Source organism: Salmo trutta, chromosome 1 (assembly GCF_901001165.1).
Source record: "Salmo trutta chromosome 1, fSalTru1.1, whole genome shotgun sequence".
NCBI lineage: Eukaryota > Metazoa > Chordata > Actinopteri > Salmoniformes > Salmonidae > Salmo > Salmo trutta.
Window position 1 is genome coordinate 40,247,231 of NC_042957.1, and position 72,089 is coordinate 40,319,319.

The 72,089-nt window shown below is 42.1% G+C and overlaps 3 protein-coding genes across 5 annotated transcripts; 2 read left to right on the top strand and 1 right to left on the bottom strand.

The window, feature by feature from the left end:
• The first annotated feature begins 24,037 nt into the window (after positions 1 to 24,037).
• On the top strand, positions 24,038 to 38,030 carry LOC115195804 (ammonium transporter Rh type A). Its single transcript, XM_029756072.1, has 10 exons — positions 24,038 to 24,382; positions 30,275 to 30,458; positions 32,368 to 32,518; positions 33,156 to 33,303; positions 34,428 to 34,594; positions 34,999 to 35,136; positions 35,785 to 35,906; positions 36,193 to 36,263; positions 36,430 to 36,503; positions 36,881 to 38,030. The coding sequence occupies exons 1-10, from the start codon at positions 24,196 to 24,198 to the stop codon at positions 36,950 to 36,952; spliced, it is 1,314 nt and encodes a 437-aa protein (XP_029611932.1). The 5' UTR covers positions 24,038 to 24,195; the 3' UTR covers positions 36,953 to 38,030.
• A 2,906-nt stretch (positions 38,031 to 40,936) lies between these two features.
• LOC115195809 (zinc finger CCHC domain-containing protein 10) lies at positions 40,937 to 45,859 on the top strand. Its single transcript, XM_029756086.1, has 7 exons — positions 40,937 to 41,168; positions 41,518 to 41,782; positions 41,882 to 42,019; positions 42,162 to 42,223; positions 42,343 to 42,438; positions 42,546 to 42,638; positions 44,371 to 45,859. The coding sequence occupies exons 1-7, from the start codon at positions 41,166 to 41,168 to the stop codon at positions 44,419 to 44,421; spliced, it is 708 nt and encodes a 235-aa protein (XP_029611946.1). The 5' UTR covers positions 40,937 to 41,165; the 3' UTR covers positions 44,422 to 45,859.
• Positions 45,860 to 45,985: 126 nt separating this feature from the next.
• Positions 45,986 to 56,584, bottom strand: LOC115195818 (protein RD3). Of its 3 annotated transcripts, XM_029756105.1 has the most exons (4): positions 56,388 to 56,584; positions 55,992 to 56,061; positions 48,881 to 49,202; positions 45,986 to 46,878 (listed from the first exon to the last, which is right to left on the bottom strand). In XM_029756105.1, exons 3-4 carry the CDS (start codon positions 49,171 to 49,173, stop codon positions 46,521 to 46,523), a joined length of 651 nt encoding a protein of 216 aa, XP_029611965.1. In that variant the 5' UTR covers positions 49,174 to 49,202; positions 55,992 to 56,061; positions 56,388 to 56,584; the 3' UTR covers positions 45,986 to 46,520. The 3 variants fall into 3 exon arrangements, with proteins under 3 accessions (XP_029611965.1, XP_029611956.1, XP_029611974.1); XM_029756096.1 differs by lacking the exon at positions 56,388 to 56,584 and having other exon boundaries at positions 55,992 to 56,211; XM_029756114.1 differs by lacking the exon at positions 56,388 to 56,584 and having other exon boundaries at positions 48,881 to 49,207; positions 55,992 to 56,211.
• Positions 56,585 to 72,089: the final 15,505 nt, after the last annotated feature.

Sequence of the window (72,089 nt, forward strand, 5' to 3'; positions counted from 1 at the left end):
ATTTGAGTCAATTGGAGGTGTACCTGTGGATGTATTTCAAGGCCCACCTTTCAAGGCCGCTCAGCAAGGAAGAAGCCACTGCTCCAAAACGACCATAAAAAAGCCAGACTACGGTTTGCAACTGCACATGGGGACAAAGATCGTACTTTTTGGAAAAATGTCCTCTGGTCTGATGAAACAAAAATAGAACTGTTTGGCCATAATGACCATCATTATGTTTGGAGGAAAAAGGGGGAGGCTTGCAAGCCGGAGAACACCATCCCAACTGTGAAGCACGGGGGTGGCAGCATCATGTTGTGGGGGTGCTTTGCTGCAGGAGGGACTGGTGCACTTCACAAAATAGATGGCATCATGAAGAAAGAAAATTATGTGGATATATTGAAGCAACATCTCAAGACATCTGTCAGGAAGTTAAAGCTTGGTCGCAAATGGGCCTTCCAAATGGACAATGACCCCAAGCATACTTCCAAAGTTGTGGCAAAATGGCTTAAGGAAAACAAAGTCAAGGTATTGGAGTGGCCATCACAAAGCTCTGACCTCAATCCTATAGAACATTTGTGGGCAAAACTGAAAAAGCGTGTGCAAACAGGAGGCCTACAAACCTGATTCAGTTACACTAGCTCTGTCAGGAGGAATGGGCCAAAATTCACCCGAAACGTTTGACCCAAGTTAAACAATTGAAAGGCAATGCTACCAAATACTAATTGAGTGTATGTAAACTTCTGACCCATTGGGAATGTGATGAAAGAAATAAAAGCTGAAATAAATCATTCTCTCTAATATTATTCTGACATTTCACATTCTTAAAATAAAGTGGTGATCCTAACTGACCTAAGACAGGGAATTTTTACTAGGATTAAATGTCAGGAATTGTGAAAAACTGAGTCTAAATATGTTTGGCTAAGGTGTATGTAAACTTCCGACTTCAACTGTAGATACATCTTAGACAGTGGTGGGAAATATCTGACTATCTGTCTGGCTAGACTGTGGACAGGCCTTTCATTTAGTCTACATTGTTATCACAACACATCATAGTCTTACTACGACAGAAAGACAGGAAGCTAAACTAAACACAGGAGACTGTAGGGGGAAAAAGACTGTCGGCATAATCTGTTTGAAACTGTATGTCGTGTATTTTTGTGTGAAAATTGGAATAATCCGCTGGCACTAAAGTTTGAAATGTGTCACAAATCATGAAAATGTACTCAGTAAGATTGCTCAGGTTGCTCAGATTTGCTCAGGTCACTCAGGTTCATGTCACATCTGACTCATTAGTGGTGGTCACATAACAGGAAGATCCTAGAAAACAGTTAGCATGCAGGATGCCAAAGGTGGGTTTGACCTTGACCCAAATGATCGGGCCTAACTTCAAATAAAGTGCAAAAATAAAGTTATAATTCGATACTTGTTTACTCTTGCACATGATCCACATCATAATCAGAGTAGATCCCTTTACAAACACTCATTCCATAGGTTTTCATTCCATAATGGAGCCCCAGTCAGTTTGCAACGGAAGCATAAAGTGGGGCCAGTGCAGCTTGCTTCCTTTCATTCATTGGTCTGAGATAGCATAACAAAAACTGCTAACAGATACACTTTCTGGGCTCTCAAGCTCTCATCGCACGTCAAGGTATCCATCAGGCCTCATGGAAACTAGGCCCCTCAAATAACAGTCACTTGCCAATGTCCTACACCTTATGTCGGGGAGTGGCATATCACTCAGAACGATAGAGGAAGGAGAGGTGGAAACACGGGGAGCACTTTCTCCAATCTGGAGGGGTGGGGTGGGGGGGTGGGGGGTATATCTGGGCCCCCTGTTTTATTGTGTTTGACCTGTGCTTCCCAAGAGTGGAAGTGGGAGCCATTCTTTGGCCATTGTTCTCTGAGAGAGATTGATGGATATGAGCTCAACCTTCGGCCCCAAGATGGAAGAAATAGGAGGAGGAAGAGTGTTCAGTAACGAGAGTTCTGGATTTCACCTACGATTTCAGTTAATATTGATGTTAAGGCTGTTGGTATATCAATCAAGTCTAAAAGCCACCAGGGGCTCACGTAAAAACAATGTTTCCATTTCCCTACGAGAGAGACCCTTTAAAAAGACTGCCCATACCCAATCACGCCCCTTGACAATATGCACATTAGACAAACACACATTTAGATAGTGTTCCAAATCCTACAACAGAGGAAATGGTATAAGAGGGAGTGAATCTAATCACGATGCTTTGCAAGGCGTTCCCCCCCTATCCCTGAGTGTAATCAAGTGAAGCAACAATTAGCATTTCTCGCAGAGTGAACAATCTTGGCTTCGCCAGAATTTCAAGAATGCATTGGCAGTGTTGGGACAAGACTTAACCTGTTTAAAATGTTAACTAGTATGCATGTCACTCTGATGAACAAGTCACATGTCAACACATTGTCAAGTTCTTTATCTTTATGATCAGAATCATTTCATTGGCTTCATTACTCAACTATACATTAAAAGCCTAGACCTTCTCGTGTTGTTGTCGGAGATCTGTTTCTCTCCTTACATGTGAGGAATAGGTCTATCGATGCCTCAAGTGTAAAGGCACATTTCTCGACAACATTCGTTTCTCATGCAAACACTTACATCAACATTCAGATTCTGCGAGTGAGTGCAAATTGTTATGTCCAAAAAACGTCTGGAAAGTGCATGTTGGGGCAAATACACAAACATGTCAGGACCGATATGTGGACACATGAGAGACGCCTAATGTCATTCCAGATATTGCATGAGAGCATGTAATTTTCTCTCGCTGCAGCGCTCTGACCCCCCCCCCCCCCCCCAATAATGAATAAGCCCCACGGAGTCTTTACATCGTCTTATCTGAGGCTCTCTGGGTAATCTGACACAGTTGCTCACCAGGCCTGACAGTCATATGGAAAAAATTAAGGGGGGGCAGCATTCCTTTTATCATCCCTATAAATCTGTTTGCCATTACACTGTTTCTTTCTGGCCTAGGAACTAAATCCATACACTTCACTCAGGAATGGCTTGGTCAAGCACGGGTCAATCACTCATGCTGTTGTATCTCGGCGGCATGGCAAGCATTGCATTCTGGGAACTGTGGTCTTTGATGTGGGAGAGCGTATGCAGGGTGGGGCCATCTCTGGAAGAGCATACGATCAGCTCAAGGATTATCACTGGACGTTAGAGCAGAAATTGATAGCATGGTCCCAGATATGGTTGTGCTCTCTTGCCAACTCCTAACAATGACCATTGGAGTTGGCAAGACAACACAGACAGATCTCTATAAATTGATGCACACTGTGGTAGACAATAAACATGTATTTAAACATTTACTCTATAATTTCCAGAATAGATTTGAAACTACATAACACTTCAAGTTTTGCATTGTGGGAAAATGATTCCACTCCTCCCTGCATCATAGACTACTGAACTTTGTAAACATGTTTTTTTGGGGGGGATAACATTACATTGTTCTAATTGATGGTTCTGTCACCAGATATACATTATGGAATTTGGAAGGTCTTCCCATTGTTTTTCAGTAAAGCTACCTTACATTTTTGCATAGCAAACATAGGCTAACTGCCATTTAATTTTCATAGCAACCTTCGCATGCAATAAGAATAACCACTTAATTTACTGAAATATTTTGTCTGAATTTGAGGTTTGTATTCATAATTGAATGGCAACAGTAATTTATTACCCCTGGCTCCTTCTTGTCCTCCAGACAGTTTTTAACAAATCCTATTCAACTGCTGATGAAAACCAATACAATGCATACAAAATACAATATTCATATTATTTCTACTATAATTAAGTTTCATTAGATGAGGGTATATGTGTTGGTATAATAATGAGACAACAGCGCTTCCCAACTTTCTCTTGACTTCCATTTCCATTAATTTCCCATGTTCAGACTGATGCTAAGATTTTTCTCAGCAGCTTAGTTTGCAAGGCTAGAGCCATTTTGACAGTCGTGAGATTTCGGTGAGAAGATTTGAAGCAAAGCAGAGAGCATTATGGGCCTCTATCCTTATCCAGGAGATCACAGAGGGCCCATATGTATACTGTACATCCGAGTGCTGCCTCATTTAGCAATTAGCATACATCTGGAAAAACATTTACACAAATGATTTATGTCTGACAATCTATTAAAAAAAAGGTAGGTTTTCCGCAATTTCTGCATTCAGCAGGGAATTAACCTACTTTATTCACAGGCCAACTCAAACTCCAAAGTGTAAGACAACATTGTTGTACTGTACATACTTTCGTTAGAGGTTTAACACGGCCCATTAATTATGACATTGACACAAACATTTTCTCCCTTAAATATGGTGATTACCATACTGCTCCACTACCGACATGCTACTCTAACCAATCTCTCTACATCCTGTGCATTAAAAGCCCACTCCCCATGTCGTTCAAGTCAGGATGTTTTTTTCCCTTGTTTTTTTCTCTCCCTGGCTTTCCGATTTCTATGGGAATTCCTGGGTTGCGGCCCAATCGTTTATAGTTTTTATTAAGATGTGCCGATAAGGCAGCAAGGCCACAGATTGATTGCTGCATGGAGCCGCATGAGGAAAGGGTGGGGTGGGGGCCCTCAATTAGGCCTCATTTAAAGAAGCCTGCATTAGTTAAAGCAACTAGAACATCGCTGCAGGAAGGCCCTCTGTTTAAGAGGCGTCTCGGCATCAGGATCCACAACAGAGGAAGCTGTTGTGAAAGCCACTATGATCTTTGATCCAAGAATAATATCCCACTGGGCGCAGAAGTTAATTCAACGTCTATTCCACGTTGGTTCAACGTCATTTCAACAACTTTTATTCAACCAGTGTGTGCCCAGTGGGATGAAATGTATTTATGTTTGATGGAGTGAATTTTGTATCTGACAGTCAAATATTAGAATAAAGAGCAAGCAACATTTAACGAGGTGTATGTATAAGAGATAATTCTTAGCTGAAATAAAAAGCCATAAAGCAAGGATGAACCTCTAAACTCAAACACACACTACCCACTGGGCACAAACTGGTTGAATCGATAATGTTTCCAAGTCATTTCAACCAAGTAAAGTATATGTGATGACATTAAATTAATGTGGAAAACTGATTTGGATTTCTAAAAGTCATCAACGTATGGGCATTTAGTCTTTTTTCACCCAACTTTTAACCTAAATTCAAATTGGATTTACGTTAGTTGACACCTCAACCAAATGCAAATCAAAACTATACGTTAAACTGATGTCTGTGCCCAGTAGGTAGTCTTAGAATGTGCCACGCAAAGAGCTGAAAACAAATACTGTAGTTTACTACTGTTCAAGTGCACATTTCAAAGTAACAAGAATGGGAACTTATCGCTCACATGTCATTTCCGCAACGGACTAAGATTTAGATTGTGCTTTTGTTATCTTTGTAATTGAGGAAACTAGAAAGTAAAGCAAAAGATGCTTTAATCTCACGGTGTGGGAAAATAGAAGATATCCCTCAATGCTGTGTAGTATATCTGAACAAAGTCCCCTCCACCCCAGGGAGAGAGACTGGCATCCATTGCTAGTGTACCCATACGTTTAACAGTCAAATTGCAAGGGTAAGAGGCTGCAAAACTCTTCTATCAATTATATGTCTATAGCCACAACGCAATAAGCTGTAGCCTATATTTGACACGCATGCTCCCCAAACCACAGCCTTCCCAACTGTAGGCATACCGGTAACTACCTAAATAAAGGAAACACTTGAGTTAACAAGGGATGCAAAGTGTATTATGATGTGGGGTGCATTTTCCTGCCATGGTTTAGGTCCACTTGTAGAATCTATGCCAAGGCTAACTGTAAAGTATGGTGGAGGGAGCATCATGGTTTGGGGTTGCTTTGTTGCCTCAGGGCCTTGACAGATTGTTATCATCGCCGGAAAATGAATTCCCAAGTTTTTGAAGACATTTTGCAGGAGAATGTAAGGCTATCTGTCCGCCAATTGAAGCTCAATAGAAGTTAGGTGATGCAACAGGACAGCAACCCAAAAGACAGAAGTAAATCAACAACATAATGGCTTGAACAGAAGAAAATACGCCTTCTGGAATGGCCCAGTCAGTCCTGACCTCATCCCGGTTTGAGATGATGTGGCATGACTTCAAGAGAACGGGTCACACCAGACATCCCAAGAATATTGCTTAACTGAAACAGTTTTGTAAAGAGGAATGGTTCAAAATTCCTCCTGACCGTTGTGCAGGTCTGATCCGCTACTACAGAAAACGTTTGGTTGAGGTTATTGCTGCCGAAGGAGGGTCATCCTGTTATTAAATCCAAGGGTTCACATACTTTTTCCAACCTGCACTTTGAATGTTTACACGGTGTGTTCAATAAAGACATGAACAATTATAATTGTTTGTGTGTTATTAATTTAAGCAGACTGTGTTTGTCTATAGTTGTTACCAAGATAAAGATCAGATAAAATGTTATGGCCAATTTATGCAGAAATCCAGGTAATTCTAAAGGGTTCACACACTTTTTCTTCCCACTGTGTATATATATATATACACAGTGGCGTCAGTGGCGAATTTGCCAATCTTGGTGTTCTCTGGCAAATGCCAAACGTCCTGCACGGTGTTGGGCTGTAAGCACAACCCCCAACTGTGGACGTCGGGCCCTCATACCACCCTCATGGAGTCTGTTTCTGACAGTTTGAGCAGACACATGCACATTTGTGGCCTGCTGGAGGTCATTTTGCAGGGCTCTGGCAGTGCTCCTCCTGCTCCTCCTTGCACAAAGGCGGAGGTAGCGGTCCTGCTGCTGGGTTGTTGCCCTCCTACGGCCTCCTCCACATCTCCTGATGTACTGGCCTGTCTCCTGGTAGCGCCTCCATGCTCTGGACACTACGCTGACAGACACAGCAAACCTTCTTGCCACAGCTCGCATTGATGTGCCATCCTGGATGAGCTGCACTACCTGAGCCACTTGTGTGGGTTGTAGACTCCGTCTCATGCTACCACTAGAGTGAAAGCACCGCCAGCGTTCAAAAGTGACCAAAACATCAGCCAGGAAGCATAGGAACTGAGAAGGGGTCTGTGGTTACCACCTGCAGAACCACTCCTTTATTGGGGGTGTCTTGCTAATTGCCTATAATTTCCACCTGTTGTCTATTCCATTTGCACAACAGCATGTGAAATTTATTGTCAATCAGTGTTGCTTCCTAAGTGGACAATTTGATTTCACAGAAGTGTGATTGACTTGGAGTTACATTGTGTTGTTTAAGTGTTCCCTTTATTTTTTTGAGCAGTATATATAGCCTACATGTATAATATATACAGTATATATTTCCTTAATAATTGTATTTGTATTTTGTACTGCCTCTTGGTCCCACCACGTGCCTGGGCCCAGGGGCTTCAGCCCTGGTAAGCCCCTGCATTAATCTGGCCCTGGATATACTGGTACTGTATTACCATGTAAGAACTGCCATTGCTGGAATATTGTCTTGGGATAATGGTTTAATATTGTACGTGACTTGGTTCAGATGGGCTTGAATTCCCTCCAGCTGCCTGGGATATTCTTGCCAACGAAGTGCTGTGGAGTCACATTCTATTGTGCACTATAGGATGTTATATAGTAGCAAATTGTATGTATACCTCACTTAAATAGCATGTATGTCCGCTGCTATATAAACAAGACGCTGGCTTACGATTGTTCTTGATTACCAACATCAAACATGTTGATTGCCCGCCTGCATAGGCCTTCCTCCTAGTCCCCTTATCAGGTTCTCTACTGCTCCCCTCCAGCCTAGGCCACAGGAAACTAGGGGTGGGGTCACCTTTAACAGGGGTGGGGTCGTGTGTGTGTGTGGACAGTGAGTGGACGGCAGGAGGAATCTTTACGCTCCGAGGCACGCCAGTATGTTCTCCGCATTCTGACCACCTGCTCCCGCCGTGTACGCCACTCTCTTGTTCCATCACAGGCATTCTGAGGAAAGCGTACCGGGCCCAGGCTATTACTATTCTCCACAGGTTATGCGTGACTCGTTGTAGTCTTTCTAGTTAAAGACAGGGCCCCTCAAAAAATGCAAGGAATTTTCTGGGGTTTAGGTGTTCACTGAAGAGACAAGATGATCATGTACAAATGATATAACCTATTTTCCCCTCGGAATACCACACATTTACACCTGTATGCTTTACAATCACTCTTTTGAACAAAATGTACATACTCCGTGCGTCTGTGGAGTACAGCCTTCACCACTATCAAACTATGGGCAGCATCCCAAAATCATACATTATACAGCACGTCATTGCAAAGTGGCCTAATTTCTACAGAAGGAAACCAAGTGAAACAGAAAGGCATCGACATACCTTCAAGCCCACATATAAGCCTACCATACGCATTCATTTCCGGGCGTAGTCATATAGTTGTAGTCCTTGCTCATATCTCAGCTGAAAGGGTTTAGCACTGGGCCTGTTGATGGTAAGGTAACTCTGTGACGCATCAGCATGCTGAGCATGCAAGAGAAGGCCTGGTTTGTGATGGATAGACTTGGGGTTGCTCTCAGGGATTGGGTCAAAGCCATTCCCGTTATAGACCTGCTTCAGATACATAGTTATATATTTGTCATATGCCGAGGAGATGTCATATGCCTATGGCCTCTCGATAGACTCACACTACATAAATGTATGTATGGCCATAAGAGACATTGCAAGAGGCAACTAATTGGTAGCAAAATAATCTTGAACCTACGTGTCTCTCTCCCTCCGTCTCTAATAGATACAAAGGGATAAGGGTGAAAAAATAACCCATTGTAAATGTTAACTTAACATAGTTAAGTATATCGTTGATAATGTGGAACGTCAAGCATATATTCTGTTTTAAATGTCCAGCCTTTGAAGTTTCAAAATCATAAAACCCTTTCTATCTGTCCATTGTCTTCTCAGCCCTATGGCAGCAGCAATGGGCCATCTTCATGACATGCTCCTTCTTCTTTCACACTGCAAGCTTTGGTAGCCCCAGCCACTATGCCTAAACTCCAACATGAAGCTACATAAGACTATTATTTTAAAAAGTGCAGTGTGCTTGTTAAGGGGGCTGCACAGTTCTCCACTCCACTCTTCAGTCAATTGCTAAAAACAGTTATATCCACAGTACGGTACATGTATATAGCGGTAATAGTATTGGGAGTAATTGCAAGGGTCTTTAGGACATGTAGTAATTCTATGGTGGTAGAATCAACAATTATATGAGAAGCAGCAGAAGTAGTAGACATGTTCTTAATTCAACGACAGTATAAAAGTAGCACCAGTAGTCGTAATATTTTGCTGATGCACAACATAGACCCCTGCAGCTCCACTCCAATGCTAATCTAGATTGACCTTTATTGCAATTTCCCTACAGGACTCCAGACTAACGTTTTCCCCTGGTGGCATGGTGCCACTAACTTTTTCAGTTGGTGGTACCAGCCCATGATTTGGTGGCACCCAAAAATGTTATATGTGCAGCGCCACACAATATAATACATTTGAGTCATCATCTTACAAAGACATTATAAAGTAATTCACAATGCTTTCTTAAGAAGTGTAATATATTACTGAGATGGTATTCAATACATACGTTGTTACATCTAACATGTCTAAGCAGGAATGCATGATTCAAAATATTTTTACATGCAACCTAATCCAGTGACTGTCATGATTTTGGGTTGACAATGAGGCTATTTTTGAATTTTACTGTCAAAATAGGGCTCCAGATTTGTTTTTTTTTATACATGTTAATTTGCTTTCATCTTTATGTGCAGTAATATTATATACAGTATACAGTGCCTTGCAAAAGTATTCATCCCCCTTGGCGTTTTTCCTATTTTGTTGCATTACAACCTGTAATTTAAATATATTTTTATTTGGACATACACAAAATAGTCCAAATTGGTGAAGTGAAATGAAAAAAATAACTTGTTTCAAAAAATTCTAAAAAATACAAAACGGAAAAGTGGTGCATGCATATGTAATCACCCCCTTTGCTATGAAGCCCCTAAATAAGATCTGGTGCAACCAATTACCCTCAGAAGTCACATAATTAGTTAAATAAAGTCCACTTGTGAGCAATCTAAGTGTCACGTGATCTGTCACATGATCTCAGTATATATACACCTGTTCTGAAAGGCTCCAGAGTCTGCAACACCACCCAACACCTCTCATCACCCTGAGAACACCAACCCCACAATGAAGCATGGTAGTGGCAGCATAATGCTGTAGGGATGTTTTTCATCAGCAGGGACTGGGAAACTGGTCAGAATTGAAGGAATGATGGATGGCACTAAATACATGGAAATTCTTCCAGAGATTTGAGACTGGGACGGAGGTTCACCTTCCAGCAGGACAATGACCCTAAGCATACTGCTAAAGCAACATTCGAGTGGTTTAAGGGGAAACATTTAAATGTCTTGGAATGGCCTAGTCAAAGCACAGACCTCAATCCAATTGAGAATCTGTGGTATGACTTAAAGATTGCTGTACACCGGCGGAACATATCCAACTTGAAGGAGCTGGAGCAGTTTTTCCTTGAAGAATGGGTAAAAATCCCAGTGGCTAGATGAGCCAAGCTTATAGAGACATACCCCAAGAGACTTCCAGCTATAATTGTTGCAAAAGGTGGCTCTACAAAGTATTGACTTTGGGGGGTGAATAGTTATGCATGCTCAAGTTTTCAGTTTTTTTGTCTTATTTCTTGATTGTTTCACAATAAATATTTTGCATCTTCAAAGTGGTAGGCATATTGTGTAAATCAAAAGATACAACCCCCCCAAAAAAATCTATTTTAATTACAGGTTGTAATAGGAAAAATGCCAAGGGGGTGAATACTTTCGCAAGCCACTGTACGCCTTGTTCAATTGGTGCTAATTCATCACCTGAGAAGTGGAAACTCAAAACGCATTAGCTAGATTGCTAACTCTAAATATAACACTTACTGCTAGTAGCCATGTATTAATCTAACGGCAAATGTAATGTCCTAAAATAAACGTCCCGCCCTGTTCACGTCCCTCGCCAATGCTTACATCGCCCAATGGTCCCCCGCCCACTTTGCTCATCTTCCATTGGATTTGAATGTCTTTCCATAGTTTTATCGCCCATCTTCAGTTAAGATGCACTCTGAGAGGCTAGCTCATTACAGAAGTCGGCCCCAGCGAAACAGGCAGGCACAGTGGCAGGGCAGACACTTTTATTACAGGAATCATAAGGATAATGCACTTTACTGTTGAACAAATTCACGGTTTTATCGGCCCAACAAATAGGACGTTTTGTTTGAGGTGACCAGGTATAATTGTGCAGCTTGCACCAGTGCGACCAATTAAACATTTAACTCGCCGTCTGGAGCCCTGCCTTATGTCATTAGTCTCCCAACACACCACTAGAGTCTATAGAATCTCCACTAGCTAAAGCACAATGCTCTGCGGAGTAGGGTGGGGTGTGCGACTTGTGAATCATGCCTCCTGTCCATTCTCACTCCACCAAACATGCGGTTTATGAATCACACAGGATTACTCAAAAACAGACATAGGGGTTATGCTCTCCGGGGGGAGCTAAGAGAAACAATGTCAGGCAGAGGTTTCTGTGGGAAGGAGTGTGGGATGTAGACTGTTATAGGATAGAGCGCCATATCCTCCCGCCCTCCTAAAGAAGGCATCGGTGGGATGCGTCACAGTCTTGAGTAAAGAGTGATCAAAATAATGAATCCATCACAAAAGCCAGTAAAATGGTGAAGGGTCACGAAAGCTGTGTATCCACTGTCCAGAACACTCTGGGAATCCTGTTCAAGACATTTGAAAAACACTAGAATGTTGTGGGTGATCATCGGACATTCCACACAGAGGCATGTGGTACTTTAAGAGTGCGTGCCAGGGGTGAAAACTGAAAACACTACCGGACTTTTCGTGAGGGAGATAAGAAGTTGGTGCTTCAAGTGTGAAGTAATATAATTAATTAATCATGCAGACCCTTGCATGAGTTAGGAAGGCAGCTGCAAACACAGACACTAAGGGGGTATTCAGTAAACTTGTTTCAAATCAAATCAAATCACATTTATTTACATAGCTCTTCTTACATCAGCTGATGCCACAAAGTGCTGTACAGAAACCCAGCCTAAAACCCCAAACAGCAAGCAATGCAGGTGTAGAAACATGATGGCTAGGAACATTTCCTAGAAAGGCCAAAACCGAGGAAGAAACTTAGAGAGGAACCAGGCTATGAGGGGTGGCCAGTCATCTTCTGGCTGTGCCGGGTGGAGACTATAACAGAACATGGCCAAGATGTTAGAATGTTCATAAATGACCAGCATGGTCAAATAATAATAATCACAGTGGTTGTCGAGGGTGCAACAGGTCAGCACCTCAGGAGTAAATGTCAGTTGGCTTTTCATAGCCAATCATTGAGAGTATCTCTACCGCTCCTGCTGTCTCTATAGACTTGAAAACAGCAGGTCTGGAACAGGTCAGGGTTCCATAGCCGCAGGCAGAACAGTTGAAGCTGGAGAGGCAGCATGGCCAGGTGGACTGGGGACAACAAGGAGTCATCATGTCAGGTAGTCCTGAGGCATGGTCCTAGGGCTCAGGTCCTCCAAGAGAGATAAAGAGAGAAAGAAAGAATTAGAGATAGTATACTTAAATTCACACAGGACACCGGATAAAACAGGAGAAATATCCCAGATATAACAGACTGACCCTAGCCCACCAACACATAAACTACTGCAGCATAAATACAGGAGGCTGAGACAGGAGGCACTGTTGCCCCATCCGATGATACCCCCGGACAGGGCCAAACATGCAGGATTAACCACACCCAAATTGCCAAAGCACAGCCCCCACACCACTCGGGATATCTTCATCCACCAACTTACCATCCTGAGACAAGGCCGAGTATAGCCCACAAAGATCTCCGCCACGGTACAACCCAAGGGGGGGCGCCAACCCAGACAGGAAAACCTGACTCAACCCACTCAAGTGACGCACCCCTCCAAGGGACGGCATGGAAGAGCACCAGTTAGGCAGTGACTCAGCCCCTGTAATAGGGTTAAAGGCAGAGAATCCCAGTGGAGAGAGGGGAACCGGTCAGGCAGAGACAGCAAGGGCGGTTCGTTGCTCCAGTGCCTTTCCATTCACCTTCACACTCCTGGGCCAGACTAAACTCAATCATAGGACCTACTGAAGACATGAGTCTTCAATAAAGACTTAAAGGTTGAGACTGTGTCTACATCTCTCACATGGGTAGGCAGACCATTCCATAAAAATTGAGAAAGCCCTGCCTCCAGCCCTGCCTCCAGGAGGCTTGCGTCTTGTGACCGTAGCGTACGTGTAGGTATGTACGGCAGGACCAAATCGGAAAGATAGGTAGGAGTAAGCCCATTTAATGCTTTGTAGGTTAGCAGTAAAACCTTGAAAGCCCTTGCCTTAACAGGAAGCCAGTGTAGGGAGGCTAGCACTGGAGTAATATGATCAAATTTTGGGGTTCTAGTCAGGATTCTAGCAGCCATATTTAGCACTAACTGAAGTTTATTTAGTGCTTTATCTGGGTAGCCGGAAAGTAGAGCATTGCAATAGTCTAACCTAGAAGTGACAAAAGCATGGATACATTTTTCTGCATTATTTTTGGACAGAACGTTTCTGATTTTTGCAATGTTACGTAGATGGAAAAAAGCTGTCCTTGAAACAGTCTTGATATGTTCGTCAAAAGAGAGATCCAGAGTAACGCCGAGGTCCTTCACAGTTTTATTTGAGACGACTGTACAACCATCAAGATTAATTGTCAGATTCAACAGAAGATCTCTTTGTTTCTTGGGACCTAGAACAAGCATCTCTGTTTTGTCTGAGTTTAAAAGTAGAAAGTTTGCAGCCATCTACTTCCTTATGTCTGAAACACAGGCTTCCAGCGAGGGCAATTTTGGGGCTGCACCATGTTTCATCGAAATGTACAGCTGTGTGTCATCCGCATAGCAGTGAAAGTTAAAATTATGTTTGACAAAATATAAAAAGTTGGTTAAAGAGACTGAGAGCATTGGTCTTTACAATTCTAGATTATGTTGCTAACAGACAGTGTGAGTATTTAGATCTGACGTTAAAGAGTGCAGACGGCTACCCATTTATTCTGCAACACAACCAAACCATGTCAGCTCCAAAACCTTTTATTGGGAAAAATAATGCTTTGAGATGATAACACTCTCCAAACTTAGAAAACACAATTACAACCACAATCCTCCATGCATTACTGGTTCTGAGGCTCACCATTATGGTTCAAGATGGCCCCAGATTACCTGCCTCCAAGCATCTCAGTGCGCTGCACATATTAAGTCACATAACTAATTAATTTGGGACAACTGCAAATCTACAGCTGTGGACAATACAGTGCCTTCAGAAAGTATTCATACCCCTTGACAATTTCAAAATGTTGTTGTGTTACATTGATTAAATTGAGATATTGTGTCCCTGGCCTAACACACAATATCCCATAATGTTAAAATGGAATTATGCTTACTAATAAAAAATGAAAAGCTTAAATGTCTTGAGTCAATAAATATTCAACCCTTTTCTTATGGCAAGCCTAAATGCATTGAGGAGTAAAAATGTGCTTAAAAAGTCTCATAAGAAGTTATATGGACTCACTTTGTGTGCAATAATAGTGTTTAACATGATTTTTTTGAATGACTACCTCATCTCTGTACCCCACACATACAATTATCTGTAATGTCCCTCAGTCCGCAATGCTAACCTAAATGACAGGGTGAAAAGAAGGAAGCCTGTACAGAATAAAATAGTCAATAACATAAGGCACTAAAGTAAAACTGCAAAAAAATACAGCAAAGAAATGTACTTTATGTTCTGAATACAACACCTTATGTTTGGAGCAAATCCAACTCATCACTGAGTACCACTCTTCATATTTTTAAGCATTGTGGTGGCTGCATCATGTTATGGGTATGCTTGTCATTGGCAAGGACTTTGGATTTTTTTTAGGATAAAAAGAAACGGAATAAAGCTAAGCACAGGTAAAATACTAGAGGAAAATCTGGTTCTGCTTTCCAACAGACACTGGGAGACAAATTCACCTTTCAGCAGGACAATTACCGAAAACACATGGCCAAATATACATTGGAGTTGCTTACAGTTAATGTTCCTGAGTGGCCAAGTTAGATTTTCAAGCCAATTTAAGAGAAAACTATGGCAAGACTTGAAAATGGCTGTCTAGCAATTATCAGCAACCAACTTGACAGAGTTTGAAGAATTTGTGCAAATATTGTAAAATGCAGGTGTGCAAAGCCCTTATAGACTTACCCAGAAAGACTCACAGCTGTAATTGCTGCCAAAGGTGAGTCTAACATGTATTGACTTAGGGGTGTGAATACTTATGTAAATTAGATATTTCAGAATGTTGTTTTCAATGCATTTGCAAAAATGTCTCACTTTGTTTCACTTTGTCATTGTGGGGTATTGTGTGTAGATGGGTGAGAAAAGAAATACATTTCATCAATTCTTGAATTCAGGCAGTAACGCAACAAAATACCCCCTTGGGGTATAAATACTTTCTGAAGGCACTGTAGATAACAGTTGGTAGTAAATAGTTGGTAGTAAACAAACACATTGGAATTTTGTAGATTTCTGTTTAAAGCCATTGATTTTGGAACTGTAAAACTTACAAAAATCCCAGGTTAACCTCTTTCACTGAGAGCTTATCACAGCTTTAAAGGTATGTCTGTCATGACCCTGAAGACGATAGTCCATTAGGCTAATCCTCCATCATCCTCCCTCCTTTCTTTGATTCATTCGCCCTATCATCTCCCCTCAAACCACCTCACATTTTCACTTTCACTCTCCTAGGCCAAGCTATCTCTCCTAGAAAGATATACCGTACTCAGTAAACTAGGTATATCAACTAAACGTCAGGCTTCAATGTGAAAATCATTGTCTGTGCATTGTAACTTGTGTAATGTCACGGCACGTGGGGCTCTAATGAAGCGCCTTTTGGGCTAATGACTTGTTTATTTTCCACAAATCTGCGTTTTACGGTGGCTTGTCAGTGAACACATAAATGGCTTAATGGCTTTCCTGGAATGTGTTCATAGAGTTCACAGAGAGGCTAGATTCAGATAAAAATATTTTCCTGTTGTTTTTTGTGGCCGTTTTTGTGGCCTTTTTCTCCCAACCAAAGCAATAGACATCGGCTTAGCTATTTCCATAATAGATAGTACATACTACAGAGGTTTTTAAAAACTGCTCTTATAGTGTGTACTACTACTATTTAGTGGAGTCAGTGTTCATGGCAATACAATACACTTAGCAGGGTTGGGTAGTAGTGGATTACATGTAACAGGGAGCACGTAACCAGAAAATAAGTATTTAGTATTTTATTGGTATCCCCATTAGCTCCAAACAGAAATTAAATATTGCATCATACAAAAACATACACATTTACATTGCTAGATTATTACATCTACATTGCTACATTATTACATTCGATTTTTACAATACTACATTAAATTTCTAAGAATAATGTGTGTGTAGAGTGTGTGTGTGGTTTTACTATCCTTCTGGGATCCTCACAAGGATAGTAAAACAAGGAACATTCGAACAAGTGGGGACATTTCGCCAGTCCCCACAAGTAAAAAGGCTATTTTAGGCTTAGGGGTTAAGTTTAGGGTTACAATTAGGGTTAGGTTTAGAATAAGGGTTAGGGGTTAGGATTTAGGGTTAGGTTTAGGGATTGGGGTTAGGTTTAGGGAAAATAGGATTTTGAATGGGAATCAATTGTTTGGTCCCCACAAGGATAGTAGAACAAATGTGTGTGTTTTTGTGCTCGTCTCTTCACAGTCCGCGTTGTGCCGTGAGGGGTTGCTTCAATCAGATTTTATTGCTAGCTTGAGTTACCTGAGGTGGGAGAGAGTTCCATGTAGTCATAGCTCTATACAGTACTGTTCATTTCTTAGCCTCTGTTCTGGACTTGGGGACTGTGAAGAGACCCCTGGTAGCATGTCTTGTGGGGTATGTGTAACACCTGACGACTAGGGTTACCTAAAATTGCTCAACTACCAGACTACGCCAGTTGCTGTTTAATGAGGGGGGATATCTCAACCAGTACATAAGACACACGGGTTTGTGACAGGCCACCTTTGAGTTGGGTCAGGAGCAATACAAATGGTCCAGACAACACTTTATCAAAAATTGTAAAAAATTATTACAAAGATATTTTCCAGTTAGAGGTTAAAACCAACTGGCAATCTTCTTTCTTCAAGCCAGTATCATGCTACTCAGAAAAATAAATACCTAGGACAGTGATGGGCAACTCCAGACTCCGGGGGCCTGATTGGTAACACACTTTTTCCCTGGCCACAGCTAACACAGGGCGAACTATGTTAAGGACAGATGCCACTGTGAGCTAGCTCCAACCAGAGCTCCACAGCTCAGACCTTTGTAGTTTGGACCGACAACTTGCATCTTGTACTCCAGCGCCAATGATGTACTCCTGCTCCCCGCATTGCCCTAACAGAGGTGCTCGATCCCGAACACAGGTGCACCACAAGGTTATAAAGTAGGCAGAGGGCACAAACTGCAATGAAAGAGACAGTAATGTAGGGAATGCTCCAATCCCAGAGTAGGGTGGTTAAATGTTCAGACAATTAAAACTTCTTTGGGATCGGTGTCCCTTCCACGGGACGGATGAGCTAACGTAGGCTAATTCAATTAGCATGAGGTTGTAAGTAACAAGAACATTTCCCAGGACATAGACATATCTGATATTGGCAGAAAGCTTCAATTCTTGTTAATCTAACTGCACTGTCCAATTTACAGTAGCTATTACAGTGAAATAATACCATGCTATTGTTTGAGGAGAGTGCACAATTTTGAACATGAAAAGTTATTAATAAACAAATTAGGCACATATGGGCAGTCTTGATACAACATTTTGAACAGAAATGCAGTGGTTTATTGGATCAGTCTAAAACTTTGCACATACACTGCTTCCATCTAGTGGCCAAAATCTAAATTGCACCTGGGCTGGAATAATACATTATGGCCTTTCTCTTGCATTTCAAAGATGATGGTGCAAAAAAATACAAAAGAACAGTTGGTTTTCTCTTTGTATTATCTTTTACCAGATCTATTGTGTTATATTCACAAACTTCAAAGTGTTTCCTTTCAAATGGTACCAATAATATGCATATCCTTGCTTCAGGGCCTGAGCTACAGGCAGTTAGATTTAGGTATGTCATTTCAGGCGAAAATTGAAAAAAAGGGTTTGATCATCAAGGTCCCTGTCATTTCTCTTTGCTTATTTGAGCTGTTCTTGCCATAATATGGACTTGATCTTTTACCAAATAGGGCTATCTTCTGTATACCACACCTACCTTGCCACAATACAACTGATTGTTTCAAACGCATTAAGAAGGAAAGAAATTCCACAAATGAACTTTTTCATTAACACCTGTTAATTGAAATGCATTCCGGGTGACTACCTCATGAAGCTGGTTGAGAGAATGCCAAGAGTGTGCAAAGCTGTCATCACGGCAAAGGGTGGCTACTTTGAAGAATCTCTTTAACACTTTTTTGCTACATGATTCCATATGTGTTATTTCATAGTTTTGATGTCTTCACTATTATTCTATGTAGAAAATAGTAATAATAAAGTAAAACCATTGAATGAGTAGGTGTGTCCAAAATTTTGACTGGTACTGTACATAAATGCCTGGCATCATATGACGCTGTACTTACTATAAAGTCATTAATAACACATACATAAAGGCTTAACAGCTAAAACAAATAAACATTAAAGGCATGTTTAAACCATACAATTAATTTTATTTGTACATTTTTAAAACAATACAAATACATTAAGTTTAATACATTTCAGCAATGCAATTACATTGAACATTACACAGGGCTGTGAATAGTGTAGCTTGTCCCTGAGCTGGTGGGAGAATGTTTTTTGCCTTTCTTCCTGCTAGAGGTACTGCATGTTGGTTCCAACCTTAAAAGTAACAACAAAGAAAGTTAGCAGGTCTGTTAGGAAATGCCTTTGTCACACCATCTGGATAAGGGCATTTCTGTGCCAGAAACTCTAAATGGAAAGATGTATTCAGCTGGACCTGCTAGCTAGCTACATTTCGGCTAGCTAGCAATTGCTGTGAAGTCACCGAAATTGTTTGAAATAATGATTGAGGTAGCTACAGTATGTAATTTAACTCAACACTTAATTACTACAAACTAATTTAAATTACAATAAATAAAGGTTAACTTACTTGTTTTTCGCTGTCCAGTGGAAACACGATTGGGGCATTTGATTTGTGAACATATCACATTGTCACGCCCTGACCACGCCTTTTATTCTCTATGTTGGTTAGGTCGGGGTGTGACTAGGGTGGGTGATCTAGGTTGTCCTATTTCTATGTTGGCCTGGTATGGTTCCCAATCAGAGGCAGCTGTTTATAGTTGTCTCTGATTGGGGATCATATTTAGGCAGCCATTTCATTTATTGTTTTTGGATTTGCTGAAGTTTCACTTTATAATAAAGATGTGGAACGCTACGTACGCTGCGCCTTGGTCCAGTTCTTACGACAACCGTGACATCACATAATCAGCGTCTTGTCAGCAACACTAAAAAAGTACTTCCGGGTCGGGTCACGGAATTAAGAACATTTTCAAAATAAAAGTTCCACAAACTGTCAATAACCATTCATGATATATGAAAAATAATTGTCTAATTATGAACAATGATTCATATAGATATATATGGAAAACGGATTGGGTAGAGCAAGAACTATTCTGGGTGCCGCAGTAAAAGTATTGTAGGTCATACTCAGTAGGGTCTGTAGAATGTATGTATGGTGTAATCTCATGGGGCCCTGAATAATACAACGTGTTTCTGGCCTTTTACTCCACCCATTCCATTGGCGGCCAAATCACATCACTTGTGTGCTTTAATGCACTACAGAAAACCCGCTAACCAAATAACAGTGCAGGGCATGCTCACGGAATTAAAGGGCAACTATACTGAAAAATAAAAGTATCTTACATTTTTCCCAGACCTCAAAATTCGGCCCCTGATGTGCATAAGCATTGTTGTGAACAAAGAAAATCCAATTGAGTTGTTTTTCTATTAAAAAAGTGTGAAAAAAACTGGGGTAAACCAGAATTTGGGTGGGGAAATCTGAAACCTGGAAAAACAAAACCAAGAAATTGGAATTTGGGAGAAAATTAGGCAAAAAATAAAGGCCCTACCCTTTATTAAGCGGTGCTTATGCCACCCTTAATAAAGCCCAGGTTTATGGCATATTTGACATAATTGGTTTATAAGGGCACAGGGCGAGACCCAGATGCAGACAAGGGAGGCAGATGGCTTGAGTCTCTGATATTTATTAGTATCCAAGGGGGCAGGAAAGAGAATGGCCGTGGACAGGCAAAAGAACATAACAAGGTCCAGGAGGCACAGAGTGGCAGGCAGGCTCGAGGTCAGGGCAGGCAGTATGGTCTAGCAGGTGGGTTCAGAGTCAAGGCAGGCAAGGGTCAAAACCGGGAGGACTAGCGAAAAACAGAAAGAGGAAAAAGCAGGAGCACGGAGTAAACACGCTGGTTGACTTGACAAAACAAGGCGAACTGGCACAGACAGACAGAAAACACAGGAATAAATACCCAGGGGATAATGGGGAAAATGGTGACACCTGCAGGGGGTGCAGACAAGCATAAGCACAGGTGAAACAGATCAGGGTGTGACAGGGTTATGTCACATTTGACATTGGTGGTTATGACACATTTATGAGCCCTTTATAAAGCATGACATATGGTTACAGATGGTTTGTAACAGATTTATGTAGTGTTTAGGAAAGCTTTATGAAGGCTTTATAAGCTGCATGTCGTTTAAAGTGGGACCCTCCCATTGAAAAAGCATTGGCTCCATTCAACATTTTCAGACACAAAATCACAAAAGTGATTGATCAATATAATGAATGCATATGGTAATATTTCATTGTCACTAATTACATTTTCCTCTTTAAATGTTTCTCCCTTTATACTGTAGCACCCATTTCTAAACATTACAATTTAGAACCTCTCTTTTACCAATGTGGCACATTTTTCTGACAAACAGGTGGAAACCAAGAAGGCTGCTCTCTCTTTCTGTTCTCCAACCATAGAAGAACTTGACAGAGGAGGGGGTAATAATATCCCTCAACATGTGGAAGCGATTTCCAACAGGTCTGGGAACAGGTCCACTGGGTTGAGCTCCAAGAACAACAGAAACGCGTAGCTGGCAGAGTTTGAATACATATGCCGCTCATTCATAAGACTCTTTAGGCCTTTTGACGGACCCATGCCCAGTGGTAATTTGGTAGAAGGCCTCGGGTTGTTAGCACCAACAGGGCCTTTACTGTGGGAACCAGTCACAGAGGGATAAAGTGGGGGTACAAACTTAAGTGGAACAGCTTGAGTGTGGGAGGAAGGCTGGCTATGGGAAAGGCTGCATTGGGAGAGATACTGTGCGGAATCCAAATTCGGTAATGCACTTTCTTAACACTGGCAGGTGTAATGCATTAACTTATTAGGCAAGACTTGTCAAATGACTCCTTAAAATTTTGAGTGTGGGAGGTTGGCTATGGGAAGGCTGCATTGGGAGAGAATGAAAGTTGAATAATGCACTTTAACACTGGCATCTGTAATGTAGTTTTAGGCAATACTTGTCAAATTACTCCCCTTAAAATGTATTTTTTTCATTTCATAATGATCCTGATAAAATAACAGGCATGCTGTGCAGAACACTTACTACATAGAGAGACATAACATTATACTCCTTATAAGACATTATAAAGGCTCATATATGCTTACAACAAGTTATTAAGCATTATACCTGTAAATGTCTACTCCGATTAGTTATAATAATGGCACACAGTAGGAGGAGAGTCTTTGAATGGATTTCAATCAAATCCACACTGCATTGACACTGCCACAACATGTGTATTTAAATAAATACATTTTGATTCATATTAAAGTGTATATTTGCACAGCACATGATGATAATTTTTTTTGTCTACCGTTTGACTGGATTATGCCTCAACATAGCATGACATTGCAATTGCACTTGTGATCCGGGCATTGGCTTAGATACACTATATATACAAAAGTATGTGGACACCCCTTCAAATGTGTGAATTTGGCTATTTCAGCCCCACTTGTTGCTGACAGGTGTATAAAATTGAGCACACAGCCATGCAATTTCCATAGACAAAATTGGCTGTAGAATGGCCTTACTATCAGAACTCAGGAGAAGACCCAGATGCAGACAGCTAGAGTCACAGATGTTTATTTACCCAAACAGGGGGCAGGCAAAAGACAGGTCAAAGGCAGGCAGAGGTCCGTAATCCAGGGCAGAGTCAATAAGGTACAGAACAGCAGGCAGGCTCGGGGTCAGGACAGGCAGAGGTTCGTAAACAGGTCAGAGTCAGGCAGGTACAGAATGACAGAGAAGCTCGGGGTCAGGGCAGGCAGAATGGTCAGAACCGGGGAAACTAGGAAACAGAACTTAAGCAGGGAGACTGGAAAACACGCTGGAAAGACCTGACAAGACAAGCCGAAATGGCAACAGACAAACAGAGAACACAGGGATAAATACACTGGGGATAATGGGGAAGATTGGCGACACCTGGAGGAGGGTGGAGACAAGCACAAAGACAGGTGAAACAGATCATGGTGTGACACTTTCTGAAGAGCTCAGTGAGTTTCAACGTGGCACCTTTCCAACAAGTCAGTTTGTCAAATTTCTGCCCTGCTAGAGCTGCTCCGGTCAACTGTAAGTGCTGATATTGTGAAGTGGAAACGTCTAGGAACAACAACAGCTCAGCTGCGAAGTGGTAGGCCACACAAGCTCACAGAATGGGACCGCTGAAGCGTAAAAAATGGTCTGTCCTTGTTTGCGACACTCACTACCAAGTTCCAAACTGCCTCTGGAAGCAACGCCAGCACAACAACTGTTAGTATGGGAGCTTCATGAATTTGGTTTCCATGGCCGAGCAGCCGCACACAAGCCTAAGATCACCATGTGCAATGCCAAGCGTCAGCTGGAGTGGTATAAAGCTTGCCGCCATTGGACTGGAGCAGTGGAAATGCATTCTCAGGAGGGATGAATCACGCTTTACCATCCGGCAGTCAAAAGGACGAATCTGGGTTTGCTGAATGCCAGGAGAACGCTACCTGCCCGAATGCATAGTGCCAACTGTAAAGTTTGACGGAATAGGAATAATGGTCTGTGGCTGTTTTTCATGGTTCGGGATAGGCCACTTAGTTCCAGTGAAGGGAAATCTTAACGCTACAGCATACAATGACATTCTAGACGATTCTGTAATTCCAACTTTGTGGCAACAGTTTGGGGAAGGATTTTTCCTGTTTCAGCATGACAATGCCCCGTGCACAAAGTGAGGTCCATACAGAAATGGTTTGTCAAGATAGGTGTGGGAAGAACTTGACTGGCCTGCACAGAGCCCTGACCTCAACCTCATCGAACACCTTTGGGATGAATTGGAACGCCGATTGTGAGCCAGGCCTAATCGCCCAACATCTGTGGCCGACCTCACTAATGCTCTTGTGGCTGAATGGAAGCAAGTCTCCACAGCAATGTTCCAACATCTAGTGGAAAGCCTTCCCAGAAGAGTGGAGGCTGTTATAGTAGGAAAGAGGGGACCAACTCCATATTAATGCCCATGATTTTGAAATGAGATGTTCGACGAGCAGGTGTCCATATACTTTTGGTCATGTAGTGTATCACCCAAATACACCAGCATGACTCTGACAGTGACAAATTAGCTGAAAAAAGCTCATTAGCCATTCATCTCATGTCTCTGTCACTGGCCGGGTGTCATTACTGTGTGTTTTGCCAAAGTCTAGTTTTTGCCCCCTCTTTTAAAAAGAGTAAACACCCAACAGTGAGGAAACCTATCCCCATGAGCAAAGTGAAGGAAGGGGAGTAACCACGCGGGCCTGACTGTTCTGCCCTGCCATTGGTCCCCACGAAACCTGCACCAATTTAAAGTTTGTTGCTCTCCACCCATCTGACTATTACCACAAAGTTGCTCTCCACCCATCTGACTATTACCACAAGCCCCAAAAGATAGATAGGGAGAGAAAGAAAAAGTAAGCGTGTGTCAGAGACAGAGGGTCAGCCTAAGATAAACAGAGAGAGAGAGAGAGAGAGAGACACACACACAGTTAGTTAATCTTGGCATGCCTGCATACTCCACCAACATGAGGCTTAAGTTTCCCATCCTGGCTCTGACTCTGGAGATCATCACCATCATCCTGTTTGCTGTGTTTGTGGACTACGATGATGGGAAACACGGGGGGCACGGAGCCCACAACACCACACACCATGACGAGAAGACGGAACAGGATCCTCTGACCCTTTATCCCAGTAAGTGACACCTGAAGTCTCCTTCATGTTAGCCTGGTCCCAGATCTGTTTGTGTGGTCTTGGCATGTCAATGACCATAGGAGTTGGCAAGACAGAAACAGGTCAAGGAGCAGGCTTCCTCAGTGTGGTGCCACATATTGTATGTGTGAGCTGTCAGTGTATTAACCTGGTTGTGGGAGCTCGGCTGAAGAATCATGGATTTGATTGTATTGACTCCTTGATGCCAACCCTGGTTGCTGTGGATGAAGGGCTATTAATTTGACACTTATTATTTTAATAATTGTGCAGTAGCTTTGAGGGATAAGCTATAGATCATTGGAGATGGTATTATTGAGTTATCAGATACTCCTGTCAGAGAGAGATGTTGTGGGAAAGCATAGTGTGAGGTTGTTGTGCAGGTGCCCATTCCAGCATCCTCACACCTAGAAATACTCTTTAGGGAATGGGCCAGATGCTCTAGCTGTCATAGGGGAACCACTCTCTCTCATACTGGACAGGTTCACTTTGGCTAGCCTCCAGATGGATTGTGCAAATGGGAAGATGAATGCCAGGACTGAATGACATCCACATACTTACAATAGAACTTGCAAGTGCACTTAATAAGGGAAATGTGTTTTAGTGAGACATACGATTGAGTTAAAAATGTACGTGAATTTGTGTTTGGAGATAGTTAAGTCTATCTTGTGACTTATCAGTTGAAAAGAGCCAAAGCCCCACCCTTACTACTTTACCTTTTGTACAAAAAATAATTTAGTTAGTCTGGTGTTCTTTGGGTGGTGCTTGGAATCACAAAAAGTGTATTTTTTACCAATTTTAATACAGCATAAATACTTGCAGACTTACAGTATAGGGGTTTGCCCAGAAATGGGCAGGGCAGGTGTGACCCGAAGAGATTAGCGTAGTGCTTAGCATTTGGGCCGATCCTTTTCCATTCCAAGAATTTTGCAGTTGAGGTGTCCTTTAAGTTAAGTCATATCCAAAGACATCCTAAAACTTTTAGAACTATTGGTTGTTTTTAAATAAACTGAGAGAATATTTTTATTTAAAGATTTTTGTTTAATGGATTATACAGCTAGAGATGTGTATAAAGGCGACATTGACTTTCTTTTCTTAAGAAAGCTGTAACATTTGCAGATTCCATCCATAACTATCATAATTGACCCCCCAAAATGGTCACTTAACTCAACTTACTAGCTATTTAATGCTCATTCAGCTGTACAAACACAAGTTGCACCCCCCCTAAAAACTATTGGAGTAGACTATGAGAAAATATCAGCGGTCTGATGTGTGCGATGCGGGGTCGTCTATATTGTTCATTACCAAAGCTCCGCAATTACAGGTTCATCGCAGAGGAAATAAGAGGAGGAATGCAGTTTTGAAAAATAGGAGGCTATGTTGTTGCTGGGCTTTACCATCAACGGACAAAATCATTGTTAAAAAAAAATATTGAGATGAACCAATGATGAACCAAAACCCACGGCAATACAAAAAGAACCTACATAGGTACAAAACCCGACGCGCACTAGTAACATAGAGTACAAGCACTTACAAACAAACAATTCCACACAAGGAGCAGAGGGTTAAATACACAACAATTAATGAGGGAAATTGAAACCAGGTGTGTAAGAAAACAAGACAAAACAAATGGAAAATGAAAAGTGGATTGACGATGGCTAGAAGACCAGTGACACCGACCACCGAACACCGCCCGAACAAGGAGAGGAAACTACTTCGGTGGAAGTCGTGACAATAAAAACTACATTTCTACAACACCAACCTCTCTCAAACATTGTGATGGTGTCAGGGGACATACAGGGGATATCCTGGTGTTTTTTCAACCTCTCCAAAATGCCTGAACGTTTAGCCTAGGCATATCCAGGTTACTGGTCCCACATACAAATTAACTGTTTACAAAAACAATAGATAGACAGTACCAGTCAAAAGTTTGGATACACCTACTCATTCAAGGGTTTTTCTTTTTTTGTACAATTTCTATATTGTAGAATAATAATGAAGACATCAACACTATGAAATAACACATATGGAATCATGTAATAACAAAAAAGTGTTAAACAAATCAAAATATACATTATATTCAGATTCTTCAAAGTAGCCGCTAGACATTAAAAAAGATACAAAAATGTCTTATCAAACACAAACTTGGTTACTCATGTGTCCTCCAATAAAAAAGGTGCAAAAATAGAAATTAGCTGAATGATTTACAAATGGTATTCGTGTTCATTTTACATCCCACATGTAGATGATTAGATTTCACTTTCACCATAGCTTGTGCATGTTTTGATAGTCTTTGAAGCAGTCCCTCTCTGCCAGGAAACACCCTTTTTTTCTTTGTGTTTTGTGCAATGCTTGCAGTTCTTCCTTTTGTCTTTTGGCAGGTGTGTTGGATAGTGGCGCTCACCTTGAGTGGAGGGTCTTGTGATGGTGGTGAGGTTGCTTTGGGCCCGCATTTCAACCATTTCCAATACCAGCTACTCTCGGAAGGCCAACTGGGAGAGATGGGTTTGACCTTTTGCTTTGGCCATGTGCTTGTGAAGAATGAAAGCCTTTACTGTAGCAATGTCCACAAAGTGGTAGAAAAAAGTTATATACCACTTCCTGGTCTTGTGGAAGACCTGGTAGTAGCCTATCAGAGGATCAGATAGGTCAACAACCCCCATGCTGGCATTGTAGTACTTCACAGAAACATGAATGGGGACATTCTTCCTCACCCATGCCCCATCGGCTAGCACAAAGAGCTTGTAGCCCCATTTGGTCTGCAAGCCAATTTGAGCATTTGAGGCAACCAGGCGCTCATCTATAGATAGATTTTGAGCAGGCTGGAAGTACATTTTGCATGCCTCCACCATGTCATGATAAAGGGGCTTGACTCTTGCAAGACGATCATACCCTGCAGTCCCCTTTTTCTGGTCATTCTCCTGATCCTTTTGTGGGTCACTCATGTGAAGAGTATGGTTGATGGCCAAGAATCGGTTTTCACTCATGATGGAGGTGGGGAACTCGAGCTGATAGAGTGGGGATCTTGCTCCTGTTGTCAACTAGTCTTGATACCTTTACCAGTCCCATGTAAATCACCAAGAAAATGTAGTTGAGCATGTCACCCATGGTGACAGGTTTCCAGGACATCTTCCCTCCCCCTGCTGCTTCCAGTTGTGCATATTCATTTTTATTTGATTACTTTATTCTTTTTCATTCCTTAATAACCAAAAGAATAAGAAATATTGGTAAATCGCTCAGCACTAATGCCAAAACTAAAGATTAAAAAAAACTAACGAAAGGCCTCATGGCCAAAACATCCTTTTAGCACAGCACTTGGACATGGTTGGTGCTGCCACCTGGGGTACGGAGTGTTGAAGTCTATCCTGGTCCAATGTGTCGCCTAACTGTGTGCTAACACTAAACTACCTTCTACAGTACATAACAATAGTGCATATCTCTGTATTATTTATTTGGTTTTGCAAGGTTGGAGATTTTAGATGACAATGTTGGGTAAGATGAAAGTGTAGTGGTAGGCTGAAAAAGGGAGATATGCAATATGGATATGGATTCAAGATAAAAGCTGAGACTTGTTTTGCTGTTATGTTCCTAAGCTTCAAGTTTAGTACTCTACGTCTCAGTTGGTAGAGTAAGGCGCTGACAACGGCAGGAATTTCTCAGGTTAGGTAGTTCCCAGCAATAATACACGATACATCATGTACTCTAGTTTTTGTTACCCTATTGTCCATTCCCTTGCATCAACCCACTCATTGTGAGATAATGTTTTGCACGTTGTTTGATTTGCACATTCCCAATCAGTACCCTCAATCAATGCTAAAGAACATAAATGCTGATTTGTGGCACATGGCTATCTTATCGTGTATATATCTTACAAGGCTTTTTGTATATCTTACATATTTTACATTGTTCAGACTTTGATATCAGGGAAAATAATGAATTGATTATTGATTTTAGTTATTTGTACCGTGTATATATCGTACAGCACTATTCGTAATCTATTTGTATATCTTACATTTCTGACATTGTTCAGACTTCGATATCAGGAAAAAGATTGGATAGATTTGAGTTATTTGTTTGTTACCGGATAGGCGCGGGTGTTCTGGCCAGTGCCAGAGGGGTTATAATGTATCCTATGACGTCTGGGAGGCATTGCATAAGTAATACTAAACCTGATTAGAATCATGGTCCAGTGCGCTGAATCTCATCCATAGCAATACAATGCACTCCTGGGGAGAAAGAGACGGTCACATGTAAGCACGATAATGAGTGAGGAATTCATGGACAAAATCTAATTTGAGGCAAAATCTGTTAAGAAGAGCTAACCTTCCTGTTTATTCTGTCTCTATCACTGTGTGGCAGAAAGAGGGAGCCTCCGAAAAAACGAAACTCTTAAATTAATTGCCAGTTACAACAATCCCTCAACAACTGCCTAAAATGTAGCATCGGTTTTACTTATAGTAAGGCCTGGTATGGCACAGAGACACATACAGAGAAAGAGATGTGTATGGCTCTGGAATGGCATGCTGGTAGACATGTTTCCTGGAGAGTCATACACAGCTTACATAGAGTACATAGAGTAGTCATATATAGTCACAGATAAAAAAGACAACGGACCTATCGGGCTAGTCTATGCTGCACCTAAGCCCCCCAACCGCCAACCCCACACCCTGTATTCCATTACTTCCCCAGGACAGTCTGGGTGGTGACTGTTTGCCTAAGTCCTTCCCTGACACCGCAATGCTAACTGCCCACCACAATGCTAACCAGACCTGGGGAAACAAGGTCTATTGTTTCCACTTTCTGCAAACGGCCACACCTTGATGTACTTTCCAGATGAGGACCCGTCATCCATCGCACAGTGACTGATCACTTTTGGGAATTGGGAGTCTGGCTTCCTGTGGTCAGGCATTTCAGGGAAGAGAACCTTTTCTGAGCATCGAACGAGAGTGGGAGTAGAGTGTGTGGGTGGGAGTGGGAGTGGAGCTTGGAGAATTAGGATTGTTCCTCCAGCGGCGGTGGACAACCTGTTTAAGCTCCACACACCTACATACGTACGCACACATACATGTACGTTCTCACGCACACACATACACACATTTGGTCAGTTTCTTGGGCCAGTAGCCTGATCCTTATCTGCAGACACACAGATAGTGCTCACATCCTGCTGTCTGCAAATACAGTGAGCTAAAGTCCTTATAAGTAAAGTCTCTGTCCTCTTGTATACATCAATCTAAACATGCATAAAGTGCGAGCACAGTGATCCATCTATTAAGTTTAGAAGACTTGATTAAGATCATGTGATCCCAGTGAATGGAACAGCGTGAGGCTACTGACATGACACATCAAACTGGGTTATCGGGAGCCTCAGTTCTCAGTATCCCATTCACAGACTGATCTAATTGGTCTTCCCGCCTCAGGATTTTCATTGACCCCCTCATGGGGATAGGAGTTACTAATGTTGCTGCACAACCCAATATGGGTGCTCTGTGAATCATTTGAGCAGCAAAAGGCAAAGCAACATAATGAATGGAATATTTACAAGCCACTAATTGCCCTAGGTATTTGATCAATAACTAGTCTGTCAACTGATTTGAATGTCTTTGACATGTTGTAATAGAGGATTATACTCACACAGCAAGCCCTCCCAGGGTTTTAGTAATTTGTTTTAGTTTTCATTCACTATTCATTCAGAGTGAATAAATCATATGGGGGCTGTTTTATAGAGAAATAATACAATTATATTATGTTAACACTACCACCAACGTCTTTTGGATTTCATGTGAATTTAAAATGTTAATATCTCTGCCATTTTGGAAGTCACTTTTTTATGAATCAAACTCCACTGAGCTGACCTCTGACCTGCCATTTGTTCCCCAGTGTTCCAGGATGTCCACGTTATGATCTTCATTGGCTTTGGCTTCCTGATGACCTTTCTGAAGAGATATGGCTTCAGCAGCGTGGGCCTCAACCTGCTCCTGGCCGCCTTCGCTCTGCAGTGGGGTCTAATCATGCAAGGCCTCTGGCACCTGGAAGACGGCAAGATCAAAGTCTCCATCTTCAAGTAAATACAAATAGTACACTAACAGAACAGTCAGAATAAATAAAGCTAGCAGTATCATCATAGTACCCATGATAGAAGACATCTTCAAGTAAATACAACATAGCCATTACCAGAACCGTCAAAACCAATAATCAGCTTGTAGTAATAGCACATGTACGTACAGCTGAAGTCGGAAGTTTACATACACCTTAGCTAAATACATTTCAACTCAGTTTTTCACAATTCCTGACATTTAATCCTAGTAAAAATTCCCTGTTTCAGGTCAGTTAGGATCACAACTTTATTTTATGAATGTGAAATGTCAGAAAAATAGTAGAGAGAATGATTTATTTCAGATTTTATTTATTTCATCACATTCCCAGTGGGTCAGAAGTTTACATACACTCAATTAGTATTTGGTAGCATTGGCTTTAAATTGTTTAACTTGGGTCAAACGTTTTGGGTAGCCTTCCACAACCTTCCCACAATAAGTTGGGTGAATTTTGGCCCATTCCTCCTGACAGAGCTAGTGTAACTGAGTCAGGTTTGTAGGCCTCCTTGTTCGCACAAGCTTTTTCAGTTCTGCCCACAAATGTTCTATAGGATTGAGGTCAGGGCTTTGTGATGGCCACTCCAATACCTTGACTTTGTTGTCCTTAAGCCATTTTGCCACAACTTTGGAAGTATGCTTGGGGTCATTGTCCATTTGGAAGACCCATTTGCGACCAAGCTTTAACTTCCTGACAGATGTCTTGAGATGTTGCTTCAATATATCCACATAATTTTCTTTCTTCATGATGCCATCTATTTTGTGAAGTGCATCAGTCCCTCCTGCAGCAAAGCACCCCCACAACATGATGCTGCCACCCCCGTGCTTCACAGTTGGGATGGTGTTCTTTTCCTCCAAGCATATCAATGTTCATTATGGCCAAACAGTTCTATTTTTGTTTCATCAGACCAGAGGACATTTTTCTAAAAAGTACGATCTTTGTCCCCATGTGCAGTTGCAAACCGTAGTCTGGCTTTTTTATGGTCGTTTTGGAGCAGTGGCTTCTTCCTTGCTGAGCGGCCTTTCAGGTTATGTCGATATAGGACTTGTTTTACTGTGGATATAGATACTTTTGTACCTGTTTCCTCCAGCATCTTCACAAGGTCCTTTGCTGTTACTCTGGGATTGATTTGCACTTTTCGCACCAAAGTACGTTAATCTCTAGGAGACAGAACTTGTCTCCTTCCTGAGAGGTATGACGGCTGCATGGTCCCATGGTGTTTATACTTGCGCACTATTGTTTGTACAGATGAATGTGGTACCTTCAGGCATTTGGAAATTGCTCCCAAGGATGAACTAGACTTGTAGAGGTCTACAATTATTTTTCTGAGGTCTTGGCTGATTTCTTTTGATTTTCCCATGATGTCAAGCAAAGAAGCACTAAGTTTGAAGGTAGTCCTTTGTGGAGTGGTTGAAAAATGAGTTTTAATGACTCCAACCTAAGTGTATGTAAACTTACGACTTCAACTGTACACATTAGAGGAGACTCATAGAGAAGCCTTCTATTCTAGGGTAGCCTAGTGGTTAGAGTGTTGGACTAGTAATTGAAAGGTTGCAAGTTCAAATCCCTGAGCTGACAAGGTACAAATCTGTCGTTCTGCCCCTGAACAGGCAGTTAACCCACTGTTTCATAGGCCGTCATTGAAAATTAGAATTCGTTCTTAACTGACTTGCCTAGTTAAATAAAGGTACAAAAAAATACAAAATGAGTACAGCAACAGAATGGGTAGAATGAATGAAGCTAGCATTAGTGGTATTATGTGCACAAGATAGAGGACAATCATAGAGAAGTGTTCTGTTCTAGTGTTAACAAGACATCTCTCGCTCTCTCTTTCTCTCTCTTCACCCCCTCCTACTTGTCCTCTCCCTCCTCACCATAAGGATGATCAACGCAGATTTCAGCACAGCCACCGTTCTGATCTCGTTCGGGGCAGTGCTGGGTAAAACCAGTCCCGTCCAGCTCCTCATCATGACCATCCTGGAGATCACCATATTCGGCATCAACGAACATCTGGTGGCCGAAATCCTGGGGGTCAGTGCACTTCACCATCATTTCAGATCCCAGAACTAACCCTTATTCTAACAGTCTGTCACAACAAACTAACTTCAACCTTGTCCACTCATCTAAGAACTTGTGTACATGAAAAACAACACTATACAAGAAAATGATATTAGTTAATACAGTTCAATAAGCAATATTGTGTGCAATCTTGTGAGTAGCAGTTAAAACTGTGTGAATCTCTTATTGACCCATACATGTGTAATATCTGTTTACCTGGGAACTTATACACCTGACCCATAACCCTAGTGAGAACGCCGTCTAGTGGTGAGAAGTGACAGCCCAAGATAACAGCGATCAGACAAGATTCATCCTACCAAAAGTGCTCAGACAAATATAATCAGGGCGTAAATTCTTAGGGATGAACCTACAAAGGGAAAAATATATCTAGGTCAATTTTATTTGATATTCTTGAATCGGTCCAATCCTATACCCAACAAATCAGTGCACAAGTTTTGCTTGGGAATGGGCAGAGGTGTGATGGATGGGTGATTGACAGGTGACTGAGGTTACTAGCAGGCTAAGGAGAAAGTTAGGTTAGTAGGGATGTTTTTTTTTTGTTTTTTTACAACATGAACTAACTACTTTATATGGTTTGTCCCACTCACAGGCCAATGATGTTGGGGCCTCCATGATTATCCATGCCTTTGGGGCGTACTTCGGTCTTGCAGTGGCCCGCATGCTGTACCGGCCAGCTCTGAGGAACAGCCATGAGAACGATGGCTCTGTTTACCACTCTGATCTCTTCGCCATGATCGGTAAGAGCAGCTCACATGGCAGTCATCATGTGAGCTGGGTTCGATCCGGGTTCGATCCGGGCTGTGTTGCAGCCGGCCGTGAACGGGAGACCCATGAGGTGGCACACAATTGGCCCAGCATCGTCCGGGTTAGGGGAGGGTTTGGCCGGCTGGGATGTCCTTGTCCCATCGCGCTATAGCGAGTCCTTGTGGCGGGCCAGGTGCATGCACGCTGACTTCGGTCGCCAGTTGTACGGTGTTTCCTCTGACACATTGGTGCGGCTGGCTTCTGGGTTAAGTGAGCAGTGTGTCAAGAAGCAGTGCAGCTTGGCAGGGTCGTGTTTCGGAGGACGCAGAGTTTGGATATCATGAAATTGGGGAGAAAAAAATGTATCATAATAATCTATACATTTTATTGATTACCGTAGACTGTCACTAACGACTATTATTAGTATTATAGATTGGAGAATAGTAGACAGATCCGCTAAATATTGTTAAAATGTTCTTTGGAACACTAGAAATAACAATTCAGCAATAAGGAGGTTGTACGTATCAAGCATCTCAGAGTAGGAATGCTGATTTTAGTATCATTTTTTATTTTTTTATTTTACTAGGAAAGTCAGTTAAGAACAAATTCTTATTTACAATGACAACCTACCGGGGAACTTCCAATGCCTTGTTCAGGGGAGAACAACATATTTTTTATCTTGTAAACTTCAATTCAATCCAGCAATTCAATCCAGCAACACTTTCGTTTACTGGCCCAACGCTCTATCCACTAGACTATTCGCCGCACCACTTTTAGATCACAATGAATGGGATTACATGGACTGGGGGACCTGAACCTAGATTAGCATTTCTACTCTGAGACGCTTGATACATACGGCTCCTGGTGTCTGTTTGCGCTGTACATTTTATCACAGGGGAAGGGGAAGCTCCCGCAAATCATAGTCTCATTCACCACCTATTGGAAATACAGTGTATCACTTCTAAAACTCACTGTATTATAAAAAACAGTGGCACTAGCAGGCATAATTCTGTTCAATGTAGTTTCAATATATTTAATACATCACTTTTTGTTTATATATTTTAGAATTAACTGAAGTAGCAGAAAAATCTAAATCCTCCTTGAATATCTTCTCCAGGTACAGTGTTCCTCTGGATGTTCTGGCCCAGTTTCAACTCTGCCATCGCTGAATCTGGCACTGATCAGCTCATGGCGGTGACCAACACCTACTTCTCCCTGGCTGCCTGTGTACTCTCTGCCTACGCCGTCTCCAGCCTGGTGGAGCACAAAGGGAAACTGGACATGGTGAGTCTTCCAATGCTTCATTCAAACCACAAAGGATCACAGCAAATCTGTAGATTGTTTACTTTCTTTCAATTTATTTGACTTGTTTATGTTCAAACAAGACTATTGAGTGTGTGTGTGTGTATTGTGTGTCTTTGCAAAAGAGACAATAAAATCTCACACAGCACCTACTACAGCATAGCTCACTACAGACCCTGGTTCGATCCCAGTCTGTATCACAACTGGCAGTGATCGGGAGTCCCATAGGGCGGCGCACAATTGGCCCAGCGTCGTCTGGGTTAGGGGAGGGTTTGGCCGGGGGAGGCCGTCATTGTAAATAAGAATTTGGTTTTAACTGACTTGCCAAGTTAAATAAAGGTTAAATAAAATATAAAATAAAAAAGATGCTTCTGTGTCTTCCATAGGTCCACATCCAGAATGCCACTTTGGCCGGAGGTGTTGCCGTGGGAACCTGCGCTGACATGGACATCGGCCCTTTTGGTGCCATGATCATCGGGTTCGTGGCTGGCATCATCTCCACCCTGGGCTTCAAGTTCCTCACTGTGAGTTCAAAGGTCACACAAGTCTGAACCAATAGAAAGGGAGATACCTAGTCATAACTGAATGCATTCAACCAAAATGTGTCTTCTGCATTTAACCCAAGCCCTCTAAATCAGAGAGGTGCAGAGGGCTGTCTCAACATCATCAGTCCCTGGGGAGTAGTTGTTTTTCTTGGGGGTTAACTGCCTTGCTCAAGGGCAGAACAGCAGATTTTTCCACCTTGCCAGCTCTGGGATTTGAACTAGAGACCTTTTAGTTTTTGGACTGATGTTCTTAACCACTAGGCTACACTAGGCCACAACCCTGCAGTGGACCAGGACACCACATTGTCTATAAAAAGCCAACTAGTGTTGCAATGTAGACATGCCTTGTGAGTTGCAATAAACCTAAATTCCTTTGAATGTTACATTTCTGTCAGCATCCTCACCAACCAGTTAGGGGGAGGAAATAGTGTCCTCAGCCCAATGAGAAAATCTGGTTCTGGTTTGTTAAACGAGTTTTGCCTGCTGGGAGAAATGCGCATTTTAGTCAAAACAGTCACCCATCCATCCATGACTGACTAACCTGCCATCAGATCGCTAGAAATATGTTGAAATGAGTGGGCACTAGGGAATATAGAAATGACACAACAGTTTCTCTCTGTGTTTTAGCCAATCCTGGCATCCAACCTGGGCATCCAGGACACCTGTGGTGTCCACAATCTGCACGGCATGCCTGGCATCCTCGGGGGTATCGCTGGCATTGTGGCTGTCGCTCTGGGCAAAAAGAACGGGTAGGGCTCATCCAATGGCATTTTTCATACTGTATATCTATAAAGGCATTGGATAAAGGAATTACAGATAAAAGTCATTTGAAAATGAATGATTTTCTAAAGACTTTTTGTAAATGACGATGTGTAGTCAATATCAGATACAGATACTGTAGTTCTTGAACGTCTAATAATTCACTTTTCCGTTAAGGTGTGAACTTGGCCTCAATAATTAGTCTCAAAATAAGGTCTCTTGCCATAATTACCTAAGTACTCCTGCCATTTCTCATCTCCGCCATTCTTCCCTCAGGAGTGCTGCCATGCAGGGTGCAGCCCTGGCCTCATCCCTTGGGTTTGCTTTGGTTGGAGGAACTATTACAGGTGGGTGGAGAGAGACTGCCATTTTTTGTCATTCAAAAATCTACATCACATTTGAACAGACTACTTATCAGTTTTCATATTTTATAAAACTGCAATTTGTTTTATACGATGCCCGCTGGGAAACATATATTCAATAATACTGTTAATAACTTTTCTATTTGTACAGGTCTGATAATGAAGCTTCCATTCTGGGGACAGCCTCCAGATCAGAACTGCTTTGATGATTCCATTTATTGGGAGGTGATAATCTGAAAGAAACAAATACAACACATTATCCTGATCCCTTATTGATCCTCACTAGCTTACAGTTGAATCAAATACCTGAGGTATATGGTATAACGTATAGGATGTTACATTTATTGGTGTGACACTCATGTAACATTTGACATATCCAGTCCCATAATGTGGCATTAGCCACATATAGATTGTTCTTAGTCACACATGGCTAATGTGGCATACTGTCTTGTATTACATTGAACGTGACCACCTGGAGACACACATAAAATATTTGATTTGTAAATAAAAAATACTATCTTACAACAAATATGATTTGGCATAGATGAAATTGTGGCTAAATTCTGAGATCTGTGACTGACTGAAATGTGACTGTGTTCTAGGTTCCTGAGGAGGAGGAGGAGGAGGAGGGCGAGGAGAGCCTGGCTCACAGAGACCAAAAAGCAGAGGCGTAAAGCTCCCACTCTTTGCTGCACATTGACGACCTACAACCCTCTAAGCTAGAGATGGGAAAGTGAGGAATTATGAACCACACATTAGACATTGGGTGTACTGTATCTCAATAGTCTTAACTGGCTTCCTCTCCTTGTCACCTCTCCTTCATCTAATTGGTAGATCCCTACCAGGACTTCATACGTCACCTGTGTAATTTCTTGACCATCAGTGCAGAGGACGTAAAGGAGAGAAGCTATGTTGTACTATTGAATTCAATCCAGGATGGCCAGTGCTGTGAAATTGTCAGTTATTTTCAACTACTGCATAAATAATTGGATTGATATGAGACAAATTGAGATCATATCGTGATTCATGCTACCTTATTAAGATATCTCTAAATCAACTCGATCAGCAGGGAAATGTTATCCTGTGTTGCACTTTTCTGTGTAACCAAACTAGGTCCTCATTGTCCATAGATTTGTACTAAATATTTTAATCTTCAATTGAATAGAGTAGGTCCACTGAAGAGCATTTGGGAAACATGTCATAGCTCATTATAATTTCAACTAAAGTGTAAGAGGTGGGTGTGTTACATATATAAAAATGCAATTGAGATAATATTGTAAGGATTTTCTTATCTTAAACAAATAATGTTTACAGAAACTCATTTCAAACAACATGCTTGCAGTGCTTTGGATGTGGTAGTCTGAAAATGTATTTAAATGAAGCAGCATTTTGATATAAATGATCCTGAATAAGTTGCATTGAAACATTAACTGTTCTTTCACACAATTGGAGGAAAGATACTTTCAGGGATTCTTTTTTTACACTGAATTTGACGACCACCGTTCTGAGCCATTAGAAACTGTATAGAAATAGTAGAAACAGTATATCAAGCTGACATTCAATCATATCACCAATTGTCTCACATGTTTTATGACACTATCAAAATGTTAACAGGCGTTTGTTTTGCCTCATTAGTTAGGGCTATACATTGTATATTTTTCTCAACACGTCTTTTTATGTCGCCATCCAACTGACATAGCCGATATTGTGTGCTAGGCCTTGTTTAATGAATAAAATCTACTGCTACTTTAGCCTGCTGCAGAGCTAGGCCGCGTGACTGGAACTCACTACTCCTACTGGAGAGAATCTGATACCAGACCAGGCTGCAAAGTTTAGGCAGTAGCTGAGGGCCAGTATTTATCAAGCGTCTCAGAGTGGGGGTGCTGATCTTGGATCAGTTTTACCTTTCTAGATCAGCACTCCTGAGACACTTGATAAACACGGGCCCAGGTCTCACGGGGAACGGAGCTGGGCAAGATTGGGTTCTGCATTAAGCTACTCCCTGTGTGCATCCAAATACTCTTAAGGTTCCCCTTCATCTACCCCAGTATCCTCACTGCTAAAGTGGAGTTGAGTGTCTTTGATTTTCATTTCACCGTCTAAGTTTTTACAAATACAGAAAGTCAATTGAAATCTGACATGTCCAATTAAAAACCGGATAGTCTACATGTCACATGGATTCAGAATAAATGGGGCATGAGAAAGAAAGCCACTGAGAGATTTAGGATACATAAGCTTTCCATATTTCTTTCACTTCTTATTGTAACCTCTTAATGCATAGTGTAGTTAGTTACATAATGGATATAGTCATTTTCTCTAAATCCCTGCACCTAGGACTAACAATTGGTACTTAGTGATTCAGATTACAAGTATGTCTTTATACACTGAGTGTACAAAACATTAAGAACACTTTCATCATATTGAGTTGCACCCCCCCCCCCTCCCTCAGAATAGCCTCAATTTGTTGGGTCATGGACTCTACAAGGTGTCGAAAGCGTTCCACAGGGATGCTGGCCCATGTTGACTCCAATGCTGCTTGACCCCAAAGGTTTCGATGGGGTTGAGGTCAGGGCTCTGTGCAGGCCAGTTAAGTTTTTCCACACCAATCTCGACAAACCACTTCTGTATGGACCTCGCTTTGTGCACGGGGGTATTGTTATGCTGAAACAGGAATGTGCCTTCCCCAAAATGTTGCCACAAAGTTGGAAGCACAGAATCGTCTAGAATGTCATTGTATGCTGTAGCGTTAAGATTTTCCTTCACTGGAACTAAGGGCCTTAGCCCGAACCATGAACAGCCCCAGACCATTATTCCTCCTCCACCAAACTTTACAGTTGGCACTATGCATTTGGGCAGGTAGCGTTCTCCTGGCATCCGCCAAACCCAGATTCATCTGTCGGACTGCCAGATGGGGAAGCGTGATTCTCGTTTCCACTACTCCAGAGTCCAATGGAGTAGTGGAACCCCTCCAGCCAATGTGTGGCATTGCACATGGTGTTTTAAGGCTTGTGTGTGGCTGCTCGGCCATGGAAAAAACATTAATGAAGTTCCCGTCGAGCAGTTATTGTGCTGATGTTGCTTCCAGAGGCAGTTTGGAACTCGGTAGTGAGTGTTGCAACCGAGGACAGATGATTTTTACGAGCTACGCACTTCAACACTTGGCGGTGATGTTCTGTGAGCTTGTGTGGCCTACCACTTTGCGGCTGAGCCGTTGTTGCACCTATATATTTCCACTTCACAATAACAGCACTTACAATTGACCGGGGAAGCTTCTAGCAGGGCAGAAATTTCACGAACTGACTTGTTGGAAAATTGGCATCCTATGACGTTGCCACGTTGAAAGTCACTGAGCTCTTCAGTACGGGCCATTGTACTTCCAATGTTTGTCTATGAAAATTGCATCGCTGTGTGCTCGATGTTATAAACCTATCAGCAATGGGTGGCTGAAATAGCCTAATCCACTAATTTGAAGGGGTGTCCACCTACTTTTGGCCATGTAGTGTAGCTAGATAAGTAGTGCATTTGGCTGATGTAGTAGCCTATGTGTGATTTAGATGTAATGCTTAGAACACCAGCAGGCAAAACTTTTTTTTAAAAATGCTTGATATGACAAACTTTTTTGTTACAGAAAATGAATATGTATTACATTTTTGTTAATGTATAAATATTTATACTGTAATTTATGAATATGGTTTTATACAATATCTTTGACATGAATCTTTGACATGATTCCATTGCATTATCACCATCAACATTCTTTTCACAATCAGAAAGTTGGGAGGCTAGTAGAAGGTGATGGAGTGTTGTACATTTTCAAGGGCCAAGACCCATGCACTAAGTGGGCTTTCAAGACATTCGGAGCTCTAGAAAGATGCCAGTTCCGACGATGACCATTCAAAACGAATTTTCCCAGTCGGAGCTCGTTTTTTTCATAGTTTCCAGTTGTGGTGAACTAATGCATCGTTCAAAACTACTGAGAACTCAGAACTGGGAACTCGGGCATTTCCGACTTCCGACTTCAGTGCGTTCAAAACAGCTGGGAACTCAAAAAAAACGAGCTCCGATTGGGAAAAATCGATTTGAATAGTCATCCAACTCGGAATTCCAACTCGGGAACTCTGGCCTCTTTCTAGATCTCCGACTTTCCAACTTGAAGATCACTGACGTCATGATTTGACCTCATATTTTTCCCGAGTTCCCAGTTGTTTTGAACACCGCAACACTGAAGTTGGAAGTCTGAGATTTCCGAGTTCTCAGTTCCCAGTTGTTTTGAACATGGCATAATGATTCTTCATCTTTTGATCACATTCACCGCAATTTGTCAGTGGATGACACGTCCGATGACTTGGCACGCAACCATTGGTTGTTGCGTCTCCTCGCCTAGCTATGGAACGCGCTCCCAAATTCCATGATTTATTATGAGTTTGTTATTTTTAAGAAACTTATTTTTTGAGAAATATTAAATAGACTATGAGAGGTCAGGTTTATTCTGTATGAGGAGCATCAAATATGTCACTGAATTATTTTGTGTATTCAGGACTCGTGTATCCTATTAGAGATAGGTATTTTCTCTCTTTTTGTTTGAATTATTACCTTGCTGCCAAGCCATCAAAAGCAAAAATAACGTGTCCGCAACGAGGTGTAAAAATGTTGTGGTGTTCCTTTAATAAATTAACGGTGCATTGTGGGATGTAAAATGGCTCCATGGTGTTGTCAGCAAACTAGCCAACCAGTCAACTCTTACAGCCATAACGTTACATTTACAAATGAGTACCGTCGATGAAGCATTGCTATTAATTGCTGAATAGTAGTATAGAGAATATAGCTTTGAGAATCAACAACTTTTATTGCATTCATCTCTTTTTTTTCGTCGAGACAACAGTCACCATGGTAAGTACCTAGCAAGCTAGCTACCTAGCCTTCTTCACTTCCGTTAACGTTATATGCAACTTGATATTATAGATGAGCGCTAACGTTAGCTAGCTAGCTAACTTGTCAATGCATTTAGTAAGCCACCTTGCCGAAATTCACCAGTGTCGATCTGATGGTTGACAACCGGAGAGAGTTATCGCCAACTGTATCCTAACGCCAATCTGCATGAACGGCTACGCTAACTAATTTAGCCTACTGATCTGCTGCTCTGTCTGGGTTTTTAAACTCGGACGAGCTTATGATAGAGGTTTGGGCTCACAATGCGAACAGACTTACAAGGCGTTCTCCTTTACTTTATTTTTGTTAGTCTGCCAATGTAGACAAAGTGAGAAGTCAGTCCAGCACAAGAAGAGATGATAGAAGAAGTACTGAGTCCTCCACAAGAAGAGATTACATTAGAAGAGATGGCAAAAGAAGTACAGAGACTGCCAGAAGAAGAGATGACAAAAGAAATACTGAGACTGCCAGAAGAAGCGATGACCGAAGAAGTACTGAGACTGCCACAAGAAGAGATGACCGAAGAAGTACTGAGACCGCCATAAGAAGAGATGACAGAAGAACAACAAGTACAGGTAATTGAATGGTCTGTGGTGATAACTTATCAGCTGATATCACATGTGTGTGCCTACCTTGAAGTCAAAGTCATGTGCTTCTGTATTTTTCTATTGAAGGGAAAGAAAAAATTAAAAGGAAAAGCCGCAGTAGATCGTCATCTTCCTCCTCATCCAGCTCATCCTCGTCATCGGGATCCTCTTCGTCATCCTCATCCCGCTCCTCGTCTGGCAGTAGGAGTAGTTCGAGCAGCAGTGGTGAGTGTGCCAGTACATGTACCGTAGTTGTTAAGATGCAAATGTATCTGAAATATTGTCTATTTTATTTATATAAATATACAAATAGCAGTTAAAGCCTGATGAACAGTGTCTCAGTTAGATTTTGCAATCTCCTTTCTAGATTCCCACAGCAAGTCCAGAAAGAATTCTAAGAAAAGGAAAAAGGAAAAACAACTCAAAAAGGTAAATATTCATTCGTTTTCAGTAGCTACTTATTTTGTTGGTGTAGTCTGTACCTTGTTAGATATCAAATGGCAATTTTAAGATATTTAAAATATGCTCTGTTTACACTGTTTTAATAGAAAGGGAAAAGGGAGAAAAAGCTTAAACGGAAGAAGGACAAGAAAATGAAGACGGAGGAGGAAAGCGCTGGACCTGGACCTATTCAGATATCCAAGGTAGAAAACATTTATGGGGCTATTTATCCTAAAGGAAGTGCGCTACAGCCATACCTGTAGTTTGAAGCTGTCTGAAAGCTGTCATTTTGAAATGAATTGTCTTTCAGTATTTAAAAGAGAGAAAGAGAAAAAGCAAGTTCAGCATGATTTCAGGAAAGAAGATAAAAATGAAATTGAAGAAGTCAAAGAAAGACAAGCTGGTGAGTATGCCATGACTGTTTTTACTTGCAATGATTGTGGTATGTGAAGGTTGTTTACCTACCTGAGTTGATTTCACTGATTAAGTCGACTCGCTCTTGATGCTAGAGTCTGCTAAACGTGTGTATGTATGTATGTATGTATGTATGTATGTATGTATGTATGTATGCATGCATGCATGCATGCATACATACAATACCAGTCAAAAGTTTGGACACCTACTCATTCATGGGTTCTTTATTTTTACCATTTTCTACATTGTAGAATAGAAATAACACATATGGAATCATGTAGCAAGCAGAAAAGTGTTAAATGTAAAATTGATTTATTTGTTTTTCAAAGTAGCCACCCTTTGCTTGACGTCAGCTTTGCACACTCTTGGCATTCTCTCAACCAGCTTCACCTGGATTGCTTTTCAAACTGTCTTGAAGGAGTTCCCACATATGCTGAGCACTTGTTGGCTGCTTTTCCTTCACTCTGCGGTCCAACTCATCCCAAACCATCTCAGTTGGGTGGAGGTTGGTTGATTGTGAAGGCCAGGTCATCTGATGCAGCACTCCATCACTCTCCTTCTTGGTGAAATAGCCCTTAGACAGCCTAGAGGTGTGTTGGGTCATTGTTGTGATAAAAATAAACGATAGTTCCACTAAGCGTAAACCAAATGGGATGGCGTATCGCTGCAGAATGCTGTGGTAGTCATGCTGGTTAACCTTGAATTCTAAATACATCAGACAGTGTCACCAGCAAAGCACCATCACACCACCTCCTCCATGCTTGACGATGACAACCACACATGCGGAGATCATCCGTTCACCAACTCTGCATCTCACAAAGACATGGCGGTTGGAACCAAAAATGTCAAATTTGGACTCATCAAACCAAAGAACAGATTTCCACTGGTCTAATGTCCATTGCTTATGTTTCTTGGCCCCAACAAGTCTCTTTTCTTCTTGGTGTCCTTTAGTAGTGGTTTCTTTGCAGAAATTCGACTATGAAGACCTGATTTCACGCAGCCTCTAAACAGTTGATGTTGAGATGTCTGTTACTTGAACTCTGAAGCATTTATTTGGGCTCTAATTTCTGAGGCTGGTAACTCTAATGAACTTATCCTCTGCAGAGAAGGTAACTCTGGGTCTTCCTTTTCTGTGGCAATCCTCGTAACAGCCAGTTTCATCAGTGGTTGATGGTTTTTGCGACTGCACTTGAAGAAACTTTCAAAGTTCTTGACAGTTTCCTGATTGACTGACCTTCATGTCTTAAAGTAATGATGGACTGTTGTTTCACTTTGCATATTTGAGCTGTTCTTGCCACAATATGGACTTGGTCTTTTACCAAATAGGGCTATCTTCTGTATACCACCCCTACCTTGTCACGACACAACTGATTGGCTCAAATGCATTAAGAAGGAAAGAAATTCCACAAATTAACTTTTAACAAGGCACATGTGTTAATTAAAATGCATTCCAGGTGACTACCTCATGAAGCTCGTTGAGAGAATGCAAAGCTGTCATCAAGGCAAATGGTGGCTACTTTGTAAAATCTCAAATATAAAATATTTTTTGATTTATTAACACTTGTTTTGGTTACTACATGATTCCGTATGTGTTATTTCATAATTTTGATGTCTTCTTTATTATTTTTAAATGTAGATAATAGTAAAAATAAAGAAAAACCCTTGAATGAGTAGGTGTCAACTTTTGACAGATTTTTGTGTGTGTTTATTGTTTTCAACAGAGAGACAAGAATCGCGCAGAACTGCTTGAATTCCTCAACTCCACGTTGTAATGCATGGACCGTCACCGTTAGTTGCGTTCCAGAATCTTCCACTTTTTTCCAGAACAGAACTCAGGGAAAGAACCCATGTGATAAAGCTCTGAAAGAAAATCAATTTTTAGGTTTGTTATTATCACAGGAAGAGATTGGGGATATGGCCCATGTTGTTTGAAAATGTCAGTAAAAGCCATGTCTCGGAATTTGACTTGTATCTCTTGTAGAAAAAATGTGCTTTCACTTGGTTGCCGGCGCCTTTCTGCAGACTATTTGTAACTGATGTCTGTATTTTGATTTTTAGAACTGTAATTTTTACTATAATATTGAAGGAGCCAGTCGCTGACTTTTTGTCTGTATGTTTGCTAAGCAAGATAGTGTTGATGTGGTGGAATTTACTGTCATCCGCAAAGATCTTAGTGATGAACAACCTACCCGAGTTCAAATTGTATTTGTTTTCTTTGGGATTGATCAAAGGTGTAATCTGCTGTTGCTAAATCAATCTTTAAATTTAAATGAATGATATACCCATTTATTCTCAAAGAATATAACTTACAGATGCCTAACTGTCGTACCCCACCAGGACCCAAAATATAAGCTTGTTTTAAATGTAAACAAACACTATATAGCCTTAAAACATAGTTTTAACCATTTGGATGTCATGGATGGTAAGTCCTTGTTTTCATAGCTCTGTCCATGAGTTTAAGAGTTGTCCAATTCCTCCAGCCCCATAGCTGAGCTATGTACCTAATCAATGGTGGGGTGTCTGCTTTGTTATTGTTTCGAACTGCAGATTTCCCCCTTTAAGCATGCCTGGCACAATGGAACACAAGGAAAAGTGCCAACTCTACATTTTTCACTCCAGGCAGGCTCAAAGTATTTGAAATCAAATACTATTTGAACCCAGATGTGATGAACAAAGAGATTTGTGTAAGCTTCATTGTAGTGTAATCTGTCAAATAAAACAACAGTCTGGCATTGCATTGTTTGATTATCTATGTATTAAAGAACGGCCAAAACTGTCCTTCAGCTAACTCTTGGCCGTATCCCCTGGAATTTTATTTCTTGAATGGTTGGTGTTTAAGACGTCTATATTTGATATATTAAATATCAGAGAGTCGTCTATAGAATGTACAAATCTGAGACCCGTAACTGGATGTCATCCCATGTAATACTATATAAATCAAATGTATTTTGGATGAGCGTTATATTTTGTGAAGGCAACTTGATTTGTGACAGTCCACCCAATACAACAGCTCTTTTCTCAACAGCAATAAACTGCTGCTGTTATACTCTACAGTAGTGATGTGCAATGTTCCGATACAAAATCCATTCCCTTTGTGTGTGAATTATTGCTGCCATTGTGAAACTGTTGTGAGACAATTTTCTTGGACACAGTAAATAGCCCAGGCTCCTGGATATTAGTTGCTATGCAATAAAACAGTGCCTATATACTTACCACTTAGAAAATGTGGATTTTCTGCTTTTCTCTTGAGAAAATGCCATAAGAAGGTGATGGGCTTTCAAAATATTTGCACAGAAATAAGTCAATAGCAATAAAGTAAGACTGACAACACAGACGTGAATCAAGATGCGCTGTATTCCAACTGTAAAGAATTAGATCGATACAATTTCATGCTAAACATAGTGTAATAGAGCAGTCAGTGATAATTATTTCTTTAGCTATAAAACGGTCTAAAGATGTTTTTATCACTTCCCTTTTACAGTTCTAAAAATGTCACAGAACTTCTTGTTAATTGCTTTTAATGTAAGTCTCATTGGTTAATTTGTTTTAAGTATAAATAGTTACCAAGTATTAAGTTGAAAAGGCACTGAAAATGTCTAATTTACCAGACAAAGATTTCAATAACACTACAGCAAATAAGGTGTCTGACAATCTCATTGTGAAATATTCTAAGCATAGCTCCCCAGTCAAAAGCATTCAATAGGGATGACCCCATACTGCCAAAGGAGAGGATGGGAGAGATGTCTCCTATTTCTCCCCATTCTTGTGCAAAGCAGACTGGGCAGGTTCCGGGGGGATTATTATAGGCTACATCTCACTAGCTTCTCTCCATCCCCCACTGAACCACAACACTGTCTTGTGGATCCCCAGCTCAGATGGCCTTGGTAGTGTAAAGCCCTTTGTGTCTGAAGTCAGGCATGCTCCTAACCCTCTGGGCCCTGTCAGCCCTCTCTTCCAGTGCCTTCTCCACGTCTTCTGAGACCGTCTTCAGCTCGCCCTCCCCCCTGGTCGAGGTCAGGCCCACGGTGCTGCCAAAGGGGTTGATTTTGATGCGCGACTTGAAGTTCATGAGAGACATGCTCATGGCCCGCTTGTTGTTCCACTGGCGCGAGAGCCGCTGTGCCTCCTGCTCCTCCCTCAGGCGGTCCAGGGCCTCAAGGATGACAGAGCGGAAAAGGACCGACACCTCCTGCATCTCTGGCTCGTTCTCAGTCACCACCTGGCGGAACCTGGACGTCAGGTAGGGAAAAGGGAAAGAGAGAGAAGTCACATCAGTCTCAGCTGGCCAGGGTTCAAATCCGGGTATCTTGCACACCACAATACTTTTTAAGCCCACTGAGCTAAAGCCTAGGCATTGATACAAGGAGCCAACACAAGTCTTCAGGTCTCAGGCACTCATCACGCGAGCATGCTGCCCAACCACCCCCAATACACATGCATCTGGATTGATGGATGTTTCATCTGTGGATTTTAAAATGGTACAAACCAAGAGACCTTTAGCCACCCGCTATAATCAATAGCTTTGTTTCACTTTGCCTGGTTATAGTTTCAGGGGAAAAACTGTGTGCGCATCCACTTTTACTAATGGAGGGGTCAAAGGAGCGCACATTTGAAACGTGTGGGAAGGGGATGAGCGCGGGCTATTCCACTCACCAGCTTATACCATTCTCACTGTACCACCACAACATGTGCTATCACAAATGCACTAGAAAAACATTTCATCCAAAAAAGACTATTATATAGGTAACTGCCAAAATAAAGGAAACACCAACAATAAGTGTTTTAGTAGGGTGGTAATAGGGCGTTAGGCCACCACGAGCCGCCAGATAAGCTTCAATGCGCCTTGGCATAGAAGTGTCTGGAACTAAATTGAGGGATGCGACACCATTCTTCAACGAGAAATTCCATCATTTGCTGTTTTGTTGATGGTGGTGGAAAATGCTTTCTCAGGCACAGCTCCAGAATCTCCCATAATTGTTCAATTGGGTTGAGATCTGGTGACTGAGACACACGCACACACAAACACACACCCTTTAAACCCCTTATGCTACTCTGCAACCCATCTTTCAAAGTCATTGAGATCTCTACTTCTAGCCATGGAAGCCAAAATAATGGGCAACTGGGCATTTTTATACATGACTATAAGCATGATGGGATGTTAATTGCTTAATAAACTCAGAAAACCACACCTGTATTGAAGCATGTGCTTCCATATACTTTGCATCCCGAATTTACTAAAGTGTTTCCTTTATTTTGGCAGACCTGTATATCGGAAGAGATTCTCTCTGCTTTTCCCTATGCTTTTGTGACATCAGTGCTCTCGAGTCCCTTGCCCATCAGCCAGTATAGCAGGTAGATAGCTAATGATGGCCCCTCTGTCTGCATGAACAGCAGGGCAGGGGGAGAGACAGGAAGGCCTGCCAACTAAAGCCACTTACTCCCCTCAAGACAAGGCTGATAAGTTCTTAGGATGCCTTTAAATAGACCAGCCCCCACCGGCCCTTTACTCCTGTTGATTTGGCCGATTGGCCTCCAGTGTTTTCTGTTCTCTCCACCAACTCACTCTCTCTCTGCTTTTTCAATATTAATGTTGTTACATTTTCTCTCAACAGAAGGAAAATCACCATCAACTATCTTAACTCTATCTCAACAGCTACTGTACGTTATACTGCATGTCATATATTTTTCACAATGGTCCAGGAATAATGATCCTCTGCACATGTATAAAACCAGTGGGAGTTGATTTACCAGAAACCACATCTCATTCCCCAATGGGCTTCCTTCCAGTACCTGTGGTTAATATTCAATTATCACCTGACTGAGCCCTCGGATAACACCTAGGTCAGTACCACCTTTCCACATATGGATCAACTAGCACCAACTAACAATTAGTGCAAGACACCTGAGACAACCAATCGATAGCTTCCCATTTCCCAATTTGAACTGTTTTGTGCTGAGCAGGGCAGTGTTAATTTGGCATCAAATGGACTAAATGGATGGGACTACCTAGAGTTATTAAATAAGAAATGCTCACTTAAGTTTTCCATTGCATGCCCTACTGAACACAACTTTGGTCAGAGGGTTGGTTCAGGGAGTAAGAGGGTAATCGATCATGAGAACACCATCGAATCAATGGAGGTCAAGGGTTGGATAGATAACTTGACCAGAAGGCCAGTGTAGATTTTGGGGTTAAGTAAAGAAACAACTAAGGTCAAGACAAGGGTTCTTCACCTCAGTATGACGGTTCCACAGTAGGATGGATGCACCTTGGAGCACAGGTCCTCCAGGCCCAGCCTCTCGCCAGCCGACACATCGTATGTGTTGCGTGGCGTGTTGACCAGCCAGGTGTAGTCCACGCCTGTCTGAAGGCGCCGATACTCGTTGTCCCTCTCACGCTGCATCCTCTCTGCCTCCTTCAGCTGCCAGCTGAGCTCTAGCATCAGGGTGTCTGTGACCACGTCAGATGGGTCCCGCCGTGGACTCCGGTAGTTCGGCTCGCTGCTCCAACCGAACCACGATGCCATCCCCGCTGTCGCCTTGTCCCCCTTTTACCCTGTGCTTGCATGGGAGGAACCAGAGCGTAAGAAGAGAACATGGCATGATTCAGTACATGGCATACAGTGCATTTGGGAAGTATTCAGACCCCTTGACTTTTTCCACATTTTGTTACGTTTCAGCCTTATTCTAAAATGTATGAAAAAAAAAGTAAATGTCATTAATCTACACACGATACCCCGTAATGACAAAGCGAAAAACGGAAATACCTTGTATAAATAAGTATTCAGACTCTTTGCTATAAGACTTGAAATTGTGCTCAGGTGCATCCTGTTTCCATTGATCATCCTTGAGATGTTTCTACAACTGGGTTGAAGTCCACCTGTGGTAAATTCAATTGGTTGGACATGATTTGAAAAGGCACACACATTTCTATATAAGGTCCCACAGTTGACAGTGCATGTCAGAGCTAAAACCAAGCCATGAGGTCAAAGGAATTGGCCGTAGACCTCCGAGACAGGATTGTGTCGAGGCACAGATCTGGGGAAGGGTACCAGAACATTTCTGCAGCATTGAAGGACCCCAAGAACACAGTGGCCCCCATCATTCTTAAATGGAAGAAGTTTGGAATCACCAAGACTCTTCCTAGAGCTGGCCGCCCGGCCAAACTGAGCAATCGGGGGAGAAGGCCCTGACAGAAGGCTCTGACAGAGCTCCAGAGTTCCTCTGTGGAGATGGGAGAACCTTCCAGAAGGACAGCCATCTTTGCAGCACTCCACCAATCAGGTCTTTATGGTAGACTGGCCAGACAGAAGCCACTCCTCAGTAAAAGGCACATGACAGCCTGCATGGAGGACTCTCAGACCATGAGAAACAAGATGGTCTGGTCTGATGAAACCAAGATTGAACGCTTAGGTGCAAATACCAAGCGCAATGTCTGGAGGAAACCTGGCACCATCCCTACGGTGAAGCATGGCGGTGGCAGCATCATGCCGTGGGGATGTTTTTCAGCGGCAGGGACTATTAGACAGTCAGAATTGAGGGAAAGACGAACGGAGCAAAGTACAGAGATCCTTGATGAAATCCTGCTCTGGAGCGTTCAGGACCTCAGACTGGGGCGAAGGTTCACCTTCCAACAGGACAACGACCCTAAGCACACAGCCAAGACAACGCAGGAGTGGCTTCGGGACAAGTCTCTGAATGTCCTTGAGTGGCCCAGCCAGAGTCCGGACTTGAACCCGATCGAACATCTCTGGAGACCTGAAAAAAGCTGTGCAGCGACGCTCCCCATCCAACCTGACAGAGCTTGTGAGGATATGCAGAGAAAAATGGGAGAAACTCCCCAAATACAGGTATGCCTAGCTTGTAACATCATGCCCAAGAAGACTTGAGACTGTAATCGCTGCTAAAGGTGCTTCAACAAAGTACTGTCTAAAGGGTTTGAATAGTTATGTAAATGTGATATTTCCGTTTTTTACATTTTTTTATAAATTAGCAAAAATGTCTAAAATCATTGTTTGCTTCGTTATGATGATGTATTGTGTGTAGATTGATGAGGTTAAAAAACAATTTTTTACAATTTAGAATAAGGCTATAACGTAACAACATTTTGACAAAGTCAAGGGGCTTGAATACTTTCTGAATGCACTGTAATTCTTTGCCCCCTCACCAAAAGAAAAGTATACTGCGTTTGCTACATTGTGGTATGGATTGTTTGTCTGAAAGGGTTGCTTTTGTGCAATGACGTTTTCTCAGTATACTGTATCTTTGATGAACCAGGTCAACTAAATGGAAATGGCACTGTACTAAAATACATTGCATCATTTTAATCTTAATCTTATAATCTTACATTTTGTATACGAGAGGATTGTTAGTAATTTCATGATATCTCTGGATGGATTGGGTGAATGTCTAGATAGTCTGTTTAGCCTAGGTTGCAATCACATCAATGTTACCCATGGGAGGTACAGGTACTGTGTGTACCTCGCTAGCTAATGGCGGTTTTTCGACAACAGTTTGGAGGCTGTCTCCCCCGGACAGGCTGTTATCACAGATAAAAAAAAATCCCCAAAGGGGAACAACACAGAGATAGTTGTCTCTCACACGCACCCACTCCTGTTATTTAGGTGTCTGTACAAGCCAAATCCCTTAATATCCCTTCACATCCACTATCATTGTGATTGTGTTCCAAATGGCACCCTATTCCCTACATAGTGCACTACTTCATGGATCAATCACAACTAAAGTTGCTTACTTCCAATTCATGTCAAACTCTTCAGGGTTGCCATGTCCATTAAAACTGAGGAGGCCGGGTTATACATTTGTACAATGAAAATACATAAGGTATTGTTTGTTATACGCATAATTAATCGAAAGACAATGAATTTGGCCATCAGTGCTATTTCAAAAAAAGTATGTGCACTGTGTTGGCTTAATATTTTCTTCTAATTTTAGGGGGGGGGATTTTGATAACAACGTATATTTTGTATGTTTGTGTTGGTTTTGTATTGTAAATCATGTAGATTAAGAGTGTGTTTACAAACATATGCTTCAGGGGCGTATTGGACAGAGAGAGACAGCATGAGATAAATCCAACTATGTACACTGAACAAAAATATAAACGCAACATGTAAAGTGTTGGTCCCATATCTCATGAGCTGAAATAAAAGATCCCAGAAGTTTTCCATTCGCACAAAAAGCTTATTTCTCTCAAATTCTGTGCACACATTTGTTTACATCCGTGATGGCGAGCATTTCTCCTTTGCCAAGATAATCCATTCACCTGACAGGTGTGGCATATAAAGAAGCTGATTACACAGAATGATCCTTTAACAGGTGCACCATGTGCTGGGGACAATAAAAGGCCACTTTGAAATGTGCAGTTTTGTCACACAACACAATGCCACAGATGTCTCAAGTTTTGAGGGAGTGTGCAATTGACATGCTGACTGCAGGAATGTCCACCAGAGCTGTTGCCAGAGAATTCAATGTTCATTTCTCTACCATAAGCCGCCTCGAGCGTCGTTATAGAGAATTAGGCAGTTACGTCCAACCGGTCTCACAACCGCAGACCACGTATGTGGCGTCGTGTGGGCTAGGGGTTTGCTGATGTCAACATTGTGAACAGAGTGGTGGCGGTGGGGTTATGGTATGGGCAGTCATAAGCTATGGACAGACAACAAATACAATTGCATTTTATCGATGGCAGTTTGAATGCACAGATCTACTGTGACGAGATCCTGAGGCCCATTGTCGTGCCATTCATCCGCCGGCATCACTTCATGGTTCAGCATGATAATGCCCAACCCCATGTCGCAAGGATCTATACATAATTCCTGGAAGGTGAAAATGCCCCAGTTCTTCCATGGCCTGCATACACACCAGACATGTCACCCATTGAGCATGTTTGGGATGCTCTGGATCGACATGTACGACAGCATGTTATCCAACAGCATGTTATCCAACAATATCCAGGAACTTAGCACAGCCATTGAAGTGTGGGACAACATACCACAGGCCACAATCAACAGCCTGATCAACTCTCTGCAAAGGAGATGTGTCGCGCTGCATGAGGCGAATGGTGGTCACACCAGATGACTGGTTTTCTGACAGATGCAGATCTGTATTCCTATATGTATGTGAAATCCATAGATCAAATCAAATCAAATGTATTTATATAGCCCTTCTTACATCAGCTGATATCTCAAAGTGCTGTACTGAAACCCAGCCTAAAACCCCAAACAGCAAGCAATGCAGGTGTAGAAGCACAGTGGCTAGGAAAAACTCCCTAGAAAGGCCAAAACCTAGGAAGAAACCTAGAGAGGAACCAGGCTATGAGGGGTGGCCAGTCCTCTTCTGGCTGTGCCGGGTGGAGATTATAACAGTCCATGGCCAAGATGTTCAAATGTTCATAAATGACCAGCGTGGTCAAATAATAATAATCATAGTAGTTGTCGAGGGTGCAACAAGTCAGTAACACAAGAGTAAGTGTCAGTTGGCTTTTTCATAGCCGATCTTTGAGAGTATCTCTACCGCTCCTGCTGTCTCTAGAGAGTTGAAAAAAGCAGGTCTGGGACAGGTAGCACGTCCGGTGAACAGGTCAGGGTTCCAGCAGGTCTGGGACAGCAGGTCTGGGACAGGTAGCACGTCCGGTGAACAGGTCCTAATGAATTTATTTCAATTGACTGATTTACTTATATGAACTGTAACTAAGTAAAATCTTTGAAATTGCTGCATTTTGCATTTATATTTCTGTTCCTTATATATAAACCCTGGATTACTGATGCTATGTATTGGCCATTGAGAGGCTTTGAAGCCACCGGTTGACCATATTGGCACTCCCCAGTAGGAACAGTCCTCCATAGGAATGAATGGAATTTTACAGTATTTCAATCAAAGTATTTTTGTTGTTGTAGTGGGGAGAGTAATATTAGTCATCTCAAAAAATTATACTTTAAGGAAAATGTTTTTATATATTTAAAAAATATATATTTCTATGTTTAGCTCACATAATATAATTTAAAGGTGCAATATGCAGAAATCATTCTGCCATTTCCTAGTTGCTAAAGTTTGAATAGTTCACCTTATTTCAATTTATGTGACAAAACAAGTAGTCACTGCGTAGAGAATCATTGTACCATCTAAACTGCTGTGAAATATATACTGCTCAAAAAATAAAGGGAACACTAAAATAACACATCCTAGATCTGAATGAATGAAATAATCTTATTAAATACTTTTTTCTTTACATAGTTGAATGTGCTGACAACAAAATCACACAAAAATAATCAATGGAAATCCAATTTATCAACCATGGAGGTCTGGATTTGGAGTCACACTCAAAATTAAAGTAGAAAACCACACTACAGGCTGATCCAACTTTGATGTAATGTCCTTAAAACAAGTCAAAATGAGGCTCAGTAGTGTGTGTGGCCTCCACGGGCCTGTATGACCTCCCTACAACGCCTGGGCATGCTCCTGATGAGGTGGCGGATGGTCTCCTGAGGGATCTCCTCCCAGACCTGGACAAAAGCATCCGCCAACTCCTGGACAGTCTGTGGTGCAACGTGGCGTTGGTGGATGGAGCGAGACATGATGTCCCAGATGTGCTCAATTGGATTCAGGTCTGGGGAACGGGCGGGCCAGTCCATAGCATCAATGCCTTCCTCTTGCAGGAACTGCTGACACACTCCAGCCACATGAGGTCTAGCATTGTCTTGCATTAGGAGGAACCCAGGGCCAATCGCACCAGCAAATGGTCTCACAAGGGGTCTGAGGATCTCATCTCGGTACCTAATGGCAGTCAGGATTACCTCTGGCGAGCACATGGAGGGCTGTGCGGCCCCCCAAAGAAATGCCACCCCACACCATGACTGACCCACCGCCAAACCGGTCATGCTGGAGGATGTTGCAGGCAGCAGAACGTTCTCCACGGCGTCTCCAGACTCTGTCACGTCTGTCACATGTGCTCAGTGTGAACCTGCTTCATCTGTGAAGAGCACAGGGCGCCAGTGGCGAATTTGCCAATCTTGGTGTTCTCTGGCAAATGCCAAATGTCCTGCACGGTGTTGGGCTGTAAGCACAACCCCCACCTGTGGACGTCGGGCCCTCATACCACCCTCATGGAGTCTGATTCTGACCGTTTGAGCAGACACATGCACATTTGTGGCCTGCTGGAGGTCATTTTGCAGGGCTCTGGCAGTGCTTCTCCTGCTCCTCCTTGCACAAATGCGGAGGTAGCGGTCCTGCTGCTGGGTTGTTGCCCTCCTACGGCCTCCTCCATGTCTCCTGATGTACTGGCCTGTCTCCTGGTAGCGCCTCCATGCTCTGGACACTACGCTGACAGACACAGCAAACCTTCTTGACACAGCTCGCATTGATGTGCCATCCTGGATGAGCTGCACTACCTGAGCCACTTGTGTGGGTTGTAGACTGCGCCTCATGCTACCACTAGAGTGAAAGCACCGCCAGCATTCAAAAGTGACCAAAACATCAGCAAGGAAGCATAAGAACTGAGAAGTGGTCTGTGGTCACCACCTGCCGAACCACTCCTTTATTGGGGGTGTCTTGCTAATTGCCTATAATTTCCACCTGTTGTCTATTCCATTTGCACAACAGCACGTGAAAAGTATTGTCAATCAGTGTTGCTTCCTAAGTGGACAGTTTGATTTCACAGAAGTGTGATTGACTTGTAGTTACATTGTGTTGTTTAAGTGTTCCCTTTATTTTTTTGAGCAGTGTATTTTCCATAACCACAAATATTGTATTTTCAGTTGTTTGAAGCTGGTGTACAAAACCAAAAGTAAAATACTCAAAAGCGAAACATACGAATGAGAAGCATAGAAATAGCACACATAGAACATATCTACCTGGTGCTTACATGCCTCATTCGTCCTGATCTTTACACTCATAAGATCTGATCAAAATCGGTTCACAATGTCTCTTTTAATCGTCTACACCTGTTTGAAAATGTGGGCACTCTCAGAATGTGAACATGATCCGGACACAGGTTGCATGTCAGCACCAGCTATAAACACGGCTAATAATGTACTAATTAGCTCAAACACATGGAATTTTCTAGTTAATTGGCTTCCCTGTTATTTAATTGTCATGCAAAAGTAGGTAGGTGTTATTAGATTTAAGGTTAAAGATGTTCTCGTCTAATGTATTGTGCTTCTTTCTCAGACAGGAAATTCACACAACAAATACATTTATGTGACTATATTTCCCACTTTTAACACCCTGACTACCAGAAATCTCACTTGACACACAGTATTGTAGTCCATAGTGCTACTACAAATTTCTCCTTGAACTAAAACAAAGCATTGTATGAATAAACACTGCTTACCTGAACTCTTGTTAGTCTCGGGACCTATAGCAGGAGGTGAATTCACAGTGGAGTGAATATATGATAAGTCCTTGGACCAAAAGACAGATGTAGAGAGAGAGATAAATGTTGGTGAAAGACGTATTTCTGTCGGTCGCACGGGACTCTGATACTTCACAAGCAGGAGGGGGATTATCTGAGCACACACACTCTTAATCGGTCTTATACAGTAACCCCCACCCCTTTCTCTCTCACACACACACACACACACACACACACACACACACACACACACACACACACACACACACACACACACACACACACACATACACACACACACACACACACACACACACACACACACACACACACACACACACACACACACACACACACACACACACACACACACACCTCTCCCGGGAAGCCTGGCCTGTTGTTTCTTGTTCCAGGAGGTTGGGGGCACTGTCTCAAAGGGAAACAGCGGATCACAGCTCCTGATGAGGTGCTTGATGAAGCCTCTTACGACTCCCTGTTGCCATAGCGATGCTCCTAAGCCTATTTGGCCTCAATAAGCTCTATCAGCTGAGAGGGAGGCAGAGAGATAAAAGGAGGGGGGAAGAGAGAGAGATGACATGACAAGACAGCTTACTGATGGGTCGACCCAGACGCCTTTTAATAGCCCCTCGGAAGACTACAGTGCCCATTTTTGGCACTGGTAATTACTGATAATATGTTTACATTACTTATTTTAATAATCTCCCACCATTTTATAAGTCAGAACAAAAAAAAAGACAGTTAGGCTACTGAGGCTTCTCTGAATATACGCCTCTCTGGCTCTTTCCAGTGGTTGGCTGCATCATTACAATACAAAAAAATCAGCTCATTGCTATGTCACGTCAAAGGGGCTGTCCTTAGAAAAGCTGCTCTCAGTGGACTTGATTGGGACACAGACATCGCTGGATTCCTATTTTTTAACCTTTATTTAACTAGGCAAGTCAGTTAAGAACAAAAGCTTATGTACAATGACAGCCTACCCCGGCCAAGCCCTAACCTGGACAATGCTGGGCCAGTTGTGCACCGACCTATGGGACTCCCAATCACGGCCGGTTGTGATACAGCTTGGAATCAAACCAGGTCTGTAGTGACACCTCTAGCACTGACATGCAGTGCCTTAGACCACTGCGCCACTCGGGAACTCTTTTGAGTAGGGGGTTTTAAATATAGGACTTGAAATCTTTTCTATGAACTATTCAGGCAGGAGAAGCTGGGTCCCATGCTGCTGATTAACATTGTGCACTGGACGGATAAAGATAACAATTACATTTTATGGCAAAACTAGCTATTCTCTCATGGAAATTGAAATGCTTTAATAGTCATATCAAACATTCCAGCTGTCTTGATTTTCTAGCAAGAAGCCATATTGATATAGCAAAGTTCCAAGAAACACACCTGCTCCAAAAGGACGCACATACAATTGAGAACTATTTGCACAAATTGTCTGCTTTTTCATCAGCCCCAAACAAAACTAAGGGTATAATCATAACAATACATAAGAAACTCAAAATCACCATCCTTACTAAAGGCTAAGACCAAGAAGGCAAAATCACTTTCCTTAAATGTATCCAAAATGGAAAGAAAATTGCCTTTTATGTGTATGCTCAGAATTCATGTGGTCCTGTGTTTTTTTATTCTCTTAACAGCATATTTTTGAGTGAACTGAATTCCAACTGGTTTTTGGGACAGACATGAATGCTGTTTTGGACATGCGGGACAAATCTAATAAGACCAACTACAATCCACAGGCAACTAAGGCTCTCCAACATATACTCTCTGATTACAACCGCATTGATGCCTGGCAAACTCATAACCCTTATGCCAGAGTACACTTTCTATTCTATTTAACCTTTATTTAACCAGGCAAGTCAGTTAAGAACAAATTCTTATTTTACAATGACGTCCTACCCCGGCCAAACCCTCCCCTAACCCGGACGACGCTGGGAAGGCTTTCCACTAGATGTTGGAACATTGCTGTGGGCACTTACTTCCATTCAGCCACAAGAGCTTAGTGAGGTCTGGCACTGATGTTGGGCGATTAGGCCTGGCTCACAGTCGGCGTTCCAATTCATCCGTAAGGAGTTCGATGGGGTTGAGGTCAGGGCTCTGTGCAGGCCAGTCAAGTTCTTCCACACCGATCTCAACAAACTATTTCTGTATGAACGTCGCTTTGTGCATGGGGGCATTGTCATGCTGAAACAGAAAAGGGCCTTCCCCAAACTGTTGCCACAAAGATGGAAGCACAGAAGCCATGGATTACAGGCAACATTTGCATTGAGCTAAAGGGTAGAGCTGCCGCTTTCAAGGAGCAGGACTCTAACCTGTAAGCTTACAAGAAATCCTGCGATACCCTCCAACGAACCATCAAACAGGCAAAGCGTAAAAAATACAGGGCTAACATTGAATCGTACTACACCGGCTCCGACACTCGTCGGATGTGGCAGGGCTTGCAAACTATTACAGACTACAAAGGAAAGCGCAGCCGCGAGCTGCCCAGTGACACGAGCATACCAGACGAGCTAAAGTACTTCTACGCTCGCTTCGAAGCAAGTAACACTGAAGCATGCATGAGATCATCAGCTGTTCCGGACGACAGTGTGATCACGCTCTCCGTAGCCGATGTGAGTAAGACCTTTAAACAGGTCAACATTCACAAGGCCACAGGGCCAGACGGATTACCAGGACGAGTACGCCGAGCATGTGCTGACCAACTGGCAGGTGTCTGCAATGACATTTTCAACCTGTCCCTGACTGAGTCTGTTTCAAGTAGACGACCAAAGTCCCTGTGCCCAGGAACACTAAGGTAACCTGCATAAATGACTACCGACCCATAGCACTCATGTTGGTAGCCATGAAGTGCTTTGAAAGGCTGGTCATGGCTCACCAACACCATTATCCCAGAAACGCTAGACCCACTCCAATTTGCATACCGCCCCAACAGATCCACAGATGATCCATTGCACTCAACACTGCCCTTTCCCACCTGGACAAATGGAACACCTATGTGAGAATGCTATTAATTGACTACAGCTCAGCGTTCAACACCATAGTGCCCTCAAAACTCATCACTAAGCTAAGGACCCTTGGACTAAACACCTCCCTCTGCAACTGGATCCTGGACTTCCTGACGGGTAGGTAACAACACATTCGCTGCGCTGATCCTCAACACGGGGGCCCCTCAGGGGTGCGTGCTCATTCCCCTCCTGTACTCACTGTTCACTTATGACTGCATGGCTAGGCACGATAAGTTTGCAGATGACACAACAGTGGTAGGCCGGATCACCAACAACAGTGATGAGACAGCCTATAGGGAGGAGGTCAGAGACCTGGCAGTGTGGTGCCAGGACAACAACCTCTCCCTCAACTTGATCAAGACAAAGGAGATTATTGTGGACCACAGGAAAAGGAGGACCGAGCACGCCCCCATTCTCATCGATGGGGCTGCAGTGGTTTAGGTTGAGAGCTTCAAGTTCCTTGGTGTCCACATTACTAACAAACTATCATGGTCCAAGCACACTAAGACAGTTGTGAAGAGGGCACGACAAAGCCAATTCCCCATCAGATTCTCTACAGCTGCACCATCGAGAGCATCCTGGTTGCATCACTACCTGGTATGGCAACTGCTTGGCTTTTGCATTTACATTTACATTTTTACATTTACGTCATTTAGCAGACGCTCTTATCCAGAGCGACTTACAAGTTGGTGCATTCACCTTAAGATATCCAGTGGATATCCATCCACTTTACAATAGTACATCTTTATCTTTTTTTTGGGGGGGGGGGTTAGAAGGATTACTATATCCTATCCCAGGTATTCCTTAAAGAGGTGGGGTTTCAGGTGTCTACAGAAGGTGGTGATTGACTCCGCTGTCCTGGCGTCGTGAGGGAGCTTGTTCCACCATTGGGGTGCCAGAGCAGCGAACAGTTTTGACTGGGCTGAGCGGGAACTGTGCTTCCGCAGAGGTAGGGGGGCCAGCAGGCCAGAGGTGGATGAACGCAGTGCCCTTGTTTGGGTGTAGGGCCTGATCGGAGCCTGAAGGTACGGAGGTGCCATTCCCCTCACAGCTCCGTAGGCAAGCACCATGGTCTTGTAGCAGATGCGAGCTTCAACTGGAAGCCAGTGGAGTGTGCGGAGGAGCGGGGTGACGTGAGAGAACTTAGGAAGGTTGAACACCAGACGGGCTACGGCGTTCTGGATGAGTTGTAGGGGTTTAATGGCACAGGCAGGGAGCCCCGCCAACAGGGAGTTGCAGTAATCCAGACGGGAGATGACAAGTGCCTGGATTAGGACCTGCGCCGCTTCCTGTGTGAGGCAGGAGCTCTGCGAATGTTGTATAGCATGAACCTACAGGATCGGGTCACCGTCTTGATGTTAGCGGAGAACGACAGGGTGTTGTCCAGGGTCACGCCGAGGCTCTTAGCACTCTGGGAGGAGGACACAATGGAGTTGCCCACCGTGATGGCGAGATCATGGAAAGGGCAGTCCTTCCCCGGGAGGAAGAGCAGCTCCGTCTTGCCGAGGTTCAACTTGAGGTGGTGATCCGTCATCCACACTGATATGTCTGCCAGACATGCAGAGATGCGATTCACCACCTGGTTATCAGAAGGGGGAAAGGAGAAGATGAATTGTGTGTCGTCTGCATAGCAATGATAGGAGAGACCATGTGAGGATATGACAGAGCCAAGTGACTTGGTGTATAGCAAGAATAGGAGAGGGCCTAGAACTGAGCCCTGGGGGACACCAGTGGTGAGAGCATGTGGTGCGGAGACGGATTCTCGCCACGCCACCCGGTAGCCGCGCCGGAGATACCCAACTCGGAGAGGGTGGAGAGGAGGGTCTGATGGTTCACAGTATCAAAGGCAGCAGATAGGTCTAGAAGGATGAGAGCAGAGGAGAGAGAGTTAGCTTTAGCAGTGCGGAGAGCCTCCGTGACACAGAGAAGAGCAGTCTCAGTTGAATGACCAGCCTTGAAACCTGACTGATTTGGATCGAGAAGGTCATTCTGAGAGAGATAGCAGGAGAGCTTGCCAAGGACGGCACGTTCAAGAGTTTTGGAGAGAAAAGAAAGAAGGGATACTGGTCTGTAGTTGTTGACATCGGAGGGATCGAGTGTAGGTTTGTTGAGAAGGGGTGCAACTCTCGCTCTCTTGAAGACGGAAGGGACGTAGCCAGCGGTCAAGGATGAGTTGATGAGCGAGGTGAGGTAAGGGAGAAGGTCTCCGGAAATGGTCTGGAGAAGAGAGGAGGGTATAGGGTCAAGCGGGCAGGTTGTTGGGCGGCCGGCCGTCACAAGACGCAAGATTTCATCTGGAGAGAGAGGGGAGAAAGAGGTCAAAGCATAGGGTAGGGCAGTGTGAGCAGGACCAGCGGTGTCGTTTGACTTAACAAACGAGGATCGGATGTCGTCGACCTTCTTTTCAAAATGGTTGACAAAGTCATCCGCAGAGAGGGAGGAGGGGGAGGAGGGGGAGGAGGATTCAGGAGGGAGGAGAAGGTGGCAAAGAGCTTCCTAGGGTTAGAGGCAGATGCTTGGAAGTTAGAGTGGTAGAAAGTGGCTTTAGCAGCAGAAACAGAGGAGGAAAATGTAGAGAGGAGGGAGTGAAAAGATGCCAGGTCTGCAGGGAGGCTAGTTTTCCTCCATTTCCGCTCGGCTGCCCGGAGCCCTGTTCTGTGAGCTCGCAATGAGTCGTCAAGCCACGGAGCAGGAGGGGAGGACCGAGCCGGTCGGGAGGATAGGGGACATAGAGAGTCAAAGGATGCAGAAAGGGAGGAGAGGAGGGTTGAGGGGGCAGAATCAGGAGATTGGTTGGAGAAGGATTGAGCAGAGGGAAGAGATGATAGGATGGAAGAGGAGAGAGTAGCAGGAGAGAGAGAGCGAAGAGACATTCCAAATACTTGGAGGGGAGTTGCAGTGAGATTAGTAGAAGAACAGCATCTAGTGAAGATGAGGTCAAGCGTAAGGCACCACAGAGTGTATGGCCCAGTACATCACTGGGGCCAAGGTTCCTGCCATCCAGGACCTCTATACCAGGTGGTGTCAGAGGAAGGCTCTAAAAATTGTCAAAGACTCCGACCACCCTAGTCATAGACTGTTCTCTCTGCTACCGCACGGCAAACGGTACCGGAGCGCTAAGTCTAGGTCCAAAAGGCTTCTTAACAGCTTCTACCCCCAAGCCATAAGCCACAAGTTTCCTGAACAGCTAATCATAGTCACTTTAACTCTACCTACATGTACATATTACCTCAATTACCTCGACTAATCAGTGCCCCCGCACACTGACTCTGTACCAGTACCCCCTGTATATATCCTCGCTATTGCTATTTTACTGCTGCTGTAATCATTTGTTACTTTTATTTTCGATTTTTTTACTAACACTTTTTTTTTTTTAAACATTGTTGGTTAAGGGCTTGTAAGTAAGCATTTCACTGTAAGGTGGATCTGTTGTATTCGGCACATGTGACAAACACAATTTGATTTGATTTGATGCTGTAGCATTTAGATTTCCCTTCACTGGAACTAAGGGGCCTAGCCCGAACCATGAAAATAAGCCCCAGACCATTATTCCTCCTCTACCAAACTTTACAGTTGGCACTATGCATTCGGCCGTACTCCTGGCATTTGCCAAACCCAGATTTGTCCGTCGGACTGCCAGATGGTGAAGCGTGATTCATCATTTCAGAGAACGCGTTTCCACTGCTCCAGAGTCCATTGGAAGGGAGCTTTAAACCACTCCAGCCGACGCTTGGCATTGTGCATGGTGAACTTAAGCTTGTGTGTGACTACTCAGCTTGTTGCTTCCAGAGGCAGTTTGGAACTCGACAGTGAGTGTTGCGACTGAGGACAGACAATCTTTATGCGTTTCAGCACTCAGCGGTCCCGTTCCGTGAGCTTGTGTGGTCTACCACTTTGCAGCCGCTCCTAGATGTTTCCACTTCACAATAACAACACTTACAGTTGACCTGGGAAGCTCTAGCAGGGTGGAAATTTGACAAACTGACTTGTATAGTCCTGTCCAGTGGTATCGTCGGATGGGGCCACAGTGTCTCCTGACCCCTCCTGTCTCAGCCTCCAGTATTTATGCTGCAGTAGTTTATGTGTCGGGGGCTAGGGCCAGTCTGTTATATCTGGAGTATTTCTCCTGTCTTATCCGGTGTCCTGGGTGAATTTAAGTATGCTCTCTCTAATTCTCTCTTTCGCTCTTTCTTTCTTTCTTTCTTTCTCTCTCTCGGAGGAACTGAGCCCTAGGACCATGCCTCAGGACTACCTGACATGATGACTCCTTGCTGTCCCCAGTCCACCTGGCCGTGCTGCTCCTCCAGTTTCAACTGTTCTGCCTGCGGCTATGGAACCCTGACCTGTTCACCGGACGTGCTACCTGTCCCAGACCTGCTGTTTTCAACTCTCTAGAGACAGCAGGAGCGGTAGAGATACTCTCAAAGATCGGCTATGAAAAGCCAACTGACATTTACTCTTGAGGTGCTGACTTGTTGCACCCTCAACAACAGTGATTATTATTATTTGACCATGCTGGTCATTTATGAACATTTGAACATCTTGGCCATGTTCTGTCATAATCTCCACCCGGCACAGCCAGAAGAGGACTGGCCACCCCTCATAGCCTGGTTCCTCTCTAGGTTTCTTCCTAGGTTTTGGCCTTTCTAGGGAGTTTTTCCTAGCCACCGTGCTTCTACACCTGCATTGCTTGCTGTTTGGGGTTTTAGGCTGGGTTTCTGTACAGCACTTTGAGGTATCAGCTGATGTAAGAAGGGCTATATAAATACATTTGATTTGATTTGTTGGAAAGGTGGCATCTGGTGATATTTTGAAAGAGGAAGCAAAAAGTTTTCTTTTCAGTCTCCTCTATTTCCACTGAATGTTAACTGTAAGGATTTATTTCCTAATAATAATAGTAATAATAATGTAAAATTAACAAATTTACAGAAAGACCGGTGTGAAGGCCAACTTACAGAAGAGGAACTTTTTGAGGCAATAACATTTTTTCAGTCTGGAAAAACAGCAGGGCTTGATGGTATACCAGTAGAGGTATATCAGACCATTTTTGATGTACTCAAAGATCAATTTTTAGCATGTTTTAATTACTCTTATACAAATGGTAGACTTTCAGGTACTCAACAATAAGGTCTGATTTCATTACTACTAAAACAGGACCCAGGTGGTAAGTATAAAGATCCAGTCCATTTAAAAAAACTGGAGGCCTCTAAAACTTCAATGTTGTGATGTGAAAATCCTGGTGAAATGCACAGCATATAGAATAAGAAAGATTATACCAGATATTGTTCATCCTGATCAGACAGGTTTTTTACATGGACGATATATTGGAGGTAATATACGACAATTACTTAAAACAATTGAACATTATGAAACATTGAAGATACCAGGTCTGGTCTTCATAGCAAATTTTGAAAATGCATTTGATAAAGTAAGATTAGAATTTATATATAAATGCCTGGAATACTTTCATTTTGGTGAATCTCTTATACAATGGGTTAAAGTTATGTACAGCAACAACAGATGTAAAATAGTAAGCAATGGTTACTTCTCAGAAAGTATTGAGCTTTTAAGAGGAGTAAAACAAGGCTGTTCGTTGTCTCCATATCTATTTATTATGGCCATTGAAATGCTAGCTATTAAAATTAGATCCAACAAGAACATCAAGGGGTTAGAAGTCTAGGGGATAAAAACAAAAGTGTCAATGTATGCTGATGACTCTAGTTTTTTCTTAAGTCTGCAATCTGGATCCCTGCACAGTCTCATTGAAGATCTAGATCACTTTTCTAGCCTCTCTGGATTAAAACCTAATTATTACAAGTGTACCATATTATGTATTGGATCGTTAAAAAATAGTGTTTACACTACCTTGTAGTTTACCAATAAAATGGGCGGATGGTGAAATAGACATACTTGGTATTCACATCTAAAAAATATAAATTAACTTACCACAATTAATTTCAATAGAAAGTTAGCAAAAATAGATATGATTTTGCAAGCATGGAGAGGTAAATACTTGTCTATTTATGGAAAAATGACATTGATTAACTCTTTGGTCCTATCACAGTTTACTTACTTATTTACTTACTCCAGATGATTCATTTTTAAAATCATATGAGCAAATAATATTTCATTTTATTTGGAATGCTAAGCCAGACAAAATTAAACGTGCCTATTTATATAATGAATATGAGTTTGGGGGGCTAAAATTATTAAATATTAAAGCTTTAAACCTCTCACTAAAAGCTTCACTCATACATAAGTTATACTTAAACCCAAAATGGTTCTCCAGTAGATTATTAAGAAAAGCTCATCCTTTGTTAAAAAATTGCTTTTTGCCTTCAAAACAGATTACAACTTCTCATTTCCGACTAATTGAAAATGTAATTTTGTTTAAAGTATCGACCTTTCTTTAACAACCCATACAAAGCTGGTTACAATTTTAGTTTTATCCTCCAGAAAAGATAGAACAAATATTACAACAAGTGTTATGGTTAAACTCAAATATATTGATTAATAAAAAACATTCTTCATGGATTTAAAAAGAAAATTGTATTACATTTATTAATGATATTATGAATAGAAATTAATGAGTTATGTCACATATGCAGTTATCGAAAATATATGGGAATATCTGCTCAATCCAAATTTCCAACCAACTGATTGCAGCACTACCACAGAAATGGAGGAGGCAAGTGGAAAAGGGAGAAGGTAGGGAACTTGTTTGCCTGTCATATATTAAAGATACAAATTGGCTGAAAGGAAATGGCATATATAGAAAAATATACCAGTTTCATCTGAGGACAAAAATGTTGACAGCTGCGCCATACAGGTTGCAAAATAAATGGTAGGAAATTTTCGATGTACCAATTCCATGGCACATGGTTTATGAACTGGTACAAAAAACTACACTTGACTCAAAACTTAGAGTTTTTCAATCTAAATTATTATATACAATTCTTGCCACCAACAGATTGCTACATATACAACAATCTCAGCTCTGTAGATTTTGTTGCGAAGAGACAGAATCAATAGATCACTTATTCTGGTATTGCCCCTATGTAGCTTGTTTCTGGTCACAGGTTCAGGAACGGTTAAAAAAAATCGCAACATGCAATTAAAATGAACCTTACAAATAGCAGTGTTGGGCGATCTGGAAAGCCATAGACAATCAATAAATAATACAATAATACTCGTAGGAAAGGTTTACATCTTTAGCTCACAATCTGTGGATAATATACGATTAGAAAGATTAAAACATTTTGTAAAACATCACAGCACAATTAAAAAATATATGGCACATGGAAACCAAACAAGGGCGGCCTATGGTGATAGGTGGGATGGGCTGAGAGTTGCTGAGGGTTGGGATTAAAGAGTTTGTTTGGTAATGTATTGTTGTTATATATAAAAGCACCATGTATGTAAAATGTGTACGTAAAATGTATTTGTAAAATGTATAGGTAAAACGTATATGTAGCAAAAAACTGTAAAAAAAACTAAGATATTTGTCTTACGAAGAGGGGGGTGGTGGAGGGGGGAAAAAAAGGGGGAAAAAGGGGCATCCTATGACGTTGCCACGATGAAAGTCACTAAGCTCTTCAGTAAGGCCATTATACTGTCAATGTTTGTCTATGGAGATTGCATGGCTGTGTGCTCGATTTTATGCCATTATACTGTCAATGTTTGTCTATGGAGATTGCATGGCTGTGTGCTCGATTTTATACACCTGTCAGCAACGGATGTGGCTGAAATAGACAAATCCATTAATTTGAAGAGGTGTCCAAATACTTTTGTATATATAGGGTATCTCTGGTCTGTCTTGGAACAGGCACTCCAATATCATTAACATAATTGAAATGCTATATGCCAATCCCTCAGCCATAGTTATAACTAGCAATATCTTACTGCTCTGTTTAGAATCACTAGAAGCATCAGACAAGGCAGTCCAATTTCACTTTTGCTATTTTTATTATCCATGGAATCACTGGCCTAGGCAATTCTTCAATTGAAGGAAGTAACACTAATTTCCCTAAAATGTACTGATCACTTCATCCCATTATACGCAGACAAAATTTTACTATATCTAGACAATTAATCTCAATTGCTCCCAGTTGCATTGAAGATCATAGATAAATTCAGCTTCATCTGAACTTATAAAATGTATCTAACCAAATCAGCCCTACTGCCTCTCAAGACCCCGATGGAGGACTCCATCTCTATTTATGGAATCCGAATTGTTTCCCATTTTAAACATTTGGGAGTAAATATATATCCTTCCTTAGATAAAACCATTGCTAGAAACTTTAACAGAACACTTAAATCAATCAATCCGACCTCAGTAGTTGAAATAATATCACAGTTTCTTTAACCGGCAGAATATCTATTGTTAAAATGAATATATTGCCACGACTGAATTTCTGTAGTTCGATTCTTCACAAGGCTCCCCCTTCTGGCAATTGGGATACAATTCATAGTGCGGTTTCAAAATGTTTATATGGCAAGGTAAACGATCCCGAGTAAAATTAACAAACTTACAAAGAGGGAAAGTAGGACTATCCATACCTTACTTGATTAAATTGTATTTCCAGGCACTAGCATTTTGCTCAACCCTAAATAGGTTGACATGATTCTTCTGCCCCCTGGCTGAGTATAGAGAGAAATATGGAGTCTCCTATTACCCTGGAAGAGGTGGTCCACACTGGTACAGTGCATTCAAAAAGTATTCAGACCCCTTGACTTTTTCTACATTTTGTTACATTCAAGCCTTATTCTAAAATGTATTCATTTGTTTTTTTGTTGTCATCAATCTACACACAATACCCCATAATGACAAAGAAAAAACAGGTAGAAAAAACTAACTGAAATACCTAATTTACATAAGTATTCAGACCCTTTGCTATGACACTCGAAATTGAGCTCAGGTGCATCCTGTTTCCATTTATCATCTTTGAGATCTTTCTACAACTTGATTGGAGTCCACCTGTGGTATATTCAATTAATTGGACATGATTTGGAAAGGCACTCACGTGTCTATATAAGGTCCCACAGTTGACCGTGCATGTCAGAGCAAAAGGCCATGGGGTCCGAAACACGACCAAGACTCTTTCTAGAGCTGGCTGCCTGGCCAAACTGAGCAATTGGGGGAGAAGGGCCTTGGTCAGGGAGGTGACCAAGAACCTGATGGTCTCTCTGACAGAGCTCCAGATTTCCTCTGTGGAGATGGGAGAACCTACCAAGAAGGACAACCATCTCTGTAGCACTCCATCAATCAGGCCTTTATGGTAGTGTCCAGATGGAAGCCACTCAGTAAAAGGCACATGACAGCCTGCATGGAGTTTGCCAAAAGGCACCTTAAGGTCTCTCAGACCATGAGAAACAAGATTTTCTGGTCTGATGAAACCAAGATTGAACTTTTTGGCCTGAATGCCAAGCGTCACATCTGGAGGAAACCTGGCACCATCCCTACGATGAACCATGGTGGTGGCAGCATCATGCTGTGAGGATGTCAGCGACAGGGACTGGGAGACTAGTCAGGATCGAGGGAAAGATGTTTTTTCATATATTAACTTCTAAAAACAATGTGAAACCTATAAGGAAAGCATTTCTTTTGTAGAGGTTACATTGTCAGAACACACACTTTTCTTATAATATTCATAGATGATTTATTTTATATTCATAATTTATTTATTTTTTCCCTACATATGTCATACCATATCTATGTAGGAAATTCACCACAATCGTGTAGTGAATCGTGTGTCATATACGGCATATAAATTAACACATATTAACACACATATTAATACAAATACACTACTGACATATAAGGCAAAACATAAAAAATCGAGATAATTTATTTTTGTTCAAATAATCTTCTTCTGCAATACTAGATTCTTATTTGTTTTCATGATTCTTTTCCATCAGTGGTGGAAAAAGTACCCAATTGTCATACTTGAGTAAAAGTATAGATACCTTAATAGAAAGTTACTCAAAGCAAAGTAAAAGTGAAAGTCATCCAGTAAAATACTGCCTGAGTAAAAGTCTAAAAGTATTTGGTTTTAAATATACTTAAGTATCAAACGTAAATGTAATTGAAAAAATGTACTTAAGTATAAAAAGTAAAAGTAAATCATTTTAAATTCCTTATATTAAGCAAAGCAGACGGCACCATTTTCTTGTTTTTAAAATGTACTGATTGCCAGGGGCACACTCCAACACTCCGACATTATTTACTAAATATGCATTTTTGTTTAGTGAGTCCACCAGGCCAGAGGCAGTAGGGATGACCAAGTGTTTTTTTGTTGTTGTTTTTTTTGAGTTTCTCCCATTCTTCTCTGCAGATCCTCTCAAGCTCTGTCAGGTTGGATGAGGAGCGTCGCTGCACAGCTATTTTCAGGTGTCTCCAGAGATGTTCGATTGGGTTCAAGTCCGGGCTCAGTCTGGGCCGCTCAAGGACATTCCGAGACTTGTCGCGAAGCAACTCCTGCGTTGTCTTGGCTGTGAGCTTAGGGTCGTTGTCCTGTTGGAAGGTGAACCTTCGCCCCAGTCTGAGGTCCTGAGTGCTCTGGAGCAGGTTTTCATCAAGAATCTCTCTGTACTGTGCTCTGTTCATCTTTCCCTCAATCCTGACTAGTCTCCTAGTCCCTGCCACTGAAAAAATGCTTCACCGTAGGGATGGTGTCAGGTTTCCTCCGCGGACATGACACTTGGCATTCAGGGCAAAGAGTTCAATCTTGGTTTCATCAGACTAGAGCATCTTGTTTCTCGTGGTCTGAGAGTCCTTTAGGTGACTTTTGGCAAACTCCAAGCGGGCTGTCATATGCCTTTATCTGAGGAGTGGCTTCCGTCTGGCTACTCTACCATAAAGACCTGATTGGTTGAGGGCTGCAGAGATGGATGTCCTTCCGGAAGGTTCTCCCATCTCCACAAAATAGCCCTGGAGCTCTGTCATAGTGACCATCATGTTTTTGGTCACCTCCCTGACCAAGGCCCTTCTGCCCCGATTGCTCTGCTTGGCCGGGCGGACAGCTTTAGGAAGAGTCTTGGTGGTTTCAAACTTCTTCCATTTAAGAATGATGGAGGCCACTGTGTTCTTGGGGACCTTCAATTCAGCAGAAATATTTTGGTACCCTTCCCCAGATCTGTGCCTCAACACAATCCTGTCTTGGAGCTCTATGGATAATTCCTTCGACTCGTGGCTTGGTTTTTGCTCTGACATGCACTGTCAACTGTGGGACCTTATATAGACAGGTGTGTGCCTTTCCAAATCATGTCCAATCAATTGAATTTACCACAGATGTACTCGAATCAAGTTGTAGAAACATCTCAAGGATTATAAATGGAAACAGGATACACCTGAGCTTAATTTCGAGTCTCATAGCAAAGAGTCTGAATACTTCGTTTTTTTTGTCATTATAGGGCATTCATTGTATGTAGATTGATGAGGATTGTTTATTTAATCCATTTTAGAATAAGGCTGTAATGTAACAAAATGTGGAAAAAGTGAAGGGGTCAGAATACTTTCTGAATGCACTGTATATAATCATTAACTAGATTACCCCGGATGCCAGACTTTGATGATTGATAACTTAGTTCTAGAATGTTTTCATTGATGAGAATGAATGTAAAAATCTATTGACATTCAGAATTGACTTGGTTAAGAACAGAACCATCCTTGTTTCTAATTCGCTACAAAGGCCAGACAAAAATTATAGTAATAAAAGATGCTAAGGTAGCTAGCTAGGTAAATAGAAAAATGCTAAACAAGTATACACAATATAAATGATTTACACAAGAAACTAAAAAGGCTATAATATTTACTTGCTAGGTTACTTGCTACTTGTCGATGAGAGTTTGCATGGAGAAATGTGCCTTGGGGGATGACGTCAAAGCTTGCAACAGGATGTGCAGTTCTGTATGTTAACCACATTAGCAGCTAATTAACATTTCATTTCATTTTTCATAATTACAGTCGAATATATTGATAAAAAATATATTGATAAAAGAGATTTGCGTGGTTATCAAAACGTCATGCCAGGGTAAGCCTACACGAAACACAGACCTTGAAGTATGAAGTAGTTCTAATATCTCCAATGGAAAAATGAATGGTGAAAAAAACAATTGGAACCATTTCTGGGTTTTACCTTTAGGTTTTATGGGTATTATGACTCGTACTGTGGTACTCAATTGCGATGTCTGTACTGGTTTATGGATCATTTAGCTATTTAAAGGTTAAACCAGGCTTCCTCATATGTGTATTCCTTTTTATTGAAACAGTACATGATTGTTGACTTTTATATAATCTGAGGTTAAGATAAATACTGAGAAGGTATATTTTTTAAATACAAGTCAATGTATTAGCTATAATGACTTTTTCAAATACAGAAGCTGTAATATGTTACTGTATTAACAGTATTTTCTAGTTTTTTACAGCATCTGAGTGAATCATTTATATTTTGCAGATCGAAATTCACCCAGGCTCGAACGATACTGTTCCAAAGAACGTCTGGAGGACGGAGTTGTCAACCGTGATGGAGAAGTCTTTGAGAGGGCAGACCTTCCCTGGGAGGAAGAGCAGCTCCGTTTTGTCTAGATCATGGCTAGAAGGGGCTCGGCCTTGGGGGTGAGGAAGTAGCTTTCTTAGGCTCAATAGAATGTTGGCTCCAAGTTCGAAGAAGATCTAATCATATTGGATCATTCTTGGGTGGTCTCCAACTCAGAATGCACATACAAGGATAATAGGTGTTGTGTGTCGTTTGATCTGTTTTATTACCTTGACTACAAGTGTCACTGAAATAATTATCCAGTAACATATATGTGAACAACATTTGAATACTATGTGTCACACATGAGCATATAAGGTAACATTATGACATATAAGGGACATGTGTAATAAACATGTTAATACTGTGTCACACATGAGCATTTAAGTATTATACATATGCACATGTGTGTATATAAGGCTAAGATATGTCACGTGAAAACAGCCAATTCTTGTATATTTCAACTTATGTACTTATGTATGTGTGGATACATATGTTTCCACCATATA

Bases quoted from the DNA above. Each gene is read 5' to 3' on its own strand.
- LOC115195809 (XM_029756086.1), top strand. The intron at 41,783-41,881 runs GTAATTGAATGG...TTTCTATTGAAG, and splicing joins CAGAAGAACAACAAGTACAG to GGAAAGAAAAAATTAAAAGG. The intron at 42,020-42,161 runs GTGAGTGTGCCA...TCTCCTTTCTAG, and splicing joins GAGTAGTTCGAGCAGCAGTG to ATTCCCACAGCAAGTCCAGA.
- LOC115195818 (XM_029756105.1), bottom strand. From the start codon at position 49,173: ATGGCATCGTGGTTCGGTTGGAGCAGCGAGCCGAACTACCGGAGTCCA. The intron at 46,879-48,880 runs GTGAAGAACCCT...CCTGACGTCCAG, and splicing joins TGTGGAACCGTCATACTGAG to GTTCCGCCAGGTGGTGACTG.
- LOC115195804 (XM_029756072.1), top strand. From the start codon at position 24,196: ATGCCTGCATACTCCACCAACATGAGGCTTAAGTTTCCCATCCTGGCT. The intron at 30,459-32,367 runs GTAAATACAAAT...CCTCACCATAAG, and splicing joins ATCAAAGTCTCCATCTTCAA to GATGATCAACGCAGATTTCA. The intron at 33,304-34,427 runs GTAAGAGCAGCT...TATCTTCTCCAG, and splicing joins TGATCTCTTCGCCATGATCG to GTACAGTGTTCCTCTGGATG.